The sequence below is a fragment of the Chiloscyllium plagiosum genome, unplaced genomic scaffold (assembly GCF_037043375.1).
Source record: "Chiloscyllium plagiosum isolate Xiang-an unplaced genomic scaffold, Cpla_swu_hap1 HiC_scaffold_45, whole genome shotgun sequence".
Classification (NCBI taxonomy): domain Eukaryota; kingdom Metazoa; phylum Chordata; class Chondrichthyes; order Orectolobiformes; family Hemiscylliidae; genus Chiloscyllium; species Chiloscyllium plagiosum.
In genome coordinates, this window is record NW_028270183.1 from 79614561 (window position 1) to 79686649 (window position 72089).

Sequence of the window (72089 nt, forward strand, 5' to 3'; positions counted from 1 at the left end):
CCTATGTGCAAAAACACCGGTGAGTTCACACAAGCGTGAGACTATTTCGTTACGCTGTGTTTAGGGAGGGATTTACTCACTCTTCTGCCCTACTGGGAGGCCAGTGAGTTCACACTGAGACCAGGCCTTTTAAATGTCCAGACTGTGGGAATTGCTTTTAAGGTTCCAGGAAACTGATGTTCCATCAACATGTTCACACTGATGAGAAACCTTTCTGGGGCTCTCACTGCAGGACCAGGTTCAGTCAATCATCTGACATCAAACATCAGTGAGTTCACACCAGGAAGAGGCCATTAACCTGCTCCGTGTGTAAGAAGGGTTTGCTCACTCATTCAACCTGCAGAGACACTGACGTGTTCATAAGGAACTACAGCAATGACATTGTGCTGTTAACCACACCCAGGCCCAAGCCATGTTCACTGAGTCTGTTTATGCTCAGGTTAATTAACCTGTGTGAGACAGGTTTAATATTATGGATAAAAGTCAAATAAATTAGTTTTGCATTAGATATATTGAGCCATTTTAGCATCTCTGAATCAAGTTAGTTCCTTTTTGAAGGGATCACCCACACTGTGGCATTTCACCATTGGCCCTACTGAAGGTTAAGGTTCATGGATTAAGAACTTCAGAAATGGACTGGAGGACAGTCAAGTTTCAGTATTTTAAGGAATAGCTGGTGAGAAACAAGAGAAAACCTGACTGAAGTCTGGGCTTTCCTTGTCAATGTACGTCTGGGGTGAATGATACCTGACTCCCTGATCTGTCTGACATTCAACCAGGTTGGTACAAGATGGGCTCAGTTTCTTCGAGAATAGGACAAATATTCCTCACAACTGAAGGCAATAAATGTAGCCATTAGAGAAGAGGGAAGATCTTTTTTTTAAAAAAAGTAGTGAATTATTGTTATAGAACTGAACAAAACCCAAATGTTGCTAAAAGAAAAACAAAATTGAACATTTCTGCCCTGCACTCATCAGGATTAGAAGACAAGTAAGCAAACTGAAACAGGGAAAACCAATTGATGAGTGATAAGGATTGATATGGAGGTGGAACAAAAACTATCAGGATTTGGGTAATCCAAGATGGAGGATGGGAAAAGTTTTGGCTGTAAGAACTGCTCGCTTTTGGAGTATTTTCGGTGTTGGAAGTGAGTTCTTCGAATTCCACAAGCAGTAATTACTGTTTTTAAGCTGTTGCATTGTTTTGGAAGTTTGGGAGAAAAGATCAAAATAATGACAATTTAAAAAGGAGGAAGTGAACAAAGGTAGTGACCACATGGTCAGGGAGAAAGAGAGAGAGAGAGAGAGAGAAAGAAAGAAACTTACACTGCTAACTGACACAGCAGTAAATATGCACAGTTACTGCCTTTGCTGTTTGAGTTCAAGTGTTTCCAGATATTGGAGTACGTTGAAGAAAATTGACAAACAGTGAAATTCACAGCTGACATTCGAGGAACCTATGTTGGAGAGCACACAGCACAGGAGCAGATAAATGCATGGTTTGTAAGTGTAATATTGCTGTCATTTTTAATAGTGAGTGTTTTTTTTTTAGATCTGTCGTTTGATTAAAATTTAAAAATATGCAACATAGATGCTAAGTTAGACTGGATTACTTTTTTTTAGTGCATAAGACTATGCTATTTTCTGTAGGTTGTTAAGGTACAAAGATGGCCTTGAATGGAGTGATGTGCTCTTCCTGTCAGCTGTTGGAGATTAGGGAGAGTTTCCTTAATACTGATGATTATGTCAGTAGTAAGGGTGTTTGGTTCTGAATCCTATCAGATCTCATCGATCAGTTGGAGCGGCAGTTTGAGCAATGAGGAATTTACAGGAACTAGGGACATCTGAGTTTTAAGGAAGGGAGAAAAAGCAGGAAAAGTAGGAGAGGGAGGCAGGTAGTGCAGGAGTCTCCTGTGGCTAACCCCATCTCAAACAAGTATGTTGTTTTGGAAAATGTAGGGGGCCTTTCAGGAGAACGCAGCATGAACAGCCGAGTTTCTGGGACCAAGACAGGCTGTAATGTAACGAGGGGTATGTCAGGTACCAAGCGATCGATTGTGAGAGGGGACTCTCTAGTCAGAGGCACAGACAGATGTTTCTGCGGCCGACAGCAAGAAATCAGAATGGTGTGTTGCCTCCCTGTTTCCAGGATCAAGGCAGAATATTCTCAAAGGGAAGTGGGACCAGCAGCAGGTCACTGGAACCAATGACACAGGAAGGAAAAAGGATGAGAGGCTGAAGAGAGAAGATAGAAAGTTAGGCAGGAACTTTGAAAGGAGGTCCTCGAGGGAAGTAATATCTGGATTACTCCTGATGCTGTGAGCAAGTGAGGCTAGGAATAGGAGGATCGAGCAGATGAACGTCTAGGAAAAAGTGAAGACTGCAGATGTTTGAGATCAGAGTCGAGAACGTGGTGCTGGAAAAGCACAACAGGTCAGGCAGCATTTGAGCAGAAGGAGAATCGACATTTTCGGAAAAAAGCCCTTCATTAGGAATGAGGCTGTGAGCCAAGGGTTGGAGAGATAAATGGGAGTGGCGTGGGCATGGGGAAAGGTAGATGAGAGTGCATTAGATGGATGGAGTTGGGGGTAAAGGTGAAAGATCGGAGGGGAGGGTGGAGTGGATAGGTGGGACGGAAGATTGACAGATAGGACAGGTCATGAGGGTGGTGCCGATTTTGAAGGTTGGGGCTGGGATTGGGGGGGGGGGATGGTGAGGGGTGGAAAAATGAGGAAACTGGTGAAATCCACATTGATAGTGTGTGGTTGCAATGTCCCAAGGCAGAATGTGAGGCATTATTTCTCCAGGTGTCGATTGGTTTTGGGTTTAGTGATAGAGGAGGCCCAGGAACTGCATGTCCTCGGCGGAGTGGGAGGGGGAGTTGAGAGGTTTTCAGCCACAGTGGTGGGGTTGGCTGGTGCGCCTGTCCCGGAGATGTTCTCTGAAGCGCTCAGCAAGTAGGTGACCTGTATCCCCGATATAGAGGAGACTGCATCGGGAGCAATGGATACAGTAAATGACATGTGTGGAAGTGCAGCGAAAGCTCTGATGGATGTGGAAGGCTGCTTTGGGGCATTTGGGAAGTGAGAGTTGGGTTTGGGGGCAAAGGTTTTGCAATTTCTGTGGTGAGAGAGGGAAGTGCCAGGAGGTGAGGGTGGATTGGTGGGACGTGGGGTGTGGACCTGACAAGGGAGTGGCGGAGGGAATGGTGTTTACGGAGAGCAGATAAGGGTGTGGAGGGAAATACACCTCTGGTGCTGGGGTCCATTTGTAGGTGGCGGAAATGGCGGAGGATGATGAAATGTATCCGAAGGTTGGTGGGGTGGAAGGTGAAGATCAGGGGGATTCTGTCCTTGTTTAGCTGTGGGAGCCGGTGGGTTTGTAGAAGATGCCAGTTTTGGGTCCGAAACTGTTGATGGAGATGGAGAGGCCCAGGAAGGGGAGGGAAGGTGGTATCCGAGATTAATGTGTAGCTGCGGAGCTGGTGTATGGGAGAAAGATTCACATTTTAGATGATTGGAAGCTCTTCTTGGGTAGGATGACCCATATAAGAGGGATGAATTGCACCTGAATTGAAAAGGGACTAATATACTGGCAGGGAGATTGCTGCAAATGCTTGGGAGGAATTAAATTAATAAGGTGGGCAGGGGGGTGGGACCCAGAGCGATAGTGAGGAAAGAGATCAATCTGACTCTGGTACAGTTGGGAAAAGGAGCAAGTCAAACAGTCAGGGCAGGCAGGAACGAAGCAGAGAACAACGGAGGACTGATAAATCAAACTGCATTTTCATCAATGCAAGAGACCTAGCACGGAAGGCAGATGAACTCAGGGCATGGTTAGGAACGTGGGTCTGGGATATCAGAGCAATTGCAGAAATGTCGCTCAAGGATGGGTAGGACTGGCAGCTTCATGTTCCAAGATACAAATACTACAGGAAGGATAGGAAGGGAGGCAGGAGAGGAGGAGGAGTGTCATTTTTGATAAGGGATAACATTATGACTGTAATTAGGGAGGATATTCCTGGGAATACATCCGGGAAGTCATTTGGGTGGAAGTGAGAAATAAGAAAGGGACTATTACCAATTTGAGATTGTACTATAGAGCTCCACATAATCAGTGGGGAATTGAGTAACAAATTTGTAAGGAGATCTCAGTTATCTATAAGAATAATAAGGTGTTATGGTAGGGAATTTTAACATTCTAAATGTAGACTGGAACTGGAATAGTGCGAATGGTTTAGATTAGATTAGATAAGGTTAGATTAGATTAGATTAGATTACTTACACTGTGGAATACAGGACCTTTGGCCCAACAGGTCCACACTGATCCTCCGAAGAGCAACCCACCCAGACCCATTCCCTTACGTTTACCCCTTCACCTAACACTACAGGTAATTTAGCGTGGCCAATTCACCTAACCTGCACATCTTTGGACTGTGGGAGGAAACCGGAGCACCGGAGGAGAGGAATTTGTTAAGTGTGTACAAGAAGATTTTCTGATTCAGTATGTACCTACCAGAAAAGGTGCAAAGCTTGGGAAATAAGGCAGGGCAGGTGTCAGTGGGGGAGCACTTTGGTGCCAGAGACCATAATTATATTAGTTTTAAAATAGGACTGGCAAAGGATAGACAGGATCTAACTGTTAAAGTTCTAAATTGGATAAAGGACAATTTTGGCAGTATGAGGCAAGAACTTTGAAAATGTGATTATATGCGGATTTTTGCAGGTAAAGGGATGGTTGGAAAATGAGTAGGCTTCAAAAATGAGATTATGAGACAGTATGTTCCTATTGGGGTGCAAGGCAAGGCTGGTAGGTGTGGGGAATGCTGGATGACTCGAGAAATTAAAGGTTTGCTCAAGAAAGAGAAGGAAGCATACGTCAGGTATAGACAGTAGAGATTGAGTGAATTCTTCAAGTATAAGGGCAGTAGGAGTATACTTAAGAGTGAATTCAGGAGGGCAAAAAGGGGGCATGAGATAGATTTTGCAAATGGGGTTAAGGAGAATCCAAGATGATTCTACAAAAAAAAAGCATTTAGGACAAAAGGGTAACTAGGGAGAGAATAGGGCCCTTCAAAGATCAGCAAGGCAGCCTATGTGACAAACTGCAAGAGATGGGATGGGGATATTAAAGGAGTATTTGCGTCAGTGTTTACTGTGCAGAAGGGCATGGAAGAAATAGAGTGTGGGGAAATAGATAGTGACATCTTGAAAAATGTCCATATTACAGAAGAGAAGGTGCTGGATGTCTTAAAAGACATAAATGTGGGTAAATCCCCAGGACATGATCAGGTGTACGCTTGAACTCTGTGAGAAGCTAGGGAAGTGATTGCTGGACCCATTGCTAAGATATTTTTATCATCGATAATCACGATGAGGTGCTGGAAGGCAGCAGGTTGACTAACATGATGCCACTATTTAGGAAAGGTGGTATGGAAAGCCAGGGTGCTATAGCCCAGTGAGCCTGTTATCAGTGGGGGCGGGGGGGGAGGTGCATTTCAGTTGAAGGGAATCCTGAGGGACAGGATTTACATGTATTTGGAAAGGCAAGGACTGATTAGGGATAGTCAATATGGCTTTGTGCATGGGAAATCAAGTCTCTCAAACTTGATTGAGTTTTTTGAATAAGGAGCAAAGAGATTTGATGAGAGCAGAGCAGGAGGCGTGATTTATATGAACCTCAGTAAGGCTTTCGACAAGGTTCCCCATGGGAGACTGGCTAGCAAGGTTAGATCTCATAGAATACAGGGAGAACTAGAAACTTAGATACAGAACTGGCTTGAAGGTAGAAGACAGAGGATGGTGGTGGATGTTTGATTTTCAGCCTGGAGGCCTGTGACCTGTGATGTGCCACAAGGATCAGTGCTGGATCCACTGCTTTTCATCATTACATTTAAGATTTGGATGTGAACATAGAAGGTATATGTAGTAAGTTTGCAGATGACACCAACATTGTTGGTGTAATGGACAGCGAAGAAGGTTACCTCAAAGTATAACAGGATCTTGATCAGATGGGCCAATGGGCCAAAGGTTCGTGGATGGAGTTTAATTTCGATAAATGCAAGGTGCTGCATTTTGGAAAGGCAAATCAGAGCTGGGCTTACACACTTCATGGTAATTTCCTGGGGAGTGTTGTTGATCAAAGAAACCTTGGAGTTCATAGCTCCGTGGAAGTGTAGTCCCAGGAAGACAGCATAGTGAAGAAGGCATTGAGTATGCTTCCCTTTGTTGGTCAGAGCATTGAGTATTGGAGTTCGGAGGTCATGTTGCAGCTATACAGGGCAATGTTTAGGCCACTGTTAGAATATTGCGTGCAATTTCCCTCGTAAAGGAAGGATGCTGTGAAACTTGAAAGGTTTCAGAAAAGATATACAAGGATGTTGCCAGGGTTGGACGATTTGAGCGACAAGGAAAGGCTGAAGAAGCTGCCGCTGTTTTCCCTGGAGCGTCGGTGGCTGAGAGGTGACCTTACAGAGGTTTGTAAAATCATTGAGGCATGGATAGGATAAATAAGGTTTTCTTTGTCTAAAGGCAAATGTGACATTGATGTTCCAGGTGTGATGCAACTGGTTAAACCACTCTGCAAAAAGCCCCACAGAATTCACTTAAGCACTACGGTTGAAACACAAACAAAAGAAAGTGGCATTAAGAATAACTAAACGATCGGAAAACATAACCTACTACCTGATACAGTAACTTACTAATTTCCTGTTCCAATGTTGTAACATCTCATAAACACACCCCTTTGCAAAAACGTAAATTCAAACTCATATTCGAACAGGCAGGAGAGAACAACATTCAGAGAAATGCCCGAGTGCTCAGTTAGGAATCATTTACTGAAGCTTGCAACCTTCTGATACTCAAAACATCTTGGGAATGCTACAGCTAGACCAAAACTGGAAGAACCTGAACTGGCCACTCCTTTTCCATTGTTAAACTTTTTTAAAGAAAAAGCTACAAACACTCTGGACTTTTTGGCACCTCTGCCCTTACAATCTCTCGTCAAAAAAACACAGGACAAAATAACATATTTAAGATAACAGCATCCTCACATCACCACACTCCCACTCCCCCTGCCCCGACACACACACACACAAACAGTCTTTCGCTATCTCTCTCACACACACACACGCAGATGCATGGTCTCTCTCTCTCTCTGTCTCTCTGACTCAATCTCTTACACACACACGCTCAGTCACAGTGTTTTTCTCTCTCTCTTACACACACAGAGACACACACACTCAGGTATGGTCTTTCTCTCTCTCTCTCTCCCTCTCTCTCTCTCTCTCTCACACACACTGAACTATTATCTTTTATTTATCTTATGGGGTGTGGGTGTCGCTGGCTTGCCAGCATTTTATGCATGTCCTTAGTTGCCCTTGAGAAGGTGGGGGTGAGCTGACTTCTTGAACTGCTGTGGGTTAACCCCCAATGTAATTAGGGAGGGAATTCCAGGACTTTGACCCAGTGACAGTGATGGAACGGCGTTATATTTTCAAGTCAGGATGATGCATGACTTGGAGGGGAACTGAAGATAGTGGAGTTCCCACACATCTGCTGCCCTTGTTCTTCTAGATGGAAGTGGTTGTGGTTTTGGAAGGTGCTGTTTGAGGATCCTCAGTGAATTTCTGCAGTGAATCTTGTAGATAGTAGCAGCAGCAGTCAGTACTGAGCATGTGTGGTGGAGGGAGTGGACACTTGTGGATGTGGTGCCAATCAAGTGGGCTGCTTTTCCTGGATGGTGCCAAACGTCTTGAGTCTTGATGGGGCTGCACCCATCCAGGCAAATTGAGAGAATTCCATCACACTTCCAACTTGTACATTGTAGATGGTGGACAGGCTGCAGTATTCCTTGCTGCAGTATTCCTAGCTTCTGTCCTGCTGTTGTAGCTACTGTGTTTCTGGCAAGTGCAGTTGAGTTTCTGGTCAATGATAACCCCGCAGGATGTTGAGCAGCTTATTGCTGAGCAAGTGCAGCTTTATATCACTGTTCATGACACTTTCCATCACTTTACTGATGATTGAGAAATAGTCTGATGGGGCGTTTATTGGCTGGAATTTGTCCTTTTTTATGTACAGGACATCCTGGGCAATTTTCCACATTGTTGGTTTGGTACCAGTATTGTAATTGTACTGCAATATTAATAAGAGACAAAGATGATTTCATTTTAAAAACCTTAGTCTTAATCTATTATTACGTGACAATGTACACACATTGCATCAACTGTAACCATGCAAGTATTCACTACAGCATTCTGTTTCTGTCCATTTACTCCTGCCACCAAATCCTCCATCTTACATTATCCAAGTTGTGACAAGACTTCCGCATATACATTTTCTCATCCTGCCACGTGTAACATTTTCAAATTGAATGGCTGCAGTGACAAGCTCCATGTAAACCATCTGGAAGTGCAGCCCTTACATTTCTCCAAAAGCTTTAATGGGTTATGATCAGTACAGACAATTGACCAAACAGCACCTTCCATTACTGACAATACAAATGTTGAAATGTTGGAACACCAAGCTCAAGGTCTCCTTCTCAATCGTGGAATATTTATTTCTATCTTCTCATTGTCATCTTGTAAGAATACAGCACCAACACTCATATCACTCACATCAGTAGCCATCTTGAGTAGCTTTGTGCAATTCGGCGTAGCTAACACTGGGGCAATGGTTAACACAGCTTTCAGGTTGGCACATGCCTTCGCAATGGTTAACACAGCTTTCAGGTTGGCACATGCCTTCTGACATTCTACTGTCCACTGAAATTTCCTGCACTTCTTCAATTAGTCAATCAGTGGAGCAACCACGCTATTACAATTTGGTACAAACTTCTGGTAAACCTTTTCACTCCCAGAAGTCATAGTCCTGCTGTCGTTGTCAATGGCATGGTCGGGGCCATCTGCCTATGCCTGACAACATGACCGAGGAACATGACTCGGACTTTGGCGAATTCACACATAAGACCTTCCTGAAGTAGGGCTTATGGCCGAAACGTCGATTCTCCTGTTCTTTGGATGCTGCCTGACCTGCTGCGCTTTTCCAGCAACACATTTTCAGCTCTGATCTCCAGCATCTGCAGCCCTCACTTTCTCTCGAATTCACACTTAGCCAGGTTTATCACCAGCCTGCCTCCCAAAGTCAATTGAATACTTCCAATAAATGCTGCAAATGTTCCTTCCGTGTGTGACTAAAAGATCACAAGGTTGTCGATGTACACCGTACAATTGAATAACCCAGAAATTACTTTATTAGTTAGCCTTTCAAATGTGGCTGGCGCATTTTCCAAATCAAATTGCATGACTTAAATGAATTGGATGCGAGCATAAGAGGTACAGTTAATAAGTTTGCAGATGACACCAAAATTTTAGGTGTCGTGGACAGCGAAGAGGGTTACATCAGATTACAACAGGATCTTGACCAGATGGGCCAATAGGCTGAGAAGTGGCAGATGGAGTTTAATTCGGATAAATGTGAGGTGCTGCATTTTGGGAAAGCAAATCCTAGCAGGACTTGGACACTAAATGATAAGGTCCGAGGGAGTGTTACTGAACAAAGAAACCTTGGAGTGAAGGATCATAGCTCCTTGAAAATGGAGTTGCAGGTAGGTAGGACAGTGAAGGTGGTGTTTGGTATGCTTTCCTTTATTGGTCAGAGTATTGAGTACAGAGTTGGGAGGTCATGTTGCAGCTGTACAGGACAACGGTTAGGCCACTGTTGGAATATTGTGTGCAATTCTGTTCTCCTTCCTATTGGAAAGATGTTGTGAACCTAGAAAATGTTCAGAAAAGATTTACAAGGATGTTGCCAGGGTTGGAGGATTTGAGCTATGGAGAGAGGCTGAATAGGCTGGGGCTGTTTTCCCTGGAGCGTCGGAGACTGAGGGGTGACCTTATAGAGGTTTACAAAATTATGAGGGGCATTGATAGGATAAATAGACCAAGTATTTTCCCTGGGGTTAGGGAGTCCAGAACTAGAGGGCATAGGTATTGGGTGAGAGAGGAAAGATATTAAAGAGACCTAAGGGGCAACGTTTTCACACAGAGGGTGGTACGTGTATGGAATGAGCTGCCAGAGGAAGTGGTGGAGGCTGGTACAATTGCAACATTTAAAAGGCATCTGGATTGGTATATGAATAGGAAGGGTTTAGAGGGATATGGGACGGGCGATGGCAGCTGGGACCAGTTTGGGTTGGGATATCTGGTCGGCATGGACGGAATGGACGGAAGGGTCAGTTTCCATGCTGTACATCTCTATGACTCTATGACTTTAAGTTGGTAATGTCCATTCATTGTTACAAAAGTCAAAATTGTCGTCACTCCTTCGGATAAAGGTACCTGCCAGTATCCTCTGAGCAAGTCCAAATTACAAATATAAGTTGCTTGTTCGACCTTTTCAATACAGTTTTCTCAATGTCGAATTGGATATGAATCAGACGCTGCAAGTGCATTAACGTTGCAATAGGCTGCACGCAATCATCTGGTTGTGGCACCATTACTATGACTGAGCTCCAATTACTGCAACTCCCTTTCATGCTGTTCTTTTGCAACATGCGTTCAAGTTGTCTATGAATCTATACCAACTTTCTTTGGTGTAGATCTATAAGGATATTGCTTAATTGGAACAACATTTCCTATATCTATATCATGCATAATTAAATTAGTATTTCCCAGCTTATTCCCACATATCTCACTATGCAATAGTAATAACACTTTCAGGTCACTTTGATTTCTGGTGGAAGGTACCTCAATATTTTATACCAAATTTTGGGAACATCCTCATTGTCCATTTTAATTTGAGGAAAGTCCAATACAGAAACCTGTGAACTCACTTCGTCACGCGTGTTGTATCCAGTAACACATTATCTTTTTACTTTCCATCTCGATTGTTATGGAACAGACCAAACCCCTTAAAGCATTTCAAAAAGTTAGCCCAGACCCTAACTTTGCTAGTTGTTTTGAGAAGGTGTACAGTGGATATTCAAGGAGAGAATCAGCTGGTTAAGCCACCTCATTGTAATCCAAACAGGATTTATTTAGAAGATTACTGAATGAAACACAATGAACAGAAACAGAACACCGAATAACTTATCCTATCCTAAAACCTAACAGTGTATCTGTTCCAAGATACTTGCAACATCCCCACAAACACCCCTTGGCACACAAGGTCATATCAAACACAAGTTATCACAGGACAGACACCTGAGAGAGGTTACCAGCCTGGACCTGCTTCTTTGGGTCCAGTAGTCTTTCTTCACACGACTGCTAAAAAAAAACTAAACCAGAGATAAGCTGAGCTGGGAGAACTGGCCGCTCCCCTTTCAATATACAAGTGTTTGTTTTCTAACCTTGAAAGTATTCTGCCTGAGGCAGTATCTGTTAGCTATTGTCAAATTGGCCCTGAAACCCTTCCAAACTCAGACTTTTCCGAACCTGTGTTTTTATGACCTCCAGAAGAAAAAAGACCGAATGACAACCTAACCTTGTTAAAGTAACAGCTTTGTCACACTATCAAATTATAATTTGAGCATATTCACATGACACACTGAGATTGCTTTCTATCAGCAGTCCTATCAAGTAATTCGCCTCACTCAATTTTATTTCACTTTGATAAGTTCCACTAAATCTTGCTTTTATAGGTTCAACTGGAAGTAACACTAACATTTTATCCATGTTCAAAAAATTGAAAATTTTCAATCTATTGTCTGCTTCCTGCTTCATCACGTGCTGTGCTACTTTTAAATGCCATCTAGCCAACTCCCGATCAATTTAATCATTCTCTAAAATTTGATACACAGTTCAACTATGTGGTAGCTGAACTCTAACTCACTAATTTCTCCTTATTTAATTTCAGTGGTCCTCTCAGCTCATGCCCCAACACTCATTCAAATGGACTGAATGAGGCAGATTCATTTAGAACATAGAACATAGAGCATAGAACAATACAGCACAGAACAGACCCTTCGGCCTACGATGTTGTGCCGAACATTTGTCCTAGCTTAAGCACCCATCTATGTACCTATCCAATTGCCGCTTAAAGGTCACCAAAGATTCTGACTCTACCACTCCCACAGGCAGTGCATTCCATGCCCCCACCACTCTCTGGGTAAAATACCCACCCCTGAAGTCTCCCCTATACCTTCACCCTTCACCTTAAATTTATGTCCCCTTGTAACACGCTGTTGTACCCGGGGCAGAGTACAGCGGAGGCTGGGACATCCCTATTGGCAAGATGTGCAAATGGAATTCCTTTATTCAGTTGGTTGGATTATCTTGAATACAAGCCCTCAATATGGTCTTCTCTAAATTTGCTAATGGTCTTTGAAGTTTGATGCCACCTTTCTAACACTCCCCGCCATAAATTTGATGTAAAACTTGATCCTTGATCTGGTTGTATCTCTGTGGGTAGTCTTTATTGAGTTAAACACTGGAGTAACTCTTCTACAATCTTCGAGCAGTGGTATTGCACAAATTGAATAGCCTCTGCAAATCTAATGCGCTCATCTATTATTGTTAACAAATACTGATTCCCACTTTTTGTTTTATGTAGGGGACCTACTGAATCAGTTAAGACCCTTGTAAGACCATAAGACCATAATACATAGGTGCGGAAATAAGGCCATTCGACCCATCGAGTCCACTCCGCCATTCAATCATGGCTGATGGGCATTTCAACTCAACTTACCCGCAATCTCCCCGTAGCCCGTAATTCCCTGTGATATCAAGAATTTGTCAGTCTCTGCCTTGAAGACATTTAGCGTCCCGGCCTCCACTGCACTCTGAGGCAATGAATTCCAAAGGCCCACCACTCACTGGCTGAAGAAATGTCGCCGTATTTCAGTTCTGAATTTACCGCCTCTAATTCTAAGGCTGTGTCCACGGGTCCTAGTCTCCTCACCTAACAGAAACAATTTCCTTCCGTCCAGCCTGTCCAAGTCATGTATTATCTTGTAAGTTTTTATTAGATCTCACCTTAATCTTCTAAACTCCAATGAATACAATCCCAGGATCCTCAGCCGTTCCTCGTATGTTAGACCTACCATTCCAGGAATCATCCGTGTGAATCTCCGCTGTACACGCTCCAGTGCCAGTATGTCCTTTCTGAGGTGTGGGGACCAAACCTTTCCACAGTACTCCAAATGGGGCCTAACCAGAGCTTTATAAAGTCTCAGTAGCACAACAGTGCTTTTATATTCCAACCCTCTTGACATAAATGACAACATTGTATTCACGTTCTTGATCACGGACTCAACCTGCATGTTTACCTTTAGAGAATCCTCAACTAGCACTCCCAGACCCTTTTGTACTTTGGCTTTATGAATTTTCTCACCGTTTAGAAAGTAGTCCATGCTTGTATTCTTTTTTCCAAAATGCAAGACCTCATATTTGCTCACATTGAATTCCTTCAGCCATTTCCTGGACCACTCTTCCAAACTGTCTAGATGCTTCCGCAGCCTCCCCACTTCCTCAGTACTACCTGCCTGTCCACCTAACTTTGTATCATCGGCAAACTTCGCTAGAATGCCCTCGGTCCCTTCATCCAGATCATTAATATATAACGTGAATAGCTGCGGCCCCAATACTGAACCCTGCGGGACACCGCTTGTCACTGGCTGCCATTCCGAAAAAGAGCCTTTTATCCCATCTTTCTGCCTTCTGTCAGGCAGCCAATCCTCAATCCATACCAGTAGCTCACCTCGAACACCATGGGCCCTCACCTTGCTCAGCAGCCTCCCGTGTGGCACCTTATCAAAGGCCTTTTCGAAGTCTAGGTAGACGACATCCACTGGGTTTCCCTGGTCTAACCTACTTGTCATCTCTTCAAAGAATTGTAAAAGGTTCCTCAAATGCAGGGATGGGTATTAAGGTGCTGGTTTTATTCCTGCCTGAGGTTTTCCAGGTATGACATGTATGACATTTCTATTAGCTTTAACTTTAAACTCCATCTAAATGCAGTCTAGGCCAGTAAAAATGTTCTTGTATTTTGGTGAGTTTTATCACTTCCACAATGACCTACACGTAGCCCAGGTGCTACATGCCACACCTCCTTTCTATAAGCTCTTGGTAATGAATTTCTGCCACTTTCGCATCTGTCTGAATATGTGATCGTCTCCATGTCCTCATCAAGACATCATATTTAGGTTAGTAACATTTGGGAATGCTTTCAGATTCTACTTCTGTGTATGCTTTTCAATATATTGCTTCCGTGTTTCATCTTTCCGTTGTAGCTCAGGTAATTTCTCTGAACGGAAAATATCCATTTGTTCGTCATCTGTTCTTGTTTTGTCTCAGCCATTCAATCAAATCTGGTCTCTGATCATTCTGCTTGAATTTGCTTATCTGTACTCTTTGTTTTCTTCTCCTGTGTCAACTGGTGGCGTTGTGACTTTGTTATCAGTCTGTTAATGTTCTCCAATTTGTTTCATAATGCACATAACAATGGTGTTCATTGTATTTTATTTAGAGCATAAGATAATCCATCCACAAGAATGTTGTATTATGGCGTTCAATTAGAGTGACAACTAACCTTTCACTGGCCAATTCTAACAGCAGATGGAAATGTGTTGCTGGAAAAGCGCAGCAGGTCAGGCAGCATCTAGGGAACAGGAGAATCGACGTTTCGGGCATTAGCCCTTCTTCAGGAAAGAAGGGCTTACTGAAGAAGGGCTAATGCCCTTCCTGAAGAAGGGCTAATGCCCGAAACGTCGATTCTCCTGTTCCCTAGATGCTGCCTGTCCTGCTGCGCTTTTCCAGCAACACATTTCCATCTCTGATCTCCAGCATCTGCAGACCTCACTTTCTCCTCAATTCTAACAGCAGACCTTGTCCCTACAATAGTCTCCACTTATGACTGAAAAGTCAATGTTTCTGGCAGGACTCTCCATGAAAAGCTTATGCCCCAAACGTTGGCTCTTCTCCTTGAATATACTGTCTGACCCGCTGTGCTTTTTCAGCGCCACGCTTTTTGACTCTGAGCTGCAGTCCTTTCTTACTCCCTTTCCCTTGGTTGTCTGGTCTGGAATAATCTGAGAGGTACGGATGCCCTTGCAAGGAGTTTTGTGGTCCTGGAACATGCAGAGGGAAGAGTGAAAAGGCTGTTGTATAGAGAAATGCAGAGTTTCTTGGGTTGAATTGAGATGTGGGTGAGGGTATCCCAGTTAGAATGCTGAGGTTTGGAGGTGACATGACAACTTCTTGAATTCTGTGTCCTCTCAAATGGAGAGTCCCTAAATCATCCAACAAGTGTGTCTTGGGCATGTTGACAGAATAGAAACATGTGACTTGTGAATTTATTTCCCGCATGGTGAGATTCCTACAGCCAGGCAGCTAGTGATGGACCAAAGGGTCCGCTTCAGGAATGCTGAAGCATGGTATGACAGCCCTGAAAATCGACTAGACATTGTGAGAGTCCCTATTGGCTGAGAGAAATGAATGGGAAGATTTCCATTGGTTTGACATGAGTTATAAGGGTGACCTTAGACGCTAAAACTAAAGACAATAACTCATAATGACACTGTAATTGTTAGTGAGAAATTGGCGATGGAAGTGTCTCTTATGAATCAGTCTTTTCATCAAGCAGCAAAGTTACATTGCCTGGAGGCACACAATCTGCAATACATCAGAGCACCTTACAGCAACTGGAGCATGCTGGTGGCCTCTGGCAAAGAAAGTAGTTTCAAGGAAATATGATGTGCTTCACATGGCTACAGACACAGAAATGTACATGCACACATACTCACGCGTACACACAGATACCACACGCACAGACATATACCCATACAGAGACACAAGCAGACACAGATATGCACACACCCCCACACAGAGACACACGCACTTACAATCACACAGAGACAGACACATACTACACAGATACACGCACACGGACACATGCGCACACAGGCACACACCACCACACAGACACACACACAGAATTGCAGACACACATACAATCACAGAACAAAATGACATATTGTGTTAAGAATGAGCAAAGCTGCACTTCAATCATCAGATCTTGACACTTGGGAGGCGATGTGTCATTGAAATTCGAGAGGTTATGTCTCCATATTACTTTTCCGGTGGGAGGATGAGTGATATTTTGAGTTAAATGGGGAAGCACTAATACTGTCCATGGTTTTCTCAGGGCAATAACCTCTTAAAAATAGAAGATGGGAGCAGGAGGAAGCCATTCAGCTCTTTGAGCCTGCTCTGCCATTATCATGATCATGACTCATCGTCCAACTCAACAACCTCATCCTGTTTACTCCCCTTTGAACCCATTTGTCTTAAATGCTATATTGAGCCGCATCTTCAATACATTCAATGTCTTGGCATCCACTAATTCCTGTGACAATGAATTCCACAGGCTCATCAGTCTTTGGGTGAAGAAATGTCTCCCTCATCTCTCTCCTAAATGATCCACCCCAAATCTTCAGTCTGTGTCCCCTGATTCTCGACACACCCACCATCAGGAGCATCCTCCCTGTATCTACCCTGTCTCGTCCTGTTAGAATGAGATCCCCTCCCATTCGTTTAAATTCCAGCGAATACAATCCTAAGCTGGACAATCTATCATCGTATGTTATTTCCAAGCAAGAACACCCTTCCTCAGAAAATGAGACCAAAACTGCACACAGTGTTTGAGGTATGGCCTCACCAAGGCTCTGTATAACTGTAACAACACATCCCTGCTCCTGTGCTTGAAACATCTCACAATGAAGGCCAATATAGCATTTGCCTTCATGACTGCCTGCTGCACCCGTATGTTTACCTTCAGCGACTGGTGCACAAGGACATATAGGCCGTGCAGCACACTCTCCTCACCCAATTTACAGCCAGACAGGTAGTAATCCACCAGTTTGCTTTTGTTTCCAAAGTGAATAACCTGACATTTATCCAAAATAACTGCATCTGCCATTGATTTGCCCACTCACCAAATCTGTCCAGACCATGCCATAGGACCTCTGCATCCTCGTCACAGTTCACCCTCCTATCCAACTTGGTATCATCTGCAAACCTTGAGATATTACATTTTATTCCTTCATTCAAATCATTAAAATAACTGCTAATAGCTGGGGTCCCTGTGGCACCCCACGAGCTACTGGCTGCCAATTTGAAACAGACCCTTAAGCCCTACTCGGTTTCCTCTCTACCCATCTGTTTTCTATCTATCTCAGTACACCTACCCCAATCCCATGCACATTAATACTGTACAGTGATGTCTTAAGTGGGACATTATCAAACACTTTCTTAAAGCCCAAATATACCATATTGACCAGTGCCCCTTTGTCGATTCTGATAGTTACAGCTTCACAGAATTCCAGTAGATTTGACAAGCATGATTTCCCCTCCATAAATCCATGCTGACTCTCTTTGATCTTGCCACGGCTTTCTCAATGCTCTGCCATAAGGTACTTGATAAAGGATTTGAGAATTTTCCCCACTACTGATCTGAAGCTCATTGGTCTATAATTCCCTGGTTTCTCTGTACCTCTCTTTCTGAGTATTGGAGTGGCAATAGCTGCCATCCAATCTGCAGGGACTGTACCAAACATTAATGAATCCTGACAACCAAAGCATCCACTATTTCTAGAACCACTTCCTTAAGTGCTCTGGGATGCAGATTTATCAGGCCCTGAGGATTTATCGGGTTCAATCCCCTCAATTTCCCAGCAGCATTTCTCTATTAATATTGACCTCCCTCAGTTATTCCCTCTCACTAAATCTTGCGTTCTCTAGGATTTCTGGTACTTGATTTGTATCTTCGAGTCAGAGGGTCCCAAAGCACAGAGAGAGGTCGTTTAGCCCAAACTGGTCCATACTGACCAAAATGTCCACCCATGCTAACCCCATTTCCCTGCATTTGGTCCACATCCTTCTAACCCTTTCCTATCTATGTATTTGTCAAAATGCCGTTAAATGTTGTTAACGTACCCACCTCAACCACTTCCGCTGGCAGCTCATTGCCTATGCGTGCCAACCTCTGTGTAATCAAATTGCCCCTCAGGTTCCCTTTTGTACTTTTTCCCTCTAAACTTAAATGAATGCCATCTAATCCTCGATTCCCCAACCCTGGCAAAAAAGACTGAGTGTATGCCTCTCATAATTTTGGACAGTTCTATAAGATCCCCTCTCAGTCTCCTAGACTGCCAAGAAAATACGTTCTAGCTTGTTCAGCCTCTCCTTATAACTCAGACCACTGAGTGTGAGCAACATCCGTATAAATGTCTTCTGCACTCTTTCCAGTTTAATAACTTCCTTCCTCGAGCAAGGTGACCAAGCAGAACATATGCTCCAACTGCAGTCTCTCCAACCTCCTGTACAACTGTCATTTTTTGTGAAGACAGAACTAAAGTATGTATACAATTGCTCAGCTATTTCGTTGTCCTTTGTTATACATTTCCCCATTTTCCATCTGTATTGACCTACATTTGTCTTAATCAATCTCTTTCTCTTCACGTACTGTAGAACCTTGTAGCGTCAGTCTTCATGTACCCTGCAAGCTTACTTTCTTTTGCACTGTTTTCCCCATCTTAATCAATCCCTAGGTCCTTCTTTGCTGAATTCGAAACTGCTCTCAAACATCAGACCTATTATTTTTCTTGGCCAATCTCTATGCTACTTACTTCAATTGGATGCTATCTAATTTCCTTTATAAGCCATGGATTGGCCCTGTTACCCATTTTGCTTTTGTACCAGACAGGAATAAATAGTTGTTGCAGCTCCTCCATGATTTCCTTGAATATTTGACAATGCCTATCTACTGTCACACCTTGAAGCAACTTCCACTAATCTATCAACACCAACTCATGCCTTATATATCTTCATAGTTTCCTTTATTAACATTCAGCACCCTAGTCTCCAAATCAGCTGGCTCACTTTCCATCTTGACAAACCAGTTGTACATGTCATGGTCACTCATCCCCAAGGAGTCACACGCAGCTAGATTGGCAATGATTCCCTTCTCATTACACAGTACCCAGTCTCAGATTGCCTGCTCTCGAGTTAGTTAATCCACAAGTTGGTTATGAAAACCATCCCGTATGTACTTCAGGAATTTCTTAGACATTGTGGTTAATTTTATTTGTCCAATCTAGATGCAGGTTATGATCACCGATGTCTCCATATCACATGCTTGGCTAATTTCCTGTTTAATACTATTCCAACATGACCACTGCAGTCTGGGGGTCTGTGTATGACACCCACTCATGTTTTTTGTCCCTTGGTATTTCACAGCTCCACCCACATAGATTCCACGTTGTTGAAGCTAATGTCCTAAAAAGAGATTAACAAAAATACGTGACCAGGAATTGAGATATTTTTGCTCAAATATTGATCTTGGTTTGCTGCTATTGAGCCTTGTCGACTTTCAATGAGTTGTAAAATCTGGGACCGCCAGCAGAAGGTGATGAGCTAGAACATTTGTGGAATAGCTTTCTCAGTAAATGAACATAGATACATTTTGTTGAGATTTTCACAGTAGATGCAATGACAGTGCTTCTCCAGAAGTTGGAAGTGAGGGCTGATAGTAGATCCTTCAACCAACAACTTCACTCAAAAAAATTAAGGCACACAAAAGATTGACTGAGGCTACTTAGTTTAACATCACTTATTGAAACAAATGGTGGTGTCTTTAAAAAAAAGGATGTTACAGCAGAAAACTGAGAATGGCTTTACAAAATGGAAATCTTGCCTGATAAAAGTATCGGGATTCTTGAAGAAAATGGAGGAAACCGTGATTGTAACATGTTTTGATTTTCTGAAGGTGTTTGATAGCACCCATGCATAAGATTACTGAATTAGATAGGAGCCTTGGCTTTGGAGGTACTGTATTAACATGGAGAAAGAATCTTTGAAATCCCAATCAGAAAAGTTTGATTAAGTGTTTTATTTTACAGGATGTCAATCTGTGGAGTACCACATAAATCTGTTCTGGGGACAATAAAAAATGCAAATTATTTTGATGACTTAGATGAGGAAAGTGAGTATATTGTAGGCAAGTTTGCGAATGACTCAAAAATTGGAGCGGAGACAAGTGGTGAGTATGACACAAAAAGATGTTTGCGGAGGGATACAGATAGAACAAGAGAGTGAACAAGGAGCTTTGCATAATAATGTAATGTGGATTAAATAAATGAGAACAGCCATAAACAGTGAAGTTATGCACGTTAACAGGCAAGATAGAGATTGAATTCAGAAATCTAAAGGGAGTCCGCATCTCCGAACCACAAAACGTTAGCTTTTAATTTCAACTGTCAATAAAGATGGCAAATGTCATGTTGGGGTTTGTTTAAAAACTAATGGAATATTGAGATTAGGAACAGTCAGATAGAGCAGCTAATGTGTGGCTGAGGAGCTGCTGCAGGGGTTAGGATTCCCATTTTTCAATCATTGGGAGATCTTCAGGGATAGAAATGACCTGTATAAGAGGGACCTGAATTGGAAAGGGACCGATATTCTTGTGGGGAAATTTGCTAGCATTATGCTGAAGGTTTTAAATTAGTAAGGGGGATGGTGGGGACCAACAACATAGTGAGAAAAGAGAAATGTTTGAGGTGAGATACGGTGTGCAATTCTAGGGGTCAAGGCCGACAACAGTTTGGCAAGAGCGAGGTAAGACTGCTAAACTGCATTTACTTTGATGCAAGAGGCCTGACATGTGAGACAGATGAACATAGGGCATAGATGGGAATGTAGGACAAGGATATCATTACCATTACAGAAACGTGGCTCAGGGATGAACAGGACTGGGAGCTCAATGTTCCAGGATATAGGTGCTATAGAATGTATAGACAGAGGAGCAAGAGAGGAGATGGAGTGATTTTTTTGGTTAGAAAGAACATTACAGCTGGATGTAGAGAGGATATTTCTTGGAGACTGCCCAGTGAAGTTATATGGATGAAACTTAAAAATAAGAAAGAGGTGATGACCTTGCTGGGATTGTAAAATGGGCCTCCTAATAGTCAGTGGGAAATTTACAAGCGATTATGTCATCTGTAAGATAATGGTAGGGAATTTTAACTTTCCAAACACAGTTTGGAATAGTGTTAAGATCTTGGAATGTGGAGAAATTGGTTAAGTGTGTACAAGAAAAGTTGTTATTCAATATGTGGATGCACCTACGAGACAGTTCGCAATACTTGACCTTCTGTTGGGAACCAAAGCAGAGCAAGTGACTGAGGTGTCCATAGTGGCACGCTTCAGGGAAAGTGATCATAATTCTATTGGTTTAATAATAATGATGAGAAAGGATAGAATTGATTTAAAAATGAAACTTTCAAATTAGAGTGTGGCCAGTTTCGATGTTATTTGACTTTGAGAAGTTGGTTGGAGAAGGTTATTCGCAGGTAAAGGGACGGCTGACAAGTGGGAGGCCTTTAAGAATGAGACAATGAAAGTTCAGTGATGGTATGTTTCTGTTTGTGTGAAGGGCAAGGCATGGGAAAAGCTCAATGATGCGGGAAATTGCAACTCCTGTCCAGAAAATGAAGGGGGCATTTATCAGATATAGACAGCTGGGATTGAGTGAATCCTGAAAAGGGTATAAGGGCAGTCAGAGTATACTTAAACAGGAAATCATGAGGGAAAAAAGGGGGACATAAAATTGCTTTGGCAAATAGAATTAAGGAGAATCGGAAAAGATTCTAAAATTATTTTAAGGTTAAAAGAATAACTAAGGAGAGAATACAGCCCTTAAAGATCAACTTGGCTTTCCATGCATGGAACCACAGGAGATGGCAGAGACACTAAGCAAATATTTTGTATCAATATTTACAGTAGACAGGAGCATGGAAGCAAAGAAACTTGGGAAATAAATAATGTGATCTTAAAATGCGTTCATTTTACAGAAAAGGAGGTGTTGGAGGTCTTAAAGTAGAAAAATGGAAATAAATCCTGGGAACCTGATTAGGTATTTCCCAGAACTTTGTGGGAAGCTAGGAAAGAGATTCCTGGACCCCTTGCTGAGATATTTGTATTGTTGATAATCATAGATGAGATGCCAGAAGACTGGAGAGTGACTAATGTGGCAGCATTATTGAAGAAAGTTGTATGGAAAAGCAAGGGAACCGTAAACTGGCGAGCTTTTCACGCCAGAGATGATGCCAGATTATCTGAGCATTTCCAGCAGTTTCTGCTTTTGTTTCTCATACACAGCATCCACAGTTCTTTCAGTTTTTATTTAGTAGTTAGAGAGCATTACTTTTTGAAATGGAGGCTGTTAGAACATAACAACATCCGAACATAAGAAATACAATCAGGAGTAGGCCATCTTCAGGGCGGCACGGTGGCACAGTGACACAGTGGTTAGCACTGCTGCCTCACAGCGTCAGAGACCTGGGTTCAATTCCAGACTCAGGCGACTGACTGTGTGGTGTTTGCACATTCTCCCGGTGTCTGCGTGGGTTTCCTCCGGGTGCTCCGGTTTCCTCCCACAGTCCAAAGATGTGCAGGTCAGGTGAATTGGCCATGCTAAATTGCCCATAGTGTTAGGTAAGGGGGTATGGATGGGTTGTGCTTCGGTGGGTCGGTGTGGACTTGTTGGGCCGAAGGGCCTGTTTCCACACTGTAAGTAATCTAATCTGACTCCATGAGTCAGCTCTGCCTTTCAATAATATCGTGGATCATCTTTCAATGGACTGAGACTCCACTTACCCTTCATTCCTTTACTGTTCACAAATGCAGAAATGTTGTTTCCCCTTGTGGGAGAGTTTCGGACCAGGGAGTAGAATGTCTAAATTAGAGGTCACAAATTTCGGACAGAAGAGAATTTTGTCTCCCAGAATGTAGAGAATTTGTGGAATTCTTTACCACAGAAGACTGTCGAGGTTGGGTCATTCAGTATTTTGAAGGCTGAAATGGACAGATTTTGATTTGGTATTTGAATCAGTGTGTACAGTTAAAACGCTGGAAAGTGGAGGTGAGGATTATCAGCTCAGCCATGATGTCAGTGTTTGGAAGACCAAACCCCATTGGCTGAACAGGCTGCTTCTGGTTCCCTATTATTGACCTTTGCTCTAAGTTAGTCTTTTCAGAACTATGTAGACCTCATTTAAATTAACCTCCATTTCATGTTTGAAGCCCAGCTGCTTCAATCCCTCCTCATCATGAAAATACACAGGGATCGCCTTTCTCCCTGTTTGATGGCATTGCATTCTGCCTCTAATGCAGTGACTACATTTACAGTCTTCCAGTTCTGTTGAATATTTGTCAAACACAACCACGACTGTCACAGAAAAGGTTAAAGACAGATGAAAACTACATTTAAACTCCCATATCAAACTCACTGTCGGCATGTGTTGCATGGAATACACACATTGCATATTAAAGCTCTCTCAGCACTCATCCATTAAACACTGTAAGGGTTGTTCATAAATGATTTGCTTATGTGTGTATGTATGTCTGTGCCTGTAGATGATAATCTACTTGCATAACAAAGTTTCGATGCAAAGTGCTGTTCCCTTTTTATTCGGGAATCAAGCATTTCAAAATCAGAATGACAGTGGGTAGGAGTTCAAGCCCCTTTACACGGCTACATCAAATGTTTTCTGTCATTGTACAGCTCATGTAATGTGCTGGGTAGATCTCCCTCTATATTGTGCTGTCCAATGCAAACATGTCAAATACATTTTGGTTTAGACACAGTGTAGAGCTGCATCCAGGGTTCCCTAAAAAAACCCTCCCAGAGCAGGTACAACACAGAGTTGACACAGAATAAATCACCTTCTACAATATTAAACATTCCATGAGATGTACAGTAAAAGTTAATTATAGACTAAATATGCATTGCACTGAACCATTAAACATTCTTCAGCCGAGAATAATACTGCTGAGTTACAATGAAAACACAATCACAGTACAGTCTTGCAGCCTCATTACGATCAAGAATTTCCAGATCACTCAATACTCAGACAGATCTTTGAGAAAATCTGGCTGTATTGACTCAAATCTCTCGAAAGAAATGGATGAATTTGGCTGAGACCACATGTTGGTGAGGTGTTGGCTTCATGTTATTAAGGAAAACATTGTCTGATTGTGGAGAGGCAAAATAAGGCATCAGATAAAAAGAAAAATGGCGGGAAGGTAGGAGGGGAAGAGAGAAAAAGAGAAACAGAAATATTAGCTGTGCCAATGTATTTCTTAATTGTAGTTTTTTTTTTACTAAACATGACAATTGATACCTCTGTCATTCAACAATCATACAACTTATGTATTAAAAAGTCCTAACATCAATTACTATTGGAATCCATTGAGTTATTTGCATTTTTTCCACAATTCGTGTGCTGTGCTTGTGGGGAAATATAAATTGGGGTTTTGTTGTTCTGTAATTTATTCTGAGAATTCTATTTCTGTGTTTATTTACATAAATGCTTAATTGGTTTCAAAGAAGTGATGGTGACAGCAAAGCCAGATGAAAGAAGTGATTTGTTGGTAAGATTCAAATCGAAACAAGTTTATTTTAAGAATGTTGACTTTTTTCATAAGTGAATACAAATTTATGAAGACGAATTGCATCAGATTTTATTTATTTCAGGACGATAAACACAATTTAAAACTTTTATTTAGGTTAAAAATTCAGTGCTGAAAATTCTGCAATTAAACTTCAATGTTGAACTGGATCTACACTGAATGTCCCACTGAGTTATATTGTATTCTGTTTAGACGGTGCAACATCACTCAAAGTGCATTTTAGAATATTCACGTGAAATACTTGAAATGACATCAGGAACTGCCGCATTTAATTGATGTAGTTGTTGTGAGGTTTTTTTTACATGTATTACTTTCTGTTTAGGGTCAGCAATGAGTCCCTATCCCCAATTGCCCATTGAATGGCTTGCTAAAGCCACTCAGAACACAGTCAATTACTTCCCAATGGGTCTGGAATCGCATGTCGGCCAGACCATGTAAAGGTGACAGATGCCTTGTCATTCGTGAACCAGCTGTTTTTGTATTTTTTCCATTGACTCGGGTTACATGGTCACCATTTGGCTTTCTTTCCGATTCCAGGCTTTCTTTAAATTCAAATTTCACCCTCGGCAAACGATAGTATTCCAAACCCCGTCCATTCAGCATCAAACTGGAGTTTGGGAATACTGGTGTCATGATATCACCGCTGTGATCCGAATATTGGAAATGCACAGAAAGCGGTCACAAACAGAAATGCAACAAATTTGACACATTTCATCATGAACAAATATTGGAGTGCAATACTGGCAAGAACTCTCCTGCTGTTCACAGCAACATCACAGGAGACTTTGCATCCAATCATCAATCTAAGCTGTGTACCGGACTCTGTCTGAAGAGCCTGACTCACCGTCATTTGCATTTTTTGAATTCTTCACTGACTTATGAAAATGTTAGTCACATATCGCAAGAAGGTGGTCATCAGCTACCTTTTTGAAGGCCTGCCATCTTGCTCAGCTAATTATGGTTGATCTTTCTTAAGAAGCTTTATTACAACCAAATGGCTTCTCATACGAGACTGTCGTGCTGGAAAAGTACAGCAGGTCAGGCAGCGTCCGAGGAGCAGGAGAATCGACGTTTCGGGCATGAGGCCTTCATTAGGATACATGAGGAAGGATTTATGCCTGGAACGTTGATTTTCCTGCTCCTCGGATGCTGCCTGACCTGCTGTGCTTTTCCAGCACTACACTGTCAACTCTGATCTCCAGCACCTGCAGTCCTCACTTTCTCCTGATGGGTTTCTTAGTCACGTTCGGCACAGGAAAGGACCATCACCTTATTGTTGAACGGGTAGGGCAGGCCAGGTAGGAAGGTCAGACGTCCTCCTCTAAAGGAGAATACTGAACCATGTAACATGCTTCAAACCTTTGGTAGGTCTGCCACTATCCCAGCATTTTCATTTCATACTCTTTTATTCATTGAAGCTACCATGGTAGGGACTGATTCTGGAACTTTACTCCAAACCTTTTGATTGCTTATTACATACTCATAATGCCTCCTCAACCACTTTATCAAACTGTCATGTTAGCTTCAACGATTTTTTTATTGATTCATGGAACATGGTGGTTGCTTTTAGTTGTCCGTAGTTGTCCTTCAGCAGATGGCAGTAAGCTGCCTTTCTGAAATAATATGTTCCAAAATGGCCTGAGGAAGGGAATTCCAGATTTTGTCCGAATTACAGTAAAGGATCGGTAATATTTCCATGTCAGGATGCCGAGTGATTTAGAGAGGAGCTTACAATCCTTCGAGATGCAAGTGGTAGTGGGAAGGTACTGTCTAAGGAAGTGGCTAAGTTACTGCAGTGTAGCATTTTATATGGTGCATATGGCAGATACTAAGAATCAGATTTGGAGGCAATGGATGCTTGTGGATGTGCTACTGATCACGTGGGATGCTTTGTCCTGGACAATGCCAAGCTTCTTGAGTGCAGTTGAAGCTGCTCCTATCCAGTCAAGGGGCGAGCTGTGCTATTAGCCTTCTGATCTCTGTGTCTTAGACAGTCATTTGGCTTTGCGAGTCAGGAGGGTGAGTTACTCGCTGTCATATTCCTAGCCTCTGGCCTGCTCGTACAACCATTGTATTTATGTGGAATGTCCAGCTCAATTTCTAATGAACAATAAAACCTTGGGTGTCGATGGTGAGGGATTCAGTGATGGTAACACTATTGAATGTCAAGGGGATTTGGTTAGATTGTCTCTTATTGTCAATGGTCATTGTCTCGTAGTTTTTAGTGTGAATGCTATGTGCCACTTGTCAGCTCAAGTCTGGATATTGTCCAGATTTTGTTGCGTTTGAATGTGGACTGAGGAGTCGCAAAAAAGTGCTAGATTAATGCAGATTTCACTTCTGACCTTCTGATGGAGGGAAGGTCATTGCTGAAGCAGCTGAACATGATTGGGCCAAGAACACTTTCTTTCGGAACTCCAACGGAGATTTGCTTTGGCTGACACGACTGACCTCTAACAAGCAGAGCCATCTTCTAATGTGTGAGTTATGACTGCAGGCAGCAGGGAGTTTGTCGCCTAATGCCCATTGAATCCAGTTTTGCTACGACTCCATAATATCACACTCTGTCAAATGTGACCTTAATGTCAAGGGCTGTCACTCTCCCCTCATTTCTGGAATTCAGTTCTTTGTCCATGTTTAAATCAAGTCTGTAATTCAGACATGAGCTGAGTAGGCCTTGCGTAACCCACATTTACGCAGGTTATTGCTTAGCTAGTGCTGCTTGATAGCACCTTCCGACAACTAACTCATGTCTGAGCATGGACTGATGGGGCAGTAATTAGCCAGGGTGGTTTGACCTATTTTCTATGTACAGGACGTGCCTGGCCTATTTTCCACAGTGTCCGTGCCAGTGTTTTAGCTGTACCGGGATTGCTTGGCTAGCACAAGTCATCAGCAATATTGCCAGAATTTTGTCAGGCTCCATAGCATTTGCAGTAACCCCTGCCGACCCCCCCCCTCCCCCCCCCACCCCCACCGCTCAACAGTATCTTGATTTCATGGAGAGAAGCGAATTCCCTGCTGACAGGTATCTGTGATATTGGTGATCTATGGAAGATGCCGAGATGGATCAGACAATTGGCACTTCTGGCTGAAGATTGCTGTGAATGCTTCAGCCTTAACTTTTGTGCTGATGTTTTGTGCTCTCCAAAGCAGATCAAGGGAATATCTTTGGAACTTATTCCTTCAATACGTTGTTTAATTATCAACTTTAATTCACGACTTGATGTGGCAGCACTGTGGTCTTAGACCCCTGGTTCCTGAATCAATGGTCTAGTCACAATATCTCCTGACTATAACTCCAACCCCCACTCCATGATGTGGATATTCACAACAGAAGATTGCTTATCCTTTGTATTGCGTAGATTCCAACAATGCATCGTATATTCCCTTAAATTGTTAGTCTCGAAAATACTTTACTTCACAGACTTTAGGATATAATGTTCTGTTTTCAATTCTTCTCTCCGACAGACAAGGTCATCGATGTCACACTGGCTTTCCTCCTCACTAATTGCAAAACCAAACGTTTTTCACCTCATCTTTGAACTTACTGATCAAAATTGCTACATTCTTGACTAGACCGTTCATATACGCTGTAAACAGCAAAGGATCCAGCACCAAGTCATATAGTAAGCCACTGGACACAAGATGTCTTCACAATGACTACTTTTGACCATTACCTTCTGCCAACAAATAAACCTTCGATGCATTTGCCAAACTGCACCAGCTCCCATGAACCCTTACCATATTAAAGATGCAAGATCTGGTCAATAACCTGATTGAAGTCAAGAAGCATTACATCCACTTTTTACACCCGATGTCACATCTCATTTTCTCTCCGGCAAACAGAATCAACCACTTCCGATATGATATCACTTCCACCAAAGCCATGCTGAATTTTAATGCTTAAACCTTACAATTCCAACTTTTAATGAATGCTGTTTCTTAGATTTACTTATTAACTTTCCCCAAGTTTTCTATTTTTAAACATAGGTTTATGAGCGAAACTACACATTGTCATTTAGCTCCTTTCACCCGATGATAACTCTTCTTATCTCTCTGACAGATAATGTACTCTAGCTAAAATAATATTGTGTCTCTTCTGTTTCATTCTGGAAAATGGGAATGGAATTGAATACAATGTTGAGACCAACAACAAGCTGTCCATTTGTTCTTGACACTGTCAATGTATGTTCACCCTCAGAGGTTGGAAGATTGTTTGTGCTGATAATACGGAAAGTAGCGCCTGATGTATCATTCTCAGCTGGCGTGCAACTTCCTGTTTCTATGTGCCAGCAGTAAGCCACACATCTTACTTCTGATCAGAAAATTAACCCAGGGGATGCAATCTGGCGGAAACATCTGCCAATGTGGCCTATATCAGGACACAGAGTATGAAGTGATCACATTGAAGTGACATTTGCAAATCGACCTTTCGATCTCTGTTTCACGGTCTGATTCCAGGACATCATCGGACGAGTCTCTCGACCATCTAACAAGCTCATTCGATTCACTAACGTCTGGAGCACATCGACATGCACCTTGTCATGTCTTTGATCTTGTACTACTTGTTACTCTCTTTTCAGATTTAATGTTCCCAGTTTTTGATTCTGTCTTCTGTATCCATTACCTTCCCAGCGAATACATTCTGTTTGATCGGTTTCCTAAATTTTGATCAACTAACCAAATAATACAGTTTTGTACAGACAGGTATGTCGGTGTGTCAGATTAACAGAAACAATATATAGCATTTCCAGTGCGAGCAGCAGCGAAGGTAAGACCGTTTGGTTTTAAAAGTGCTTACCGGTAGCGGGCAGCGGTGTTTTTTTTCTCTCTCTTCACAGAAAGAGCGGGAGCACCAGGGGGAAGTGACGACGACCAGAGGGGCAGCCGGGAAGGAAAGCGGTGAGTATTTATACTCACCCTTCGAAACCGTCGGTCATTTCCAGTGTGAGCAGCAGCGAAGGTAAGACCGTTTGGTTTTAAAAGTGCTTACCGGTAGCGGGCAGCGGTGTTTTTTTTCTCTCTCTTCACAGAAAGAGCGGGAGCACCAGGGGGAAGTGACGACGACTAGAGGGGCAGCCGGGAAGGAAAGCGGTGAGTATTTATACTCACCCTTCGAAGCCGTCGGTCATTTCCAGTGCGAGCAGCAGCGAAGGTAAGACCGTTTGGTTTTAAAAGTGCTTACCGGTAGCGGGCAGCGGTGTTTTTTTTCTCTCTCTTCACAGAAAGAGCGGGAGCACCAGGGGGAAGTGACGACGACCAGAGGGGCAGCCGAGACCCGGAAGCAGTTAGTGTAAGCTTACCTGGGTAGGTTTTTTCCCCCTTTAAAAGCGCGAAGGAGAGGTGCAAGGGTACGTGATGTCTCTGATCGTGTTTTCCGGGTCCTGGAGGGGGAGGGGGAGCAGCCCGAAGTCGTGGTCCATATTGGCACCAACGACATAGGTAGGAGGAGTGCCGAGGATGTTAGACAGGCTTTCAGGGAGCTAGGTTGGAAGCTCAGAGTTAGAACGAACAGAGTTGTTGTCTCTGGTTTGTTACCCGTGCCACGTGATAGAGATTCGAGGAATAGGGAAAGAGAACACTTAAATGCGTGGCTACAGGGATGGTGCAGGAGGGAGGGATTCCGGTTTTTGAATAACTGGGGTTCTTTCTGGGGACGGTGGGACCTCTATAAACAGGATGGTCTACACCTGAACCTGAGGGGCACCAGTATCCTTGGGGGGAGGTTTGCTAGTGCTCTTGGGGGGGGGGTTTAAACTAACTCTGCAGGGGCATGGGAACCCAGATTGTAGCTTCAGGGTGCAGGGCCAGGAGTGTAGGGAGGTTAGGGACATGGCAGCAATTTCCAAGGAGGGTGTCTGTAAACAGGAAAGTGGCTTGAAGTGTGTATACTTCAATGCAAGAAGTATACGAAATAAGGTAGGTGAACTTGCAGCGTGGGTTGGTACCTGGGACTTCGATGTTGTGGCTATTACGGAGACATGGCTAGAACAGGGACAGGATTGGCTGTTGCAGGTTCCAGGATTTAAATGTTTTAGTAGGGTCAGAGGTGGGGGTAAAAGAGGGGGAGGTGTGGCATTGCTTGTCAAAGATAGTATTACAGTGGTGGAAAGGACGATGGATGAGGACTTGCCATCTGAGGTAGTTTGGGCTGAGGTTCGGAATAGGAAAGGTGAGGTCACCCTGTTAGGAGTCTTTTACAGGCCTCCCAATAGTCCTAGAAACGTAGAAGAAAGGATAGGGAAGGTGATTCAGGAGATGAGTGACAGTAATAGGGTGGTGGTTATGGGGGACTTTAACTTTCCTGATATTGATTGGGAAAGCTATAGCTCAAGTTCGTTAGATGGGTCAGTGTTTGTTCAATGTGTGCAGGAGAGTTTCCTGACACAATATGTAGACAGGCCAACAAGAGGTGAGGCCATACTGGATTTGGTTCTGGGTAACGAACCAGGCCAGGTGTTAGAATTAGAGGTAGGTGAGCACTTTGGGGATAGTGACCATAATTCGGTGATTTTTACTCTCGTGATGGAGAGGGATAAGTGTGTACTACAGGGCAAGAGTTATAGCTGGGGTCAGGGAAATTATGATGCGGTGAGGCATGACTTAGGATGTGTGGCCTGGAAAAGTAGACTCCAAGGCAAGAGTGTAAATGATATGTGGAGCTTGTTCAAGGAGCAGCTATTGAGTGTCCTTGATAATTATGTACCTGTCAGGCAGGGAGGAAAGGGTCGTGCGAAGGAGCCGTGGTTTAATAAGGAATTGGAATCCCTTGTTAAATGGAAGAGGGCGGCCGATCTCAAGATGAGACGTGAAGGTTCAATTGGGGCGATTGAGAGTTATAGGGTAGCCAGGAAGGACCTGAAGAGAGAGTTAAGAGCAGCAAGGAGGGGACATGAAAGGTCCTTAGTCGGTAGGATTAGGGAAAACCCTAAGGCTTTCTATAGGTATGTTAGGAATAAAAGAATGACTAAAGTAGGAATAGGTCCAGTCAAGGATAGTAGTGGGAAGTTGCGTGTGGAGGCGGAAGAGATTGGGGAGACACTGAATGAACACTTTTCTTCAGTATTTACTCAGGAACAGGGCATTGTCGTCGATGTGAATACTGAGTCACAAATAAGTAGAATGGATGGCTTTGAGGTATGTAGAGAAGAGGTGTTGGAAATCCTGGAAAAGGTGAAAATAGATAAGTCCACTGGGCCTGATGGCATTTATCCGAGGATTCTCTGGGAAGCAAGGGAGGAGATTGCAGAGCCATTGGCCTTGATTTTTATGTCCTCTTTGTCTACAGGAGTAGTGCCAGAAGACTGGAGGATAGCAAATGTGGTTCCCTTGTTCAAAAAGGGGAGTAGGGATAACCCTAGTAACTATAGGCCGGTGAGTCTCACTTCTGTTGTGGGCAAAGTCTTAGAGAGAATTGTAAGGGATAGGATTTATGCACATCTGGATAGGAATAATGTCATCAAGGATAGTCAGCATGGTTTTGTGAAGGGCAGGTCGTGCCTCACAAACCTTATTGAATTCTTTGAAAAGGTGACGAAGGAGGTTGATGAGGGGAAAGCGGTAGATGTGGTATATATGGATTTTAGTAAGGCGTTTGATAAGGTTCCCCATGGTAGGCTACTGCAGAAAATACGGAGATATGGCATTGAGGGTGAGTTGGAGGTTTGGATTAGGAATTGGCTGGATGGAAGAAGACAGAGGGTAGTAGTTGATGGCAAAGTTTCTTCATGGAGTGCCGTCACTAGCGGTGTTCCGCAAGGATCTGTTTTGGGACCATTGCTGTTTGTCATTTTTATAAATGACCTGGAAGAGGGGTTAGAAGGTTGGGTGAGCAAGTTTGCGGATGATACGAAAGTCGGAGGAGTTGTTGACAGTGAGGAAGGATGTGGCAGGTTACAGCAGGATATAGAGAAGCTGCAGAGCTGGGCAGAAAGGTGGCAAATGGAATTCAATGTAGCTAAATGTGAGGTGATTCACTTTGGGAAGAATAACAAAAAGATGGGGTACTGGGCTAATGGTCGGATACTTGGTAGTGTGGATGAGCAGAGGGATCTTGGTGTCCATGTACACAGATCTCTGAAAGTTGCCACCCAGGTAAATAGTGCGGTGAGGAAGGCATATGGCGTACTGGCTTTTATTGGTAGAGGAATTGAGTTCCGGAGTCCTGAGGTCATGATGCAGTTGTATAAAACTCTGGTGCGGCCGCATCTGGAATATTGTGTGCAGTTTTGGTCGCCATACTATAGGAAGGATGTGGAGGCACTGGAACGGGTGCAGAGGAGGTTTACCAGGATGTTGCCTGGTATGGAAGGAAGATCGTATGAGGATAGACTGAGACACTTGGGGCTGTTTTCATTAGAGAAAAGAAGGTTTAGGGGTGACTTGATTGAGGTGTACAAGATGATTAGGGGGTTAGATAAGGTTGACAGTGTGAACCTTTTCCCGCGTATGGAGTCGGGTATTACAAGGGGGCATAGCTTTAAATTAAGGGGGGGTAGATATAGGACTGATGTTAGGGGTAGGTTCTTCACTCAGCGAGTCGTAAGTTCATGGAATGCCCTGCCAGCAGCAGTGGTGGACTCTCCCTCTTTATGGGCATTTAAGCGGGCATTGGATAGGTATATGGAGGATAGTGGGTTAGTATAGGTTAGGTGGGCTTGGATCGGCGCAACATCGAGGGCCAAAGGGCCTGTACTGCGCTGTATTCTTCTATGTTCTATGTTCTATGTAAATCACCTTGGCTGTATCTAACTCTGACCGACATTGAATTCAAATAAACCACAGCAATGTATGGTTTCAAATTTTGCAAATCCTCTCTCTTTGAATGAGCTTGTTCTAACGGTTAATTATTTTCTTGATTATTTCAGAAACTATGACTAGAAATCCCTATTTTTAGCAAAGTTTTAAATATTATTAAAAGTTGCAGCACTGGCATTTCCTACAGTGAGCTTTGTGGTGTTTGAATGTTCTGGTCAAAATTTGCTTCAAGCAGAAGACTTAAACATTGGTTTCTCCGAGTTCCCAGCTATTGCCCTTGCATTTTCATAATAACTGCAAGCTATTGATAAGCCCAGAATGAACAGAATGTCCAGGCCCTGTACACATCCAAACACCATGATGTAGGCCTCGAAGCCCTCCGTTTCTTCCTGTCATGCCAACCCAAGCCATACATGCTCAACCTCAACTACATTTCCTTTCAATCCTCCCACTTCCTCCAAACCAAAGGGGTAGCCATGGACATCTGTATGGACCCCAGCTATGCCTGCCTCTTCGTCAGATATGTGGAGCAGTCAATCTTCCACAGCTACACCGGTATCATTGCCCACCTTTACCACCGCTACATTGATGACTGTATCAAAGCCACCTCATGCTACCACTAGGAGGTTGAACAGTTCATCAACTTTAATAAGACCTTCCACCCTGACCTAAACTTCACAGGGACCATCTCGGACACCTCCCTCCCTTTCCTAGACCTCTCCACCTCTATCTCCAGTGACCAACTAAACATTTACTACAAGCCCACTGAGTCCCACAGCTACCTGGACTACACTCCTCCCACCCGACCTCCTTTAAAAATGCCATCCCTTATTGTCAATTCTTCTGCCTCCACCGCACCTGCTCCCAGGAGGACCAATTCCACCATAAAACATCCCAGATAACCTCCTTTTTCAAAGACTGCAATTTCCCCTCCCACGTGGTCGACGATGCCCTTGAACCCCATTCCTCCAATCGCAACAGGGAGCCCTCCTGGTGCTCAACTTCCAACGCACCAACCTTGAATACATTATATCATTCTCCGCTGCTTTCACCACCTGTAAACATACCCCATCACTCGGGGTATATTTCCCTCCCTACCCCTATCTGCATTCCGGAGACACCATTCCCTCCACGACTCCCTCGTCAGGTCCATGCCCCTCCACCAGCCCATTCCCCACCCCTGTCACCTTCCCTTGCCACCACAGGAAGTGCAAAACATGCGCCCACACCTCCCCCTCACCTCCGAGAAGGCCCCAAATGATCCTTCCACATCCCAGAGAAATTTATCTACACATCCACAAATGTCATCCACTGTGTCTGTTCCACCTGATGTGGTCTCCTCTACATCAGGGAGACAGGACACTAACTTGCTGATCATTTCAGAGAACATCTCTGGGACACCCGTGCCAACCAACCCCATGGTCCCGTGGCTGACCACTTTAACTCCCTCTCCCACTCCATCAAGAACAGGCCGGTCATATTCTGTTCATTTCCAATGAATAAATACAAAAAGACCGAGCCTGAATTTGGGATGATATTAACCGGATTTATTTTGATCTAAGCATGAACAGATTATTTTGACATAACAGGTGGAGAGATTCACTTCCTGAAAAAGCAGCTCAAGTGATATAAGCTGGCACCAAACCGAGTTTGGTCAATACTGAGGCAAAAATACAACATACAGTCTTGAGTGAAATAAGTAAAGAAACTATCTTAACACCGGAACAAGATAGAGTGTATTAAATATGAACAATGACACAAGTATTTTAGGATATAATAGAAAAGTAATTTATATTACATTGAAATGCAAACAGAGATGTGAATTTGTGTCTCGATATTCTTCCTAGCTAAATTAATCATTTGAGAAATGCCTTTGTTAAATTTCATGAATCATTCGTTGGTCCATTCACGAACCTTGCGAGGTCCTTGTTAAATTCTGAACCATCAGGCGTTGGTTCACAGTGGTTGCGAGTTTCATGTTACAGCAAATTGTGAAGTTGTGCACTGTATGTCAATGTCTTAGTTAAAAATTTGAAGAAATCACCGCTTCAAACATTTACAAATATCACTATGGATCTTCCTTGAGACCAAAACAAAATGTCCATTTGATCAATGATTTCTAAAATTTCCTCACATATCTGTTGTGAAGGACGTTTTCAAATAACTTGAATTGCAAATGTTTCCCATCAATCGGAATACAGTGACATTTCATGTGTTACCGCACACAAAAAGAAATCAAGCAAGTTTGTTGTCACGAGTTGCTCTAAGCAAGTCTATGATGGACTGTTTTATCAAACAAAATCATTTCCAATGTTGTGAGGGCTCGTCTATCTTCTGTGCAATGGTCTGAATTTTGAGTCTGACTGCAGATGAAACTGGCTGATCTGGGTAAAAGTACAGTTTGTGCCTTTCACATTGTGAACGTATATTGCTGACTTTAGTTGAATAAAGTGATGTTGTCCCAGGCATCGTCTGGCACCATTAATTAGACCATTAATTTCCACATCACGAGCCAGACTATCAGCTGGAGTGTATTGATCTCATTGAACCGAATGCTTGGAATATTTCCGGTATGAATCATGTGAATTCGAGCCTCTGAACGAGACAAAGTAGGGAAGATGAATTTAGAGTAGTAGAAAGTTTTCACGATAGAGAGAAATCACTTCGCCCATCGCACCTGTATCACGTGAAGACAGAGCCTTCCAGCCAACACCCACTTTATAGCATGTTGTCCATAACCCTGCAGGTGATAGCACTGTAAATATTCGGGAACATTGTGTAGGGTCTAATCCATTATCAACATAGATATGATCTCCAATGCTGTAAATCCTGGCTTATGGGGAAAAAGTAGGGGTAGAACTGTGTCAATATTAAAACAGTTGGTACAGCCCTGAGGAGCTAATTGGTCCATTTCTAAACGTTGTTTCTCAGGACATTTTGCCTACTCTTGACTTAATATCATTGTAAACTGACATGAAAAAAAGGCAGACATGTTCCCCAGAAATGCTGACAGCAACATACCTTTATTCAGCCAAGATCAGCAACATGAATTAAGAAAGTTTTTAAAAGACGCTTCCTTTTAACTGATTATTGACAACACGGATTTCACAAAGTGCACAGTACAGAGGGGAAAGGTGGAAGGGTTGAGTGTGGGCGATGTTCACTATTCCCTGATGTCTGGTTGCATTTGTGAGCAACAGGTTCACAAATACAGGGTGGTAATGCAGGTATTTCAGCAGATATTGTGTAAACGGAATTCTCCCATAAATCAGCAATGACACGAACATTTATTTTTTATGGTGTTTGAAGCCAAAGAAAATTGAAAAATATGGTGGGAGAAGTTCCTTTCATTTCTTTGAACTGGTATAAGAGTAACTGTCTGTGGATCTGGGGTGACAGGAGGATCTTTCACAGCAGAATGTGAGGGGACAGAACCACCGTTGAAAATCCAGATAGACTGGAACTTTTTTCACTGGAGGGTGAGAGTCCGGGGTGGGGGGGGTTGGGGGGTGTGGGTGCGGGGTGACCTCATTTAAGTTTGTAAAGCCATGACTGCAAACGTGAATGGCTCTAATTGACATGATTCATACTGGAAATGTACGAAGCTTTCGTTTCAAAAATATCACATATCAATAAACTGTACCTGACCCTCCGGCTAGCGATGTGGAAATTATTGGTCTAATTATTGGTGCCAGATGATGCCTGGGACAACATCACTTTATTCTACTAAAGTCAGCAATATACATTAACAATGTGAAAGGCACAAACTGTATTTTTACCCAGAGCAGCCAGTTACATCTGCAGTCAGACTCAACTTAAAATTCAGACCATTGCACAGAAGATAGACGAGCCGTCATAACATTGGAAATGATTTTGTTTGATAGAAGAATCCATCGTAGACTTCCTCAGAGCAAATCATGTTAACAAACTTTTTTTTTTGTGTGGGGGGTAGCGTACGAAATGTTACATTAATCCGATTGATGTGAACCATTTGCACTTAAGAAGTTATTTGAAAACATCTATCACAGTAGATACGCGAGTACATTTTACAAATCATTGATCAAAGGGGACAATCTTTTTTGGACTCGAGGAAGATCCATAGTGATAAAATGTAAATGTTTGGAGCTGGGATTGTTTTCAATTTTTGACTAAAACATTGGCGTATTTTCCCTCTGGTGAGGGATTTCAACAGTAGGGAACATGTTTTTACAATGAGTGGAGAATAATTTTAAAAAAGATATCAGAGACAACCTTTTACACAGAGAATGGTTTGTGTGTGGGATGATCTGGCGGTGGATACTTACAACCTTTAGAAGACATTTGGTTAAGTAAATGAATATCAAATGTTTGGAAGGATATGGGCCAAGTACACACAAGTGGGATTAGTTTAGTTTAGGATTATGACTGGCATGGGCTGGTTGGACCGAAGTGTCTGTAACCATGCTGTATCACTACATGACTCTATGACTATTTATCATTTTTTCTCAATATTAAACAGTGCTGTAGTGATCCTTGAATGAACTGTTGATGTTTCGGTTGTGTCTGAGACTCTGCGAAAAAGGAGGTACTAGTTCTCCAGGTTACACAACTGAAAATAAACTTTTCTCCAGCATTGTTGCTGAGTCGATTTGTTTTTGCGGAGGTGGTGGTTATGCTTTGCACCAACTGGTCAACAGTGAGGCAAAATATCTTTGATCCACTACAGAAACTCCACCTGCTTCCAGTAAATGAAACTGGGAACTCAAGGACCTTTTCTGCAGTCAGCTTAATTGCTGCCAACTATTGTATCTGGCCGATTAAAGGGAAAATGGATCAACTAAATTGAAGTCCTACCAAACAAACTATATTTTCCCATTTACTCACATTGCACACATTTCACTTGGCATTTCTTCTTTAAAAATGAAAGTTACTGTATACAGCATTCACTGTATGACTATCAGAAAACAGGATATTGAATGCAGTGACGTTCTGGTTAGTTCAGCCTGTTTACTGAGTATCTTTAAAGCTCCTGAATATGAAGTTAATGGATCCAAAATCCCACATTGCAGTTACATTTGTTATCATATCAAAGTAAATTAACAAAATTGAACTGGTTCAAACTCACATCACTTGTTACACCATTCTCTGATTCATGCATCTCATTAAAACTGAGTGGGCCCTTTATACATGGTTAACACTGGTGTAAGTGGAACCGCGAATTTTTGCTGATTTTTATGAGTTAACTGCCCTGTCAGAGCTATCAGTAAGCAGAGAAATGTACTATTTATAACCTACATTCGTGATAATTATTACTGTAATACTCTCTAATTTAACCAAACATTCCTGATGTACACAGACTGTTACATGCAATGGTTTAGACGTTGAGGATTATAGAAATACTTATGGACTGTCTTGTTCTAGTTCATTATATGCTCTTTCAAAAGTTTACCTAGGTGTTATGTATCACTGCGGACTCACATTTTGTTTCGCAGGCACACAGCTTTCCTTTGCTGTGCATTTTAGTGTCGGAGCAATTTAATAAATAAGATGCAAGGAGAGTCATTCTGCACTGTTAGGAGGTGCTTCTAATCTCCGGGTCCAAACTGTTTAGTGGCATACACTCACATTCTGAACATAGTCACTTTAGACATGCTCCATATTAGGTTGCCTAAACTGAATTTAGAAAGGCAGATTAGAAATGGTATGTTATTTGGTAATGTGAGAGAGACTTTGAGTGACAGCAAAAATAAAGTCATTCATTTTGTTGGCTGATAATATTATTGAAGTTCTTTTTAGCTTTATCTGCTTGTGGTGGAATGTAGGATTAAAGGGAGTTAATTTCTAATTGAATATTTTAAATATAATCACTTTGGACACGCTCAGTTGCCTAAATTGAATTTTGAAATGTTTCATATGAATTACATGTTATTTTGTAGTGCGACAGAGACTTGCAGTATCCAGGGAAGAAAAGCTCAACTGTTTTATTGGCTGGTAATATGTTTGACCTTTAATTTTCGTTTTATCTGCTTGTGAATGAATGTAGAAATAAAGGAAGCTAACTTCAAGTTGATTTTTTTTTAAAACAAAATACATGCAACTATCATCTGAAACAGACCTAAAGCTACTCAGATTTACTTCCAAAGAAGCTATTCAGCAAAACAAATATCCCAAGATGTGTATCTGTCCATGTTTAAGCAAAACCTCATGTAAAGACATGATCCCATGTGTTCGGGCTGTGCAAGTTGATACCAGGATCCAGTCTGAGCCTCCAGCAGGAAACCAACAGGCGGAAGCTGTAAGCCTGCCCCTTCGAATGGCCATATAACTCCTGGGCACTAGACCGTAATTCAACACTCCTGGGTCGGCTTTGTTTAGAAAGATCTTTACAGAACCGCTTCCCACAAGTTATCAGAATGATTGTGTCGACAATTTTTCTCTGTTTGTTACTGACTTTCTTATCATGTGAGTGTTTTTTGTTCAAGTCTCTCTTTGTTTCTGTATCAATGTTAGTCTACCGCAGGAATGTAAAAGACTCAGCCATCATTTCACCAACATTAATGCTCATGGTTTGTTTGTTTTCTTTTTTAAAGGTGTCCAGTCGGAGGTTGTTTTGACTCAGCCACAGGCAGAGGCTGGCCGTCCCGCAGGCAGCCTGAAACTGACCTGTAAAACCAGCGGCTTCAATCTTGGCTGCTCCTGGATGAGCTGGGTCCGACACGTTCCCGGGCACGGTCTGGAGTGGCTGCTTTGGTACGATAATTCAAACAGCAATAACTATGCACCAGCGATTAAGGGTCGATTTACTGCGTCCAAAGACACTTCAAACAACATTTTCGCGTTGGACATGGAGAACCTGAAGATCGAAGATACCGCCATCTATTCCTGTGCAAGAGTGGGTCACAGTTTTTAAGTTGAAGTAGTCAGTTTGATTGGCACCACATCTACAAATATACAGTGAATCCAATACTGGTGCTCAGTGGCAACATCGTGTATCATTGACAATACACACTGCAGAAGGTCACCGGTGCTCATCAGAAAGCATCTTCCAAATCCAAGACCACTGCCATGCTAAAGACAAGGGCAGTAGGCGCATTGGAACACCACGTCCTGAATGTTCCCTTCCAAGCCACAAACCATCCTGACTTGGATATATATTCCTTCAGTAAAATCTCCATCGTCCCAGAAGACGGTAGAGCTGCTTTTTCATCAGTGAGACACGACTGCTCATTATTTTAACCTGAGGGACACTGTGCTCCAGGGGTGGCATGCGGTTGACAAGGTGGGACCTTTCTGATGATCTCAGCCTGTGTGGGAATTGAATCTTTGCGTTGATGTCACTCTACCTCAGAAAGCAGCCACCCAGCCACCACTGCTGCAAGGGGTCAGTCTACACAGTTGGCTAGAAGGCTGGTGCGAGAGGTAGAGAGGCGAGGTGATGTTCAGTTTGAGCTCACCGCCAGGTCTCCTTTTCTCACACTCTCTGTGTATGTGTGAGAGAACAGCCCTCTGGAATTAAGGTGAATCCTTCGGTGTCCTGCTGTCAAAATCCTGGGCAATCCCTCCCCCTCTCCCTTTCAAACCACCAACCTCCACTGTCAGGAGTACAGGAGTACAGGGACACAGGAAAGCAACTCCAATCACATTGTCAAGGGCAAAAAGCGTTGGCCCAGCCATCAAAACCCAAGCCTCCTTAATTAATTGATGAAATTCGTCTGATTAAAACATCTGAAAGCCAAGCAATTGATCGCTGGAAAGTTGAGGCAAATTTATTAATAAATTGGTGTGTAAACACTTGGAAGATTTGTGTGTGTGTGTGCGAAAGAGTGTGAGTGTGTGTGTGCGTGCATGTGTGTGAAAGAGGCAGTGTGTGTGTGCGTGTGTGTATGTTTATGTGTGTGTATTTGCGTTTGGACGGGAAGGGGTGTGACCATTGTTGCAAAGGAATTCAGTTCCATCACATTGTAACCATGATGAGGCATTGAGAGGGACCAGCGCTGGCCGAATTTTCTTTGAGAAGTTTCTGAGCTGTGAAGCATTTTCAGACAGCACTATCAGGACGTGGGTAGTCCATGTAGCAGATCATAACATCTGTGTTGCTAAAAGCAAGAAAAACTTCCTACCATCCTGAATAAAAGTCTGATATTTGCTCAATCCTATATCTCTGATGTAAATATACCGCACGTGGTCCAAGATTGGTCAGTGTTAGTGTTTCAGACGGAAAAAAAACATTATGTCCGTGCCAACAGTACAGCAAATTGTCATTGCAGCAAGTGTGTTTTCTGTAACCAAAACGGAGGCTGTAATTGGATTTGAACTGACAGTGATTGATTACTGTTAGTGGAAGGGTATGACATGGAAAGCACTGATCTGAAGGAAATGGGGAATCAGACCTGCGTCAAGAGCAGACTGAGAGCGTTCTGTCTGAGAAGAGTTCCTATCACCTGTCCCGTGGGGATAGACTCACTGCCAGCAGTTCAAACTCTCACTTTATAGCTGGAAATACTGTCTTACCGAATTATCTAGTGTAACTACCAACTATTGCTTTTTAATCTGAAGTATACAAACCAAACCAAACCTGAATAAATTTATTAAATGACTGTAAATAATGGAACTGTTCAGTTAACTGAATTGACTTGCTCCAGGGTTGATGTTTCATGTTAGAATTAGAACTGGAATTAGATTTTATTGTCACGAGTACTCAGGTATAGGAATTATGCGGATAATGAAAAGTGCACAGAGTCGCCATTCTCCATCGTCATCGTGGTGTCAAAATCAAGAGGTCTGCAACAATATAGATTCACTGTCATTGCTTTGGCCATCCACCAGTCAGAATCTTTCATCTCCTCAACAAATTTTTGAGTGCGAGCAGCAGCGGAGGTAAGATGAACCCGGAAGACTGCAGCTAAGGTCAGGTAGTTTATTTAAAAATTACATACCAGTAGCGGATAGCGGTGTTTTCCCTTTCACAGAAGGAGCGGGAGTAGCGAGGGATGTGACGAGGACCCGAGGGGCAGCCGGGAAGGAAAGCAGTGACCAAATATATCAGCAAGGCGGCTAAACCCGACAACCGCCCTCCTCTAACCTAGTCAATAAGTTAAGGTACATTCTAACTTCCTCTGTTGAATATAAGTTTGTTATTGATTTTATAGCAACTTGAATTAAGCTTTCTACTTTAGTACTGAGTGCGTGTTCAGATACGTTGGGTATGGATGCTAGGGCACTTGCTTGCTCCTCCTGCAGAATGTGGCAGGTGGAAGACATGGCACATGTCTCCCCAAGCTACATCTGTGGGAAGTGCACCCAACTCCAGCTCCTTGAAAACGTGTTAGGGAATTGGAGCTGGAGCTGGATGAACTACGGATCATTCGGGAAACTGAGGAGGTAATTGAGAGGAGTTACCGGGAGTTGGTCACTCCTTTGGCTCAGGACAAGGATAAATGGGTTACAGTTAGGGGGAGGAAAGGGGACAGTCAGACAGGGCAGAGATCGCCTGTGGACATTCCCCTCAGCAATAAGTATACCCTTTTGGATACTGCTGGGGGGGATGACCTATCAGAGGAAAGCCATAGCAGTCAGTTCTCTGGCACTGAGGTTGACACTGTGGCAAAGAAGGGAAGGGGGCAGAATAGAAAAGTACTCGACAGGAGATTTTGTGGTCAGGATCGGGATTCCTGGAAGGTATGTTGCCTCCCTGGTGCCAGGGTCCGGAATGTCTCCGATCGGGTGTATAAGGTTCTAAAAAGGGAGGGCGAACAGCCAGAAATCTTGTTAGATATTGGCACTAATGATATAGCCAGGAAAAGGATCGAAGATATTAAAAAGTGATTTCAGGAAGTTAGAATGGAAGCTGCAAATCAGGACGAACAGAGTAGTATTCTCTAGTTTACTACTGGTGCCACGAGATAACGAGGCGAGGAACAGGGAGTGGGCGCAGCTTAACACCGTGGCTGCACAGCTGGTGTAGGAGGGAGGGCTTCAGATATGTAGATAATTGGGATGCCTTCTGGGAAGGTGGGACCTGTACAAGAAGGACGGGTTGCATCTGAACTTGAAGGGTACCAATGTCCTGGGTGGAAGGTTCGAGTAGTTCGAGAGGGTTTAAAATAGTATGGCAGTGGGGTGGGAACCTGAGCTGTATACCGGAGGTGAGAGTTGATGCAAATGAGGCAATAGCAAGAGGTAGACCAGCTAGTGGGAAGGATTTTCCTGGGAAGGAACCAATATATCAGTTAAAGTGTGTTTGCTTTAACGCAAGGAGTATCAGGAATAAAAGTGACGAATTTAGAGCATACCTGGTGTTATGATGTTGTGGCCATAACAGGGACATGGGTTTCTCAGGGGCAGGAATGTTTTCTGGATGTTCCAGGGTTTAGAGTATTTTAAAAGAATAGGGAAGGGGGGGGGGGGGGGGGAGAGGAGCGGTTGTAGCACTACTAATCAGATAGGGTATCATATCTACAGAAGCTTACATTGTCAAGGAAGATCTGCCTACCGAGTCAGTATGGGTGGAAATTAGGAACAGCAAGGGAGCAGTCACTTCGTTAGGGGTTTACTACAGGCCCCCCAATAGCAGCAGGGAGATGGAAGAAAGCATAGGACGGCAGATTTCAGAGAAGTGTGGACGTAGTAGGGTTGTTGTAATGGGGGACTTTAACTTTCCCAATATTGATTGGAACCTCCTTCGAGCAGAAGATTTGAATGAAGCTATTTTTGGAAGGTGTGTTCAGGAGGGTTTCCTAACTCACTACGTTGACAAGCCGACGAGGGGAGAGGCCATTCTGGACTTAGTGCTCGGAAACGAACCGGGGCAGGTATCAGATCTTGTGGTGGGAGAGCATTTTGGTGATAGTGACCACAACTGCCTCGAATTCTACATAGCTATGGAGAAGGAGAGGATTAGGCAAAATGGGAGGATATTTAATTGGGGAAGAGGAAACTATGATGCGATTAGACATGAGTTAGGAAGCATGGATTGAGAGCAATTGTTCCATGGTAAAGGCACTATAGACATGTGGAGACTGTTTAAGGAATAGATGTTGCAAGTGATGAATAAATATGTCCCTCTAAAACAGGCAAGAAGTGGTACGATAAAGAAACCTTGGATGCCGAGAGTGGAGGAGCTTCTCGTCAAAAGGGAAAAGGTAGCTTACATAAGGTGGAGGAAGCGAGGGTCAAGCTCAGCTCTACAGAATTACAGGCAGGCAGGTAGGAGCTTACAAATGGTCTGAGGAGAGCCTGGAGGGGGCAAGAGAAAGGCTTGGAAGAACGGATTATGGAGAACACAAAGGCATTTTACACTTAAGTGAGGAATAAGAGAATGGTCAAAGAAAGAGTAGGGCCGATCAGGGATAGCACAGGGAATTTGTGTGTGGAGTCTGAAGAGGTAGGGGAAGCCCTAAATGAGTTTTTTGCTTCTGTCTTTACGAAAAAAACGAACTTTGTAGTGAATGAAACCTTTGAAGAGCAGGTGTGCATGCGGGAATGGATAGAGATAGAGAAAGCTGATGTGCTGAAAAATTTGTCAAACATTAAGATTGACAAGTCGCCAGGCCCGGACCAGATTTGTCCTCGGCTGCTTTGGAAAACGAGAACTGCAATTGCTTCGCCACTTGTGAAGATCTTTCATCCTCGCTCTCCACTAGAGTCTTACCTGAGGACTGGAGAGAAGCAAATGTAATTCCTCTCTTCAAGAAAGGAAATAGGGAAATCCCCGGCAATTACATACCAGTAAGTCTCACGTCTGTCGTCTGCAAGGTGTTAGAAAGGATTTTGAGGGATAGGATTTCTGCCCATCTAGAACAGCATGGCTTGATTAAATGCAGTCAATACGGCTTTGTGAGGGGCAGGTCATGCCTCACAAACCTTATCGAGTTCTTTGAGGATGTGACTAGAAACGTTGATGATGTTACAGGAGCTGTGGATGTGGTGTATGTGGACTTCAGAAAGGCATTTGATAAGGTTCCCCATGGTAGGCTCATTCAGAAGGTCAGGAGGAATGGGATTCAGGGGAACATAGCTGTCTGGATACAGAATTGGCTGGCCAACAGAAGACAGCTAGTGGTAGTAGAAGGAATATATTCTGCCTGGAAGTCTGTGGGGAGTGGTGTTCAACAGGGCTCTGTGCTTGGGCCTCTATTGTTTGTAATTTTTATTAATGACTTGGATGAGGGAATTGAAGGATGGGTCAGCAAGTTAGCAGATGACACAAAGGTTGGAGGTGTTGTTGACAGTGTAGAGGGACATTGACAGGATGCAGAGATGGGGTGAGAGATGGCAGATGAAGTTCAACCTGGATAAATGCGAGGTGATGCATTTTGGAAGTTCGAATTTGAAAGCTGAGTACAGAATTAAGGATAGGATTCTTGGCAGTGTGGAGGAACAGAGGGATCATGAGGTGCAGGTACATAGATTCCTTAAAATGGCTACCCAAGTGGACAGGGTTGTTAAGGAAGCATATGGTGTTTTGGCTTTCATTAACAGGGGTATTGAGTTTAAGAGTCGTGAGATATTGTTGCAGCTCTATAAAACTTTGGTTAGACCGCACTTGGAATACTGCATCCAGTTCTGGTCGCCCTATTACAAGAAAGATGTGGATGCTTTGGAGAGGGTTCAGAGGAGGTTTACCAGGATGCTGCCTGGACTGGAGGGCTTATCTTATGAGGAGAGGTTGACTGAGCTCGGACTTTTTTCATTGGAGAAAAGGAGGAGGAGAGGGGAACTAATTGAGGCATTCAAGATAACGAGAGGCATAGAAAGATTCGATAGCCAGAGACTATTTCCCAGGGCAGAAATGACTAACACGAGGGGTCATAATTTTAAGCTGGTTGGAGGAAAGTATGGAGGGGATGTCAGAGGCGGGTTCTTTACACAGAGAGTTGTGAGAGCATGGAATGAGTTGCCAGCAGCAGTTGTGGAGGCAGGGTCATTGGGGACATATAAGGGACTCCTGGACATGCATATGGTCACAGAAATTTGAGGGTGCATACATGAAGATCAGTGGTCGGCACAACATCGTGGGCTGAAGGGCCTGTTCTGTGCTGTACTGTTCTATGTTATATGTTCTAAATCATCCACTCTGATGGAGAATTTGGTAACCGCTATTCAGCGAGTGAAAGAGCTGTGCTGTCTTATCCTTCAAATTGTTGCACTTCCTGATGATTCATGGTTCAGCCCCCGTCGATTGGAAGTAGCAGATGGAAGGCTTGCATTAAAAAGGTTGGCAAAAAGTAGAACGCATAGAGTGGTTAGCTTAAAATGGCACAAGGAAACGGTTGGACATCAACCATCTGTCCACCCCAGCCAACACCGGCACCCCACAGCATGTCATCCATATACAGCAGGATACATGGAGCAGCTCAAGTGAATTTGGCAGAGTCGACATTGTTTTGTGATTCTAATGGATATCTTTGAGGATGAAACATGTGTCATTGATGATCATGAATGTTGAGCAGTGCTTTTTGAAAATAAAATGACACAACAAAGGGCAGGGCGTTAAGGCTGGAGGTCCTATGGGAAAGCGAAGGACTTCTGAGAAGTCATATATTTGTGTGGTTGCGTTACCCGAAACACTACTCGAGTAGTGTCTCCCACCCATTCTCCTCCTGTAACCAAAAAATAAAGTTCTGTGCACCAGATTGATAAGGTAACGAGGTTATTTTTTATTCCTTATTTTTCAACGGTCTCTTTGGGAATTTAGAACAGTGGGACTGGAGGTTAGGGCAGTTGAATATTCCTCCTGCAGAATGTGGAAGGTATGGGTCACCACTTGTGTCCCTGCTGACTACATCTGCCGGAAGTGCACCCAACTCCAGCTCTTCGAAAACCGCGTTAGGGAACTGGAGCCGGATGAACTTCGGATCATTCGGGTAGCAGAGGGGGTTATTGAGAGGAGTTACAGGGAGGTAGTCGCTCCTCAGGTACAAGAAAAAGGCAGATGAGTTTCAGTCAGGGAACGGAAAGGGAATCGGCAGGCAGTGCAAATGATCCCCTGTGGCCATTCCCTCAACAATAAGCATACCGTCTTGCATACTGTTGCGGGAGACAACTTACTAGGGGAAAGCAGTGGGGCAGAGGGTTCTGGCACGCAGTCTCTTCCTGCTGCTCAGAAGGGAAGCGGGAAGAGGAGCAGAGCATTAGTCATTGGGGACTCCATTGTTAGGGGGACAGATAGGAGGTTCTGTCGGGATGAGAGAGACTCATGGTTGGTGTGTAGCCTCCCAGGTGCCAGGGTTCGTGATGTCTCTGATCGTGCTTTTGGGATCTTTAAGGGGAGAGCGAGCAGCCCCAAGTCGTGGTCCACATCGGCACCAACCATATAGGTAGGAAGAGAGATGCGGATTTAAGGTAGAAATTCAGGGAGCTAGGATGGTAGCGTAGAGCTTGGAGGAATAGAATCGTTGTCTTTGGTTTGTTGCCCATGCCACGTGCTAGTGAGGTGAGGAATAGGGAGAGAGAGGAGTCGACCACGTGGCTACAAAATGATGCAGGAGGGAGGCTTTTGGATTCCTGAGTAATCGGGGCTCTTTTTGGGGTAGGTGGGGCCTCTACAAGCAGGATGGCCTTCGTCTGTACCAGAGGGGTACCAATATCGTGTGCGGGAAATACACTAAGTCTATTGGGGTGCGTTTAAACTAATCCAGCAGGGGGATGGGATCCAACATTTTAGTTCGAGTATACAAAAGGTTGAGAGTAGGGAGGACCGAAATCAAGTTTCAGGGATGGAAGATGGCACCGGCAACCAAGAAGTTGGCTTGCAGTGTGTCTACTTCAAAGCCAGGAGCATCCAGAATAAGTGCGTGAAATTGCAGCATGGGTTGGTACCTGGGACTTCAACGTTGTGGCCATTTCGGAGACATGGATAGAGCAGGGACAGGAATAGTTGTTGCAGGTTCCAGGATTTAGATGTTTCAGTAAGAACAGAGAAGATGGGAAAAGAGGGGGAGGTGTGGCGTTGTTGGTCAACGGCAGTATTACAGTTGCAGAAAGGATGTTTGGGGACTCATCCACTGAGGTTTTATGGGCTGAGGTTAGAAACAGGAAAGGAGAGGTCACGCTGATAGACGTTTTCTATAAGCCTCCGAATAGTACCAAAGATGTACAGGGAAGCATAGCAAAGATAATTCACAATAGGAATGAGAGAGACAGAGTAGTTATCATGGGGGATTTCAACTTTCCAAATATTGACTGAGAACACGATCATACGAGTACTATAGATGGGTCAGTTTTTGTCCAGTGTGTGGAGGAGGGCTTCCTGACACAGTATGTAGACAGGCCAACAAGGGGCGAAGCCACATTAGATTTGGTACTGGTTAATGAGCCCGGCCAAGCGTTAGACTTGGAAGTACGTGAGCACGTTGGTGATCATGATCACAATTCTGTTATGTTAACTTTAGTGATAGAAAGGGATAGGTGTATACCACTGGGTAAGAGTTACAGCTGGGGAAAGCCAATTACGATGCGATTAGGCAAGATTTCGCAAACATAGGATGGGGAAGGAAACTGCAGGGGATGGGCACATTAGAAATGTGGAGCTTATTCAAGGAAAAGCTCCTGAGTGTCCTAACTAAGAATGTACCTGACAGACAGAGAGGAAGCTGTAGAGCACGGGGGGCGTGGTTTACGAAGGAAGTGGAATCTCTGGTCAAGAGGAAGAAGAAGGTTAATGTTAGGATGAGATGTGAAGACTCCGTTTGGGCGCTTAGGGTTACAAGGTAGCCAGGATGGAACTAAAGAGAGAGCTCAGAAGAGACAGGAGGAGACATGAGAAGTTGTTGGCGGAAAGGATCAGGGTAAATTCGAAGGTTTTCTATCGGTATTTAAGGAATAAAAGAATGACAAGGGTAAGATTAGAGCCAATCAAGGATAGTAGTGGTAAGTTGTATGTGGAGTCAGAGGAGATATGGGAAGCACTAAATGGAAATCTTTCGACAGTATTCACTCTAGAAAACGATATTGTTGTCGAGAAGACAGCCTACTAGACAACGTGGGATTGAGGATCACAAGGAAGAGGTATTAGAAATCCTGCAGAGTGTGAAAATAGATAAGTCCTCTGGGCTGGATGGGATTTTTTAGAAGATCCTCTGGGAAGCCGAGATTGCCAAGACTTTCGCATTGATCTTTAAATCGTCATTGCCTACAGGAATTTCGCCAGAAGACTGGAGGATAGCAAATGTGGTTCCCCTGTTCAAGAAGGGGAGTAGATACAACCCTAGTAATTATAGAAAAGTGAGACTTACTTCAGTTGTTTGTAAAGTGTTAGAAAAGGTTATAAGAGATAGGATTTATGATAATCTAGAAAAGAATAATTTGATTAGGGATAGTAAGCACCGTTTTATGAAGGTAAGTCGTGCCTCACAAACCTTATTGAATTCTTTGAGAAGGTGACCAAACAGGTAGATGAGAGTAAACCGGTTGATGTGGTGTATATGGATCTCAGCAAGGCGTTCGATAATGTTCCCACAGTAGGCTACTGTATGAAATACGTAGGAATGGGATTGTGGAAGATATAACAGTTTGGATCAGTAACTGGCTTGCTGAAAAAAGACAGAGGGTGGTGGTTGATGAGAAATATTCATCCTGGAGTGCAGTTATTAGTGGTGTCCTGCAAGGGTCGGTGTTGTGTCCATTGCTGTTCATCATTTTTATAAACGACTTGGATGAATACGTAGAAGTGTGAGTTAGTAAATTTGCAGACAACACTAAGGTCGGTGGAGTTGTGGATAGTGACGAAGGATGTTGTAGGTTCCAGAGATACATAGATAACGTGCAGAGCTGGGCTGAGAGGTGGCAAATAGAGTTTAATGCGGACAAGCGTGATTTGATTCTCTTTGGTTGGTGTAACCATTATGCAAAGTGCTGGGCTAATGGTAAGATTCTTGGAAGTGTAGATGAGCAGAAAGAACTCAGTGTCCAGTTACACAGATCCTTGAAAATTGCCACCCAGGTTGACAGGATTGTTAAGAAGGCATACAGTGTTTTAGTTTTTATTAATAGAGGGATCGAGTTCTGGAACCATTAGGTTATGCTACAGCTGTACAAAACTCTGGTGCAGCCGCACTTGGAGTATTGTGTAAGTTCTAATCACCGCGTTAGAAGAAGGGTGTGGAAGCTTTGGAAAGGTGCAGAGGAGATTTACTAATGTTGCCTGGTATGGAGGGAAGGTCTTACGAGGAAAGGCTGAGGTAATTGAGGCCGTATTCGTTGGAGAGAAGAAGGTTGAGAGGTGACTTAATAGAGACATATAAGATAATCAGAAGGTTTGATAGAGTGGAGAGGGAGAGCCTTTTTCCAAGTATGGTGACGGGGAGCACGAGGGGGCAAAGCTTTAAATTGAAGGTGATAGATATCGGATAGATGTCAGAGGTAGTTTCTTTACTGAGAGACTAGTAAGGGTATGGAATGCTTTGCCTGCAACGGTTACAGATTCGCTAACTTTAAGTACAATTAAGTCATCATTAGACAAGCATATGGACGTACATGCAATCGAGTACGTTAGATGGGCTTCAGATTGGTTTCACAGGATGGCGCAACATCGAGGGCCGAAGGGCCTGTACTACGTTCTAATGATAATGTTCTATGTTCTATGAGTGCATGGGTGCACGGTGGCTTACTGAAATGGAACACAATTGAAACCAACATTTCCCTTCATGATTTTTCTGAAATTTTAAGTTAGTTGCACAACTTCTATTTTTTTTCTTCCTTGGCCATAGCTGCCTCGCCTTCACTGTGGGTGGGCATTCCCTCTGCACACCCACCTCCCTTCAGGATGGTGTGAAGGTTCTCAATTCTTCCTCAAACAGAAACCTGAACAGTTGTCCCATCCACCATCTCACTGTGCAAACCATCTAACTCTCTGATTATCTTACACATCTCAAATGAGTCACCTCTTCTTCTGTCCAACGAAAGCAACCTCATTTCCTTCAGCCTTTCTTCGTAAGGCCTTCCCTCCATACCAGACAACATCCCAGTAAATCTCTGGATCCTTTCCATTGCTTTCACATCCTTCTTGTAATGCGCTGACAAGAACTGTAAACAATACTCCAAGTGCAGCCACATCAGAGTTGTGTACAGACGCAACATGACCTCGTGGTTACAAAATTGACTCCCTCTTTGAATTAAAGCTAACACACCGTATGCCTTCTTAACAATCCCATCAACCTGGATGGCAACTTTCACGGATCTGTTTACCTGGACACATTGATCTCTCTGCTTACCCACGCTACCAAGAATCTTACCATTAGGCCAGTACTCTGCATTTTTGTTACTCCTTCCAAAGTGAATCACTTCACAATTTTCTGCATTAAACTCCATTTGCCACCCCTTTGTCCAGCTCTGCAGCTTAAATATGTCCCTCTGTAACCTGCAACATACTTCAGCGTTATCCACAACTACACTGACCTTAGTATCATCCAAATATTTGCTAACCCATCCTTCTATGCCTTTATCCAGGTCATTTGTAAAAAAGTACAATCAGTAGTAGACAAAAAACAGATCCTTGCTGTACCCCAAGATTAACCAAACTCCAGGATGAACATTTCCCATCAACCACCACCCTCTGTCTGATCCAATTTCTGATCCAAGTCACTAAATCACCCTCAATCCCATGCTTCCAGATTTTGTGCAATAGCTTACCATGGGAACCTTATCAAACGCCTTACAGAAATCTATATACACTATATAAACCGCTTTACCCTCATCCACCTATTTAGTCATCTTCTCAAGGTACTCCATAAGGTTTGTGTGGCACGATCTACGCTTCACAAAACCGTGTTGACTATCCCTAATCAACTTATTCCTGTCTAGATGATTATAAATGCTATCTCTTTGAGCCTTTTCCAACACTTTATCCCCAACTGAACTTACTTTGTAACTTGGTTGAGCTCATTCGAAACTTTTGTTCTTTCACTTGTCTCACTTTGTCCAGTTCAAAGCTATAGCTTTGGCTACCTACACGGGTGTCAGTTGTAGCTGGCTTTTTTGTGGTTTGTGGAATGTTCCGTGGACTAGGTCCATCCACAGCTCTTTCTCCAATGTATCGGTGATTCATTGGAGCTTTTCCTGCTTTTGCCACAATCAGAAAGTAAAGCATTGACTTTTTTCTGATTTCTTTCCTTCTCTCATGGCCACCTGATCCTTTTCTGGCTTTACTCTTCCTTGATGTCACACTAATACCCTTGACATTCCCACCGACTCCCACAGTTACCTCGAATACACTATCTCAAATACTGCTCCCTGTGAGGATTCCACTCCATTCTCCCTGTTACTCCATCTCTATTTGTTCTGGTGATGTCACTTTTGACCCCCGTGTATCCATCATGAGCTCCTTTATCATCAACTGAGGCTCCCCTCCTCCACTCTGGTTAACAGGGCCCTCACTTAAACACTGAATAAATCAACAAAAGGGGCGATACAGCTGAGAACTTTATAAAAGATTGCAGCCACGTGGCTGGCAGTTTATTGTCGATGACAAAATCCTCTGAGGAAAACAGAAGAACAGTATTTCAGAAACTTCTGAATGCAAAATAACAGAGCAGGAGTAGCTGGGGATTTCAACTCAAATAACAATTGAGGAATGAACAGAGTGAAAGGCACTCAGAACACAAAGTTCTTGAATTGCATTTTACTAACCTTTTTTCAACAGTCCAATGAGAGGGAGTAGAATTCTAGATTTAATCTCCTGAAAATAAGCTGGGCCTGTCGATGAAATGCAGGGAGTGAAGCTATTTTTGAGCCAGTGACATCAATACATTTACATTTGGCACAAACATGGAACAAAGCATAGATAACAAGGGTAACACTCTGATGTTTGGTATGAACAACTCATGAATCTGAGAGATGATATGGCGAAACAGGACTGCATGCGGATATTGGAAGAAAAAAAAGACAAATGATTTGGAGAATTTCAAGAAATGAGATTCTAGAGTCACAGTGTAGACAAGAGCCAACACCAGAAGTTGTTCGACGTCCAGATCTCGAACCTGTATGTGTTTGAAGCATACAGGTTGAAATGAAACAGTAAAATAATGATACTGATCATTATCAAAAGCGTAGAAAGCATGAAAGAAAATCTAAATGGACGATGTGAATTTTTTTTTAAATCCATAAAGTCCAAGGGAGCATAGGGAAATTATTAAAGAATAAGATTACCACAAAAAGATGTTTTACCAGTAAATTAAGAGCAAAATGATAGCAATGAAAATTATAGGACTGTCAAAGTAGTATAATATGATTGATGTAAGCCAATGTACATTCACGTACTGATACACTTGACAAACCTTGATAATCCAATGTATTGTGTATTATTTTAATATCTTGTAGAATATAGAATCTCTAGTGTGGAAACAGACCCTATTGCCCAACAAGTCCACACCGACCCTCCAAAGAGTATCCCATCCAGACCCATTTCTTTATCCTTCTACTCTATATTTCCTCCTGGCTAATACATCCCTGAACACTTTGGGCAATTTAGCTTTGCAAATTCACATAACCTGCACACCTTAGAGTTGTGGGACGAAACCAGAGCAAATCCACGCACACACGGGGAGATTGTGCATCTCCTCACAAACAGTCACCTGAGGCTAGAATCAAACCCGCATCCGTGCACCAACGTGCCACCCATGTCTGTAATTTATTCCAAAGTGAATACAAACATGTGATGGTGAAGGTCTGTGTGGAAGATTAATCTAAGAGAGCACGTTATGGATTGGGATTGAAGTAGACACTTTCCATTGACGAAACGACTGCGTCAGGGGAACATAAACCAGAACTTAAACACTGTGTTGGAGAACTGCGTCCCATTGTTTGAATGATCATTAAGATAAGGCATTTGAAAATAACAGTTGTCCTAACAGTTTCTTCAACCACCACCTGAAAGAGAGGAGCAGATAGTTAGCATCTGGGGATGACTTCAAACTGGACAGTGATGTTACTGAAACTGGTAAAATGAGTCAATATCAGGAATTTCTGAACATAACTAACCCACCTAACCTGCACATTGCAGCACCCTTTGGACCATCATGTTAAATTTTTCCATCCTTCTGTGGCTCCTAACATTTCCACTCTCCAGTATCATAGAAAAGAAGTAGTTCATGTTGTTAGTTCAGGAGCTGGATGCTGCCTTGTTACAGGACGGTGATAGGAGAATTGAGTCACCCATAAGGTCATTACTCTAAAAGGAAAACGAGCTTCATTCAGGCAGACTCTGCTGATTCCTCCTACAGACTGCCAGAGGGAGCTGCTCTGCCTCCCCTCACGGCCGTGGCTTGAGTCACCTCTTGACTCTTTCTGGTTCCTGCTTGTCAGCTCTTCTCCATGAGGTTGGCCATTTTGGGCAGCCGTCACTGCGCAGCCCCTTTCGCTTTTGCGTCACTGAGATCATTGTGAGACTGTCAGAAATAATTCAATAGCATGTTATAATCTAACAGGTTTATTTAGAAGCACTAGTTTTCAGAGTGCATCCTCTCATCAGATGGCTATGGAATATAGGATCATAAGACACAGACCTTTTAGTAAAAGATTGCTATGTGATGTAACTGAAAATATATATTGAAAAAAAACTGGATTGTTTGATAAGCCAAGGAACTATAGACGAGAGAGTCTGATGCAGGTTGTGGACACGTTGTTAGAGGGAATCCTGAGAGGTAGGATGGACATGTACTTGGAAAGTCAAGAACTTATTAGGTATAGTAAACATGGATTTATGTGTGGGAAATCCTGTCTCACAAATTTGACTGAGTCTTTGAAGAAGTAACAAAGAGCATTGTTACGGCAGAGCGATAGATGTGATCTATAAGAACTTCAGTAAGATGTTTGACAAGGTGCCCCATAGGAGATTGATGACCAAGGTCATATCTCATTGAATACAAGGATAACTAGCCATTTAGATACAGAACCAGCTTGAAGGTAGAACACAGAGGGTGGTGATGGAGGGTTATTTTTCAGACTGGAGGCCTGTGAGTGGAGTGCTGCAAGGATCCGTGATTGGTCTACTGCTTTTCATGATTTATATAAATGGTATGGATGTGAAAATAGTATATATAGTTGTTAAGTTTGCAGATGACATGAAAATTGGAGGTGTGTTGGACAGCAAAGAAGGTTAACTCAGAGTACAATGGGATCTTGATCAGATTGACCTATGGGTGTCAGATGGAGTTTAATTTAGATAAGGGTGAGGTGCTGCATTTTGGGAAAGCAAATCTCAGCAGGACTTCTCCACATAATGGTAAGGTCCTAGTGCATGCTGCTGAACAAAGAGACCTTGGAGTGTAGGTTCATAGCTCCTTGAAAGTGGAGTCGCAGGTAGACAGTATAATGAAGAAAGTATTCAGTATGCTTTACTTAATTGATCAGAGTATTAAGTACAGTATCTGGGAGGTCATGTTGTGATTGTGCAGGATGTTGATTAGGCCACTTTTGAAATATTGCATTGAACTATCGTCTCCTTCCTGTTGGAAAGATGTTGTGAAACTTGAAAGGGTTCAGAAAATATTTACAAGGATGTTGCCCGGATTGGAGGATTTGAGTTATAGGGAAATGCTGAATGAGCTGGGGCTATTTTCCCTGGAGCGTAGATGCTGAGGGGGTGACCTTCGAGAGGTTTATGAAATCATGAGGGGCATGGATAGGTTAAATGTCAAAATATATTCCCTGGGGTGGGGGAGTTCAGAACTAGAACGCTTACGTTTTGTGTGAGGGGGAAAGATATAAAATTGACCTAAGGAGCAACTTTATCATGCAGAGAGTGATGCATTTATGGAACGAGCTGCTAGCTGAAGTGCTCGACAGTGGTACAATTGCAACATTTTAAAGGCATCTGGATGGGTATATGAATAGGAAGGATCTGGTGGGGTATGGACTGGGTGCTGGCAAATGAGACTAGGTTAGGTTGAGTGTCTAGTCAGCACGGACGATTTGGACAAAAGGGTCTATTTCTGTGCTGTACAGCTCTCTGACTCTGTGTCTGTATGACTCTAAGTCTTTTACCTTTTGGAATGACTGTGCTAGTTTCAGTTCTTTCATTTGTAAATCCCAAAACTTACTAAAAGTAACTTGTGGAGGGAATTGTGAGGAGAGAGGGGTTTGAGTGATTGAGCCGGGGAGTTTCGAAGCCTGCGAAACGGCGGCTTACAGGAATAAGGTTGGAAGGTGGGTCTGGGTGAGGATGCTATTTGAGGGGCAACACCGAATCCATGGGTCAAATGGCCTTTATCAGCACTTCAGGGATTCAATGATTGTCACTCAGTTGGATGGCTTCTTTGTGGAACAAAGCGATGCTAACAGCAGAGAGAGGCAGACAGAGAGAGCACGCAAAGAAAGAGTGAGGCAGAAACAGAGAGAGAGAGAGTGCAATGAAAGAGTGAGGCAGAGCTAGAAAGTGAGAGGGAAGAAAGGGGTAGACAAGAGAGACAGAGACAGAGAGACATTGGGAGAGGGAGACAGAAAGAGAAATTTAGTGATAGACTGATTAAAAGACATTGTGTGTGCACGTGCGCGTCTGTATGTGTGGATGAATGTGTGCGTGCATGTGCACATGTGTGTCTGTGTTGGTGCATGCACGCATGTATACGGTGTGTATATGTTTGTATATAGATGTGTGTGCATGTGTGTGTGTGTGAGAGAAAATGGGAAAGGGACACTGAGGGATAAACTCTGTCTCTGAGACAAAGGGTTGCAGAGAGACAGAGAACATGTGACAGAAGTGAACAGTCAAAGAGACATTAATGTTCTGATTAGGTTTCAGGTTTAGGCCAGGATTCGGATTAGTGTTCGGGCTGAGGGTAGGGTCAGGATCAGGGTTAGGGTGTGGATTGATGTTCAGGTTAGAGTTCGGATTACTATCAGGATTAGGTTTAGAATTAGTGTTAGCAGAAGCAGCTCACCTTACTCTGACTTTCCCTGTGCCATTTCCCCTCACTGAGATATGACTCTCCATTGTTTGGCAGCTGCAGTGACACAGTTGTTCGGGTCAGAGTATAACATAGCGCAAACACAGAGGGTAAGGGCTTATGAGCTGACAGCCAGAAGAGCAGAAGTAAAGGACTGAAGTCGTGCTTGTAAAATGAGAGCAGTGAGGGACCCTGAAGCATCAGTTGATAAAATAGCTGAAAGATACGTGCGCTGGCAATTGGTTCACATTGAGCCAATGACAGTGGTTCCACAGCATGATGTAATATCTGGGTGGAGGTGCAGCCACAACCTCTCCTCTGTTTTCATTGATTTACTTTCAGTTCCTTCCATCCCTGGGTAGGGCAGCATAGTGGCTCAGTGGTTAGCACCGCTGCTTCACAGTACCAGGGACCTCCGTCCGATTCTACCCTCGGTTGACTGTGTTGAGTTTGCGCATCCCTCCTGCTTCTGCATGGATTTCCTCCCACGATGTTTGGGCTTGGTGGATTAACCATATCGTAGAGTGCAGGGCTCGGTTGATTAGCCATGGTAGATGAGGGCTTCCAGTGATAGGGTTAGGGACTGGGTTTAGGTGAGATACTATTTGGAAGGTCAGGGCAGACTCAATGATCTCCTTCTGCACTGTAGGGATTCTATGATTTATATTGGGCAGAGGAAATGTATAAAGACTTCACTTTCACACACACATATACACCCCTGCACACACACACACACTTGTTCACGCACTCACACACACAACATTGCACACACACAAGCCTGTACACCCAACTGCAAGACACACATTCTTGAGGACACACATACTCCTGTATACACACACACACACCTCTACTCACAATCATCCACACATACAACCCTGGATATGCACATACTCATCGAACTATCGCTATCCCGCTGATGGAATTGTTTCTCAGGCAGTGCCTCACAGCCAATCTGATGACGACCAAGATACCTGAGTCACAGAGTGCCCACAGCATCTGGTTAACCCTAAACCCCTTCCCAGTCAGCAGATGTGTGGAGCCTAAGCACCAATCTGGTGAATCACCTCTACACTCCCTCCAGTGCAGTCTCATCCTCCCTATGGTGCAGTGACCAGAATGCACACAATACTCCAACTGTGGCCTAAACAAAATTCTGTACACCTGCATCAGGACCTCCCTGCCGTTTTAATCTGTGCCTCAAAAGGTAAGTCACATGTGCTGTATACCTTCTTAACTCCCCTATTAACCTGTCCTGCTGCCTTCAGCAATCTGCGAATAAGTATCTCAAGATCGTCCATTCCTGCAAACTTCCTTGTGTCCTGCCACTCATTGAGTACTGCCCCGTCTACTGAATTCTGCATCACCTCACATTAAATTTCATCTGCCACTAATCTGCTCAACTGACCCGATCTATTTATTTCTATCTGCAATCTAAGACTACTTTCCTCACTGCCAACCACCCGGTCAATATCTGTGTCATCCACAAACATACTTATCATTCCCAACCTCGCCTCCCTGCAACATACCACTCTACCTCCCCCACCACAACACACACATTCATCAATATCGTTTATTAATATCAGAAACAATAAGGGATCCCTGTGGTAAACCCTCTGGACATCAGCTTCCAATTACAGTTATCTATCAACACCATCTGCCTCCTCTGACTGAGCCTATATGCAGCTAACTTGCCAATTTACTCTGGATGCCATGTGCTTTTACCCTCGTGATCAAAATCCCATGAGGAACTTTGTCACAGACTGTGCTGATAAACTGTATCAATTGCCACACCCTCATCTACAGACTTGGCCACCTCCTCGTAAAACTCCCGCAGATCTGTTAACCATGACCCCCTTTGAACAAAGCTGATTATCCATGATCAAACTTACCTGTCAAAGGCCGATTGATTATTGCCTTCAGAACTTTCTCCAATATTTTCCCAAACTCTGATGTGAAACTCAATGGAGTGTCATTTCTGGTCTATCTCTATCATCTGACTATCAACTGTCCTCTAATCCTGAGGCACTTCCCCTGTCGTTGGAGATGAATTAATGGTCTGGGTCAGAGGGCCTGTAATGTCCTCCCTTGAATCCTGGGTTACAAGTTGTTCAGCCCTTGGGATGTGTCTATGTTTAAGATCATAAACAAAGAAAACTTACAGCCCAGAAACAGGCCCTTTGGCCCTCCGAGCCTGAACCGATCCAAGTCTACTGTCTAAACCGTCGCCCAATTCCTAAGCTTCCAAATCCTACAGTACCAGCTCACATCACACATAAATCTGCTCAAGAGAGAAAGAGAGTGAGGCTGTTATTTTGCTTTTTGCATTTTGCCTTCGCAGTGTCGTTCCCATCTTTACTGAGGTGGGACAAACATGTTCCCTGAAACCAAGGTTTCAAACCTGAGTTCTTCAGGTAAACACATCCCAAAACTATTTCAGACTAATTGAAAAGAAACGTTCTTCGTGAAACACTCAGAACGCAGAAGTATGTGTTAGATATGTGTCCTTTCTATTTAATACCTTCTTATCCACAGGAAAACAATTCATTCTGCGCATTTATCGTTCTTTCCGACTTCCCACTGAACAGATATATTAACCCATGTCGATCAGATATGAACTGAATGGAATTACAATTGTTTACATTGAATTAAGTTAATGTAGTTGACAGCCTGCACTTAGTCTGTCTGCATTCCCATTTTCTAGAAACCAAATAAAGACGAATTCATATTATACTCAATAATAAATCACCAAGCTTAAACATGTATTTTGTATTTGGAAAAGCAATATTGGATTACAAAATCAGAGTCATAGAGATGTACAGCACGGAAACAGATCCGTCAATACATTCATCCATGACTGATTCGTTAAATTAATCTGGTCTCGTTTGCCTGCACTCGGCCCATATCCCTCTTACATTTCCTGTTTGTATACCATCCAGATGCCTTTTAAATGTTGCAATTGTACCAGCATCCACCAGCAGATTCTATGAACGTAATACCCTCTGAGTGAAAATGTTGCCATTTATGTCCCTTTCATCTTTCACCTCTTGAACTAATGCCCTCGAGGTTTGAACTCCCTGACCCCAGGGAAATGACCTTGTCTATTTACCCTATCCATGCCCCTTATGAGGTAACAGCCTCACTCTCTATCTCTCCTGAGCAGATTTATGCATGACGTGAGCTGTTATTATAGCATTGGGAAGCTTAAACGTGGATAAATCCCGAAGGCCGAGGGGAAGGCTATGACCTTGAGGCGTTATCATTCGACTATTAATATAGAAACAATTAATAATGTTCTGTGGACTTGGGTTGGAATCCCGCCACGGCACAGTAGTGGAATTTGAATGCGATAAAAGAAAATCTGGAATTAATAGTCGCCTGATGATCAAGGAAACCAATGTCAATTGTCGAAAAAAAAACATCTGGTTCACTAAAGTCTTTTAGTGAAGGAAATCTGCCATCCTTACCTGGTCTGGCCTACATGGGTCTCCAGAACCACAAATGCCTCTGAAATGGCCGAACAGACCAGTTGCAAGAAAGTCACAACAAAGAAATGAAACTGGATAGACCACCTGCCATTGACCTCTGAACCAGAAAAGACAACGGCAAAAACACAAATACCCTGTTGACCATGCAAAGTCCTCCTGACCAACATCTGGGGCCTAAGGCTGAAACGAGGAGAGCTATCTCACAGACGAGGCAAATAACAGCCTGGCATTGTCATTCTTACAGAATTTTACCTAACAGACAACACCTCACACACCACTATTACCATCCCTGGATATATCCTGTCCCACCAGCAGGACAGACCCAGCAGAGGTATCGGCACAGTGGGATACAATTGGGAGGGAGTCACTCTGGGAGTCCTTGAAATGCACGCTGGTTGGGAGATTTCAATGTCCACCACCAGGAGTGGCTTGGCAGCAGCATTACTAATCGAGCTGGTTGGATCCTAAAGGATATAACTGCCAGACTGGGTCTGCAGCAGGTGATGAAGGAACCAGCATGAGGTAAAAACATACCTGACCTCATCCTTACTGATTTGCTGGCTGCAGAAACATCTGTCCATGACAGTATCGGTAAAAGCGACCACCATACTGTCCTTGTGGAGGCAAGCCCACCTTCACGTTGAGAATACCCTCCATCATGTTGTGTGGCACTATCACCACGCTAAATGGGACAGACTTCAAACCGATCTACCAGGTCAAGGCTGGGCATCCATGAGGCACTGTGGGCCATCAACAGCAGCAGGACTGCAATGCAGCATAATCTGCAACCTCGTCGCCCAGCATAGCCCCCACTGAACCATTACCGTCAAGCCAAGGGATCAATCCTGGTTCAATAGAGAGTGCAGGAGGGCATGCCAGGAGCAGCATTAGGCGTAAATAAAAATGAGGTGTCAACCCAGTAAAGCTACCAAACAGGACTACTTGCGTGCCAAAAGGCATAAACAGCAGTGATGGACAGAGCTCAACGATCCACAACGATCAGATCTAAGCTCTGCAGTCCTTTCACAAACAGTTGTGAATGGTGGGGGACAATTAAACAATTCACTGGAGGAGGAGGAGGCTCCACAATTATCCCTGTCCTCAATGATGGAGGTGCTCAACACATTAGTGCAAAAGATAAGGCTGATGCATATGCAACCATCTTCAGTCAGAAGTGCCGAGTGGATGATCCATTTCGGGCTCCTCCAGTGGTCTCCAGCATCACAGATACCAGTCTCCAAACAATTCGATTCACTCCACATGATTTCAGTACTGGATACTGAAAAGGCAAAGGGCTTCAATAACATTTCGGCAATAGTACTGAAAACGTGTGCTTCAGAACTTGCCACTCCCCTAGCGAAGCCCTTCCAGTACAGTTACAGCACTAGCATCTACTCAACAATGTGGAAATTTGCCTAGTTATGTCCTGTACAGAAAAAGTAGGAAAAATCAAACCCGGCCAATTACCGCCCAATCAGTCTACTCTCCACCATCAGTAAAGTGATGGAAGGGATCACCAACAGTGTTATCAAGCAGCTCCTGCTCAGCTATAACCTGCTCAGTGACGCCCAGATTGGGTTTCACAAACCTTACTCAGCTCCTGATCTCATTACAACCTTGGTTCAAACATGGACAAAACAGCTGACTTCCAGAGGTGAGGTGAGAGTGACAGCCCTTGACATCAAGTGTGTCATCAAGGAGCCCTGGCAAACCACGAATCAATAGGTATGGGGGGCATACACCCCACTGCTTAGAGTCATACCTGGCACAAAGGGAGATGGTTGTGCTTGTGGATGGTCAGTCATCTCAGCTCCAGAATATCTCTGCAGGAGTCCTAGGACCCACAATCTTCAGCTGCTTCATTAGTGACCATCCCTCTGTCAGAAGGTCAGAAGTGGGGATATTCGCCGATGATTGCACAGTGTTCAGCACCATTCGCGACTCCTCAGATACTGAAGTAATACGTGCTCAAATGTAACAAGATCTGGACAATATCCAGGCTTGGGCCAACAAGTGGCAAGTAACAATCACGCCACACAAATGCCAGGCAATGACCATCGACAATACGATATACTTTAACCATTGCCCCTTGACATTAAATGGTATTACCATCAATGGATCACCCACTATCAACATCCTTGGGATTATCCTTGACCAGAAACTCAGCTGGACTCACCACATAAACACAGCGGCTACAAGAGCAGGTCAGAGACTAGGGATACTGCGGCGAGTGACTTGCCTCCTCACACTGCAATGACTATCCGCCATCTACAAGGCACAAATCCCAACTTGCCTTGATTGGTCCAGCTTCACCAACAGTCAAGAAGCTTGAGACCATCCAGGACAAAGTAACCTGCTTGATTGGCACCACATCCAGAATCATTCAATCCCTCCACCAACAGCACTCAGTAGCAGCAGTGTGTACTATCTACAAGATGTACTGCATAAATTCACCAAAGATCCTTAGACAGCATCTTCCAAACCCACGACCACTTTCATCTAGAAGGACAAGGGCAGCAGATACTTGCATACATCATCACCTGTAAGTTCTCCTCCAGGCCACTCACCACCCTGACTTGGCAACATAACGCTGTTCCATCACAGTTGTTGGATCAAATTCCAGGAATTTTGTCCCTACCAGTAATATGGGCCAACCCACAGCAAGTGGGCTGCAGCGATTCAAGAAAGTAGCTCACCACAACGGCAAATAGGGTTGGGCTATCAATGCTGGCCAGCCAGCAACTTCCAAGTCCCACATATGAGTGAACTAAAATGAGCTATCAACCTATATAAGGTCATCCTTCAATCTCCGATGCTACAAGGAAAATATTCCCAGCCTATTCAACCTCTCCCTATAGCTCAAATACTCCAACCCTTTCTTGTAAATCTTTTCTGAACGCTTTCAAGTTTCATAATATCCTTCCGATAGGAAGGAGATCAGAATTGCGCATAATATTCCGAAAGCAGACTAACCAATCTCCTGTGCAGCTGTAATATGACCTCGCAACTGGTATAATCAATGCTCTGACCAACAAAGAAAAGCATACCAAATGCCTTCCTCACTGCGACTACCTACCTGCGACTCTACTTTCAAGGAACTATGAACCTGCACTCCAAGGGCTCCTTGTTCAGCAACACTTCCTAGGATCTTGCCGGTAAGTGTATACGTCCTGCTCTGATTTGTTTCTCCAAAATCAGCAAGGAAGCGAGCCATGAAAATGACTCATTTTCAAATACATCCAAACTATTATCATGGCCCTGGGTCAAATACTATCATGACAAGTGTCAGAACTATGATTTAATAAATCTATGGAATTATAATTCTAATGTTGACCATGAAACCATTGTCAATTACCATAAAATCGATCTCTTTCACTAAAGTCCTTTAGGGAGTGAACATTGCTCTCCTTAAGTGTTCTAATCTACATGTGAATTCAGACCCACAGAAATTGGTGTCTTACTGGAGGTCAGCCGTATAAGCTCCAGGATTTCACTGCAGGCATTCCTCAAGATTGTGCCCTGAGCTTATCTATCTTTAGTGACTGTATAACTGACCTTCCTTCAGTCATAATATCATAAGTCAGATTCGCTTAGCTCAGTTGGCTGGATGGCTGGTGTGAGGTGTAGAGAGGTGAGATGATCCTTCGATTAAACTCCCCACCAGTTATCACTCTCTTTGTCTTTCTCTCTGTCTTTCTGTCTCTCTATCTCTCTCTCTCTTTCTCTCTGTGTGAGAGAACTGCCGTCTGGAACCAGGATGATTCCTTCTCTAGCCCTCTGTCAAAGTCCTGGAACTATGCACAGGACCAAATGTCAATGGAGATTTGATAAAAACTGAGATTTCAGAGTGACACAAGCAATATAAAAGAACAGAGCAGAGGAAATTGTAACAGCCTTGATTAGCGATCCATATGGTTGAAAGTTCAATGTCTATACGGGGAAAAGCGCCTGATTGGAACAGGGAGAGGAAAACAGTGCTCATGTTGCTTTTTGGGAATGTGGTTATGGATGTTATATAAGTCAGGTTAAGTCTCTTCATTTTAGATCTTTAATATTCCATAACCTGTTCTTGCTGAGTGCGATAAAATAGACTACAACGTTAAATTCAGCGGCACTGGTTTCTTAGGATCGATCCTTTGAAAATAACAGGCTGAAAATGGCAATCATTGTAGACACTACGTCCCAATGTGTGCTCCTGGCAACAGAGACTTACTGGTGGCAGCTTTTTTTCAGAACATTTCTGGACTTGGTGAAATAACTCTACAGAGGATGTTATCCAATCACTAGTCACCTTTTATTGACAGTGAAAATGTCCTTGACACTCTCAGAGTGTCAGGATGTTTGGCACTTCTTTTTGCTTTAAGCCAGGGTTCCCTGATTGGAGCAGATTAACAGCCCCACCCAGGGAACTCTTATTCCGTGAGGTCTAGCTGGCTGATGACACTACACTTGGGTTCTCAGGACATACCTTCCCATTTTGCAGATGCCACACAAATTAATGATCCAGCGACCAAGGAAGAGAATGGTATAAGACTTTCGGAAGATCCAGACAGAAGCTGTTTACAGTTGGTCTGTGGATGAAAGTGCTCCACAATGATATGTTTCCAGTAAAACAGTCAAAGCAACACTTCAGAAAGAGAAAGAGAGACAGCGTGTGTGTGTGTGTGTGTGTGTGTGTGTGTGTGTATGTGTGTGTGTGTGTGTGTGTGTGTGTGTGTGTGTGTGTGTGTGTGTGCGTGTGTGTGTGTGTGTGCGTGTGAGAGAGAGAGAGAGAGAGAGAGATGAGCAGTGAGGCACGGTGAGGGTGGAAATCATTGGGAATCAATAGGAGGTGACCGTGCCCTCGTTTGATTTGATGCAATAAAACTTTAATACTTTATTGGGGCAGGAGTCGATACAAATCTGGGATAAATCTGACAATGGGGCAAATTTCCCAATCATGTCCTCATGCATCAACAGGAGGGAAACATTATCCAAATCATATAGCCTTTATCTGTCTACTCTCTATGATTACCAAAGAGATGGAAAGGATCACTATCAAGCAGTATTTGCAAAGTTATGATATGCTCACAGGCTGTCAGTATAGTTTCAGTCAGGGTCAGTTGCCTCCTGACCTCATTACAACTTTGGCGCAGGCAAGGAAGAGAAACTCCAGAGGTGAAGTGAGAGTGACTGCCGTTGATGTAAAGGACACATTTGACTGAGTTAGGCATCAAGGAGCCTAGCCCTTCCTCAGGAGAGTGTCCTTGACCCAACCATCTTCAGTTGGTTCTTTGTTCCATCAGGAGGTTAGAAGTAGGACTCTCACTAATGGTTGCAAAACGAACAGCACCATTTGAAGCTGCTCAATTCCCGAAGTAGTCCATGTCCAAATATTGCAAGACTTGGGCAACGTTCATGACAGGGGAGTACCAGAATGTTGAGCAAAATCCTTGTGTTTTCTTGACATTATCGATATTAAGTTCCCGACAGTTACCATTGATCAGAAACTGAACAGACGAAGGCAAACAAATCTTGTGTCTCCAAGAGCAGTTCAGATGCTGGGAATCCTGCAGAGAGTAACTTGCTGCTGACCTCTTCTATTCTCTATTGACCAGAGCTTACTCAGCATCTACAATTCATAATTGGGAGTGTGATGGAAATTTTTCCACTTGCCTGTATGAATGCACCTCCAACATCACTGAAGAGGATTGTTATGATCCAGAACAAAGCAGCCCCTTGATTGGACGCATATCCACAAACACTCGCTCCTTCCACCATCATTGCTCACTGTGTCATGTGAAATCTCCTGCAGCTTCTCAATTGGCTTTGGAACTATATTCTGGGTAGTTTCATTGATTTTAATTGTCTGCCTCCGGTCCACTCAGTCTGTCTGATGGAGGAGGGTTTTGTACATGTTTAGAGATTCAGCGTGGATTTAATATGTGATGTGTGTATGATGGAGGAACAATGGGGGGGGGGGGGGGGGCGCAGTTCAGGGTGATAAGTTGCACAGGGGAGAGCAATTAGACTCCGGTCATGGACGAGGTGGTTCAAACTTGGGAGACAGCAAATTCAGCAAATTAAACAACTGATCGTTGTCAGATTTAAATAGTGATTGATCAGCCAGGAGTTTTCAAAGAAACACATTTATAATCTAAACACACCTTATTGAATGAAAACACAATCCATGATTAACTTACCCATCAGTAATATAGAAACATAGACACTCACACTCACTCTGCAGTGGCTTTCTTTCTGAAATTATAAATAAAACCTTGCGTCCAAAGGATGGTTTTGTTGTTGACGTGGAACGTAAGACATCAGCTATGGAATATTAGCATCATCTCTCATTCTGTTTTGTGAATCTTGAAGGCAGTGTCCAAGAATCATTTCCATGTATGGTCTTGGCAGACACAGTCTGCTCGGTAATTATAGTGATGAGAATCTCCTTCAGACACTCCTTAAGAAGGACAAATAGTTTTGCTCATACACTCAGAAGTGTGTATTTCAGAAACAGGAAAAATCACCTGCTCAGTTTCATCACAGGTTTCTTGTCCCTCAAATAATTGGTGATAACAGAAGCACTCTCTGTCCAGTCCCTGTTCCAACAAGCCCAATAAGATCCTAAAGCAGAGCCTGGGCTTCAGTTCTCGCGGATTTTCCCTGCCATTGGCTCCAGACCAACCTCCATTGGCACCGTGTGGTGGTTGGGGTGCAGTGACTACTCCACAAGAAAGGGATCCACAAACAGGCAGATTCCATCCAAACTCTGCCCCACCCACAAATGAATCTGGGAGCTGGAACATCAGGAACCTGATGGATAACACCACACAAATAGCCCTGAATGATATACTGTTCCCATCGCCCAGCATTACTACATTGACATCACCGCCATGAGTGGGATATGACTGGCTGGAGAAAGCCAATTTAAAGAACAAGATGGCGGTTACACCTTCTGGAAAAGCAAACACAGAGCATTGTCTCGATGGGATAAGCTTCACCATAACGAACAAACCAGTCAGATATCCCAACAAATCCCCCTGTGCAGTAAATGAGCACGTCATAACCCTCTGACACATCTTGAGCCAGAAGCAGTACCTTACAGCCGTCAGTGCCTCTGCCCTGAATCTATACCCAGTGGAGGATACAAAAGACTCATTCCACACCAGCCTGGAATTGTCGCTATACCGCTGAAGGAAGTGTTTCTCATGCAGTGACTCACAGCAGACCTGATGATGACCAAGATACCTGAGTCACAGATTGCCCACAACATCTGGTCCATCCTAAACCCCTCCACAGTCAGCAGCTGTGTGGGGACCCTTGGTCTCTCGACCAGGAAACCCCAGGAGTGGTTCAGTGAGAATAAGTAGGAGATCCACAATATCCGAGACCTCAAACTTGAGGTATTCCTGAACCGGCAGCTCCACCATAACTCCAGCTAAAGGAAACAACTGGAGAAGCAACTGAAGGTCGAGGTGTAACAAAGAAGCCGTGAACTAAAGAATAAATAGATGGTGGATGGAGACAGTCGGCAGGAGAGTCAGTGACTCACTGACAGCCACAATGAGTGTGGCTTCTTCAGTGCAATCAAATCCATCTACAGCTCGAGTACCCAGGGAGTGACCCCACTGAGAGTCAACCACAGAGACTGCCTCATCAAAGACTGAGAGGCAGTCAGCACCCGCAGGAGTGTGTACATCGAGGACCTCTTCCACCAATTCACACCCTTCAGCACAAGTGTTCCTGACACCATCCCATAACACACTACCCACCGCCATCTCAGCAAAACTCCAACCCACTCTGAGAGCAAAAACTCCTCCAACAACATAACTACTTCAAGGCCACCAGCACAGATGGAATCCCAGGTGAAGGACTAAACTATGGCAGAGAGTCATTTCTGACATGATTCCACCTCACCATCGTTTTATGTAATGAAGAGAGCATACTGGGCGATGTCAGAGACGCCTTTATTGTGTCCAACCTCAAGAAAGAAGACAGGTCCAACTGTGCAGAGAGATTTCCCAAAGGGACAGGTCATCATGAGAATCCTCCTCAGTCCTTCCTCCCTTGGCAGACGAGCTCCTTCCGAGTCTCATTGTAGTTTCAGCCCATAAAGAGGCTGAATGGCCAGGATTGTCAGAGTGTGACAATCCAAGCAGAGTTCAGGGAACAGCAGCAACCCCTAGTTGTGGCCTTCGTCGATCTTCAAGACATTGACTCTGTGGACTGTGAAGGATTATGGGATACCTTCCTCAAATGTGAATGCCCACATAATTCTTTCACCATTCTCCGCCCGCTTCACAATGACTTCCAAGCAGTGGTCTTCACCAACACATTCACGACATGCATGAACAGGATGTGACAGATAGAACTAATGAATTCTACAACCGACATATTAGATCTAAACCCTGCTGTCCTGTCACTTCCAGTCATGAATGATAGTGAACAAATAAACAACTCATTGCAGGAGGAGGAGGCTCCACATATATCTGCAATAATCAACAATGATTGAGCCCAGTAAGTCATTGCAAATATAAGGTAAACCCATTCACTAAGCTCTTCAGACAGAAATGCTGATGGATTGATCCATCTTGGTCTACTCTAGTGGGTAAAGGCTGGAGCCTTGACAACACCCCAACAATGGGATTGATGACATGTGCTCCAGAACAACCTACAGTACTGACATCTACCTGAGATTGTGGAAATGTGTCCAGATATGTGCTGTGCATAAAAATAGGACAAAGCCAACCCAGCGAATTCCCACTCAATCCATGTGATATCGATCATGAAAATGTGAATGAAAGCTTCATCAACAGTGCTATGAAGAAGCACCTATATACCAACAACTTGCTCAGTGTCACCACTCAGCTCCTGACGTCACTCCAGCCTTCGTCCAAATATGGACAGAAAGACCCGAATTCCAGAGGTGGGACGGGTCTTACTGTACTTAACATCAAGGCTGTGTTTGGCCTGGTGTGGCTTCAAGGAGCCTGAGCAAAATGGGACGCAATGGAAATCGGGGGAAATTCTCCACTGGGTGGAGTCATCCCTGGCAGAAAAGAAGAAAGTTGTGTATCCTTGAAGTCAGTCGTCTCAGCTACGGGACATTTCTGTCGGAGTTCCTCAAAAAAGTGTCTTAGGCCTGACCATCTTCAGTAATTTCATCAATGGACGTCCCTCCATCATAGAGTCAGACATGGAGATATTAGCGAATGATTACACTGTGTTCAGAAGCTTTTGCGACTACTCAGATATTGAAGCACGCCTTATCCAACTGCAGAGAGACCTGGACAATATGCAGGTTTGGGACGAAAAGTGGCAAACAGCATACACGGACATAAATGCCAGACAATGATCAACTCGAACAACAGAGAATCAAACAATCATCCTTTGATGTTTATTTGGGTTACCATTGCTCATTCCTCAACTATCACCATCATGAGATTAACATTGACCAGAAACTGAACTGGATTATCCATTTAAATATAATGGTGACAAGGCAGGGAAGATGCTAGGAATACTGCAGGGAATAATGCACTTTCTGACCTCCATCTGTCCACCGTCTGGAAGATCCAAGTCAGGAGTGTGGTGGAACACTCCCCGTTTGTCGAGATGATTGCTTGACACTATCCGGGATAAAACAGTTCATTTGACGGCCACCACAACCATCTTATTTCCACCACTGGCTCTCAGTATCAGCAATATGTCCCAACTACTAGATGCATTGCAGACATTCACTAAAGTACCTCAATCAAACCTTCCAAACCGACAATCATCTCGAAGGACGTGAGCAGCAGGTACATGGGATCACCGTGCACTACAAATTCAATTCCAAGTCAATCATCATCCTGATTTGGAAATATATTGCCATTAAATAAGTATTTCTGCGACAATGTCCTTCATTAGAGACAATCAAAAAGTTGACATCTCCACCTGCTGGTAGTCCAGCCCTGAAGAAGAGTTACACACGAACCATCGACTTCTCCACCTCTTGACGCTGCCTGGCTTGCTGTGTTCTCCCAGCCTCCTTCCTGTCTATTTCATAGCTCTTCATAACGGTATTATAAGTCTATGTCCTGCACATGGACACTGAGATTCATATTTCAGATTAATCACATTTGAGATAGATAAAACCAACGTGATATGCCCTCGTATCTGGAATATTTGGAAACATACTTCCATTATTGTCATGAAACTAATTAGATGTGGAATTTCTGCGGAAAAAATAGTTGGATATTTTCAAAGTGCTTTGGGTTAAATAATAATTCAATCCTGAGTGCGATAACCAGACTCATTTGTGTGCTATGTTTTCATTAGATTTCTGTCTTAAAATAGAAATAAACAAATGGGTGGATTTGTTTATTGGACAATCAAGTGACGATGATCAAAGGATTTATGATCTTCAACAATGACACTTTCCTGTTAATGATCAATATAATATTGAAAACATCTTCATAAAATTTCAAGTGTGAGTCACACACAAAAATGTTATTTGGGATCATGCTGGCCATCAATGTCGATGCACAATTCTGTTTGGACACTGGGATTGTGGAGCTGACATGCACTGGATATTGTTGATGAGGGATTCAATGTAAGATGCCATGTAATCCATCACTTTTCTAATAACGTCAATAAGGATCTGCTCCAAAGTAGAGTATTATAAAGCGTATGTGGCACACTAGTTGTCATCAGTATGGACAAACTTATCAGACATGGTCATTGGCAGTTCATTTGCATAAATGGTGAAAATTGCACTGAGCCTTGTGCTAGTCCTTTGACCAATCTGCTCCATGCACTTCCCCCTTGTTCAAGGTCAATTCTATATTGTCTGTTGTGAAGAAATGTTTGAACAACTGTCCATATCCAGTTTGGGAGCTGTCTGGAGATATTTAGAAGCTGGTCACTCTTTACTGGAGATGCCAGCGTGGTCCAGCAAGACTACATTTAGATTCTGGCCTTTTCAATCGTATTTTTGATGTCTATTGCAGTGCAAAGACCATGTTTTTACTCATCTGAACATGAATCAGCTGTTTAGTGCGGTTATTAAACTGAGCATTAATCAGCTGGTTACGACAGTTACTAAATTTAGCAACAAGTAGGTGTATATTCTGGTTATTGGAGTGAATAATTTTCAACTGAAAAAAAACATTTATTTTGTTTTGATTTTAAGATTCAAAGAAATAAAGTGGGGTTGACTCTTTATTGTAAAAAGCTTAAACCTGACTTGCAGTATATTTCTCACAGACGAATACAGCAACAATTCTGTGACTTTCACCTTGGTTATGGAGAGAGATAGGTGCGTGCAACAGGGTAGGTTTTATAATTGGGGGAAGGGTAATTACGATGCTGTAAGACAGGATCTGAGGAGCATAAGTTGGGAGCATAGGCTGTCAGGGAAGGATGTCGTGGAAATGTGGAACTTTTTCAAGGAACAGATACGACGTGTCCTTGATATGTATGTACCTGTCAGGCAGGAAAGAAATGGTCGTGTGAGGGAACCTTGGTTGACGAGGGAGGTTGAATGTCTTGTAAAGAGGAA

General features: G+C 43.4%; 1 pseudogene; it reads left to right on the forward strand.

The window, feature by feature from the left end:
* The first annotated feature begins 3282 nt into the window (after positions 1-3282).
* Positions 3283-40111, forward strand: LOC148136767 (Ig heavy chain V region pseudogene; annotated as a pseudogene).
* Positions 40112-72089: the final 31978 nt, after the last annotated feature.